Source organism: Bufo gargarizans, chromosome 3 (assembly GCF_014858855.1).
Source record: "Bufo gargarizans isolate SCDJY-AF-19 chromosome 3, ASM1485885v1, whole genome shotgun sequence".
Classification (NCBI taxonomy): Eukaryota; Metazoa; Chordata; class Amphibia; order Anura; family Bufonidae; genus Bufo; species Bufo gargarizans.
In genome coordinates this window covers 567,642,082-567,714,170 of record NC_058082.1, presented here as the reverse complement: position 1 = coordinate 567,714,170, position 72,089 = coordinate 567,642,082, and the positions used below count along the sequence as shown (strand labels likewise).

General features: G+C 48.1%; 1 protein-coding gene across 2 annotated transcripts; it reads left to right on the top strand.

The window, feature by feature from the left end:
* The first annotated feature begins 23,277 nt into the window (after nucleotides 1-23,277).
* PKNOX1 (PBX/knotted 1 homeobox 1) lies at nucleotides 23,278-57,856 on the top strand. 2 transcript variants are annotated; one of them, XM_044287500.1, is made up of 11 exons: nucleotides 23,278-23,579; nucleotides 26,866-26,967; nucleotides 27,626-27,735; nucleotides 27,816-27,987; nucleotides 33,273-33,437; nucleotides 33,521-33,611; nucleotides 34,499-34,596; nucleotides 54,888-55,016; nucleotides 55,110-55,186; nucleotides 55,624-55,793; nucleotides 57,179-57,856. In XM_044287500.1, the coding sequence occupies exons 2-11, from the start codon at nucleotides 26,917-26,919 to the stop codon at nucleotides 57,388-57,390; spliced, it is 1,275 nt and encodes a 424-aa protein (XP_044143435.1). In that variant the 5' UTR covers nucleotides 23,278-23,579; nucleotides 26,866-26,916; the 3' UTR covers nucleotides 57,391-57,856. The 2 variants fall into 2 exon arrangements, with proteins under 2 accessions (XP_044143435.1, XP_044143434.1); XM_044287499.1 differs by having other exon boundaries at nucleotides 23,281-23,579; nucleotides 34,496-34,596.
* Nucleotides 57,857-72,089: the final 14,233 nt, after the last annotated feature.

The following is a 72,089-nucleotide window of genomic DNA, read 5'->3' as shown; positions in this document are numbered from 1 at the left end:
CGTCCATTTCTGAATGATCTGAGATGTTTTCCTCGTGGAGAAAGTTGTTATTCCCATTAGGCCGAATGCACACGGCCGTGAGCGGTCCGTGGTATCCCGGCCTGGCATCCTGCTGACAGCGCCATTGGTTGCTATGACACCGTGCGCTTCATGCCGCCGCTGCAGTACAGTGATACACTCGTATAGATCATACCAGTGTATTACTGTAGTGCAGCGGCGGCATTACGTGCACGGCGTCATAGCAACCAATGGCGCTGTCAGCAGGAATCCAGGCCGGGATACCACGGACCGCTCACATTCGGCCTTAATCCTACCTATGCTGGCCATCTTTAACCCATGGGTGACCGCTGCTCTGACCTCATAGGGCAAAGAATTATGACTCCACATACCTGGCCCATTCCCACCACACATGGATCATGTCTGCCTGGGGTTCCCGGCCCCCTCCAGGGTTTATTAGACGTACCGGGGTGAGATACCACCGCTATACGGTCTCTCCAGGTGGTTGTATTTGCCGTTGATCTGGGGGAATGGAGCAGTTCAGGTCTTTTTCCCAAAAGGAGCTAGGGAATGGTCCATAGCTTCTAGCGATAACCCCTGTTCGGTGTATTGTATGTATATAAAGGCGAATACATCTCCTATGTACTTAACACCAGAATTAACCCAGGTTTTACCATCCAGCACTTCTATAGAAATCCACATTCATCATTTTTAATCTGATGCCACATCAATTGTTGGGGAGAGATTTATTTTCTGCTTGTGTTCTGTGACTGAGTGGGAGGAGGATGATGAGGATGAGGAGGATGATGATGATGATGGAGGATTGGATGTTCCCATCAGATGTTTCTCAATGTCCATAGAAATCTAAGCTGCTGAAATGGCTGACCTCCGGCATGCCAGATGTGGTGAAACTAAGATGTACACTTGCTAGGCTGTTCTCAGGAGCATGCTGGGAGTGGTAGTTTCACCACAGCTGGAGTGCCAGAATGTAGCCATCACTGCTCTATAGTATCCTATAATAGACGGGCATCGGAAAGAGGTAAGTAGAAGACATCAGCCTGAACTCTCGGGGGTTTGTCTAGCCAGATACATTTTGATAGATTGAGGCTCCTTTAGTATTTTCATAGGAAAGGATATCTGGATCGAAAGCGGAACAGGAAGAAGATCTGAGGTGATAGAAACATCTTAATTGTACACAAGATCTAATGCTTCTTCATTCTGGTTACTTCCATTTCTATCCAGTGATAGAAGCAGAGAAGGCATCCGACTAGCCCTGGCCACATGTAGAGAGTATCTCAAACAAATACCCCCAATGTACCTGGTCAAACACCTTCTCCGCATCCAGTGATAGAAGCAGAGAAGGCATCCGACCAGCCCTGGCCACATGTAGAGAGTATCTCAAACAAATACCCCCAATGTACCTGGTCAAACACCTTCTCCGCATCCAGTGATAGAAGCAGAGAAGGCATCCGACCAGCCCTGGCGACAGGTAGAGAGTACCTCAAACATATACCCCCAATGTACCTGGTCAAACACCTTCCCCGCATCCAGTGATAGAAGCAGAGAAGGCATCCGACCAGCCCTGGCGACAGGTAGAGAGTACCTCAAACATATACCCCCAATGTACCTGGTCAAACGCCTTCTCCGCATCCAGTGATAGAAGCAGAGAAGGCATCCGACCAGTCCCGGCCTAATGTAGAGAGTATCTCAAACAAATACCCCCAATGTACCTGGTCAAACGCCTTCTCTGCATCCAGTGATAGAAGCAGAGAAGGCATCCGACCAGCCCTGGCCACATGTAGAGAGTATCTCAAACAAATACCCCCAATGTACCTGGTCAAACGCCTTCTTCGCATCCAGTGATAGAAGCAGAGAAGGCATCCGACCAGCCCTGGCCACATGTAGAGAGTATCTCAAACAAATACCCCCAATGTACCTGGTCAAACACCTTCTCTACATCCAGTGATAGAAGCAGAGAAGGCATCCGACCAGCCCTGGCCACAGGTAGAGAGTATCTCAAACATATACCCCCAATGTACCTGGTCAAACACCTTCTCCGCATCCAGTGATAGAAGCAGAGAAGGCATCCGACCAGCCCTGGCCACATGTAGAGAGTATCTCAAACATATACCCCCAATGTACCTGGTCAAACACCTTCTCCGCATCCAGTGATAGAAGCAGAGAAGGCATCCGACCAGCACTGGCCACAGGTAGAGAGTACCTCAAACATATACCCCCAATGTACCTGGTCAAACACCTTCTCTGCATCCAGTGATAGAAGCAGAGAAGGCATCCGACCAGCCCTGGCCACATGTAGAGAGTATCTCAAACATATACCCCCAATGTACCTGGTCAAACACCTTCTCCGCATCCAGTGATAGAAGCAGAGAAGGCATCAGACCAGCCCTGGCCACAGGTAGAGAGCATCTCAAACAAATACCCCCAATGTACCTGGTCAAACACCTTCTCCGCATCCAGTGATAGAAGCAGAGAAGGCATCCGACCAGCCCTGGCCACATGTAGAGAGTATCTCAAACATATACCCCCAATGTACCTGGTCAAACACCTTCTCCGCATCCAGTGATAGAAGCAGAGAAGGCATCCGACCAGCCCTGGCCACAGGTAGAGAGTATCTCAAACATATACCCCCAATGTACCTGGTCAAACACCTTCTCCGCATCCAGTGATAGAAGCAGAGAAGGCATCCGACCAGCCCTGGCCACAGGTAGAGAGTATCTCAAACAAATACCCCCCAATGTACCTGGTCAAACACCTTCTCCGCATCCAGTGATAGAAGCAGAGAAGGCATCAGACCAGCCCTGGCCACAGGTAGAGAGCATCTCAAACAAATACCCCCAATGTACCTGGTCAAACACCTTCTCCGCATCCAGTGATAGAAGCAGAGAAGGCATCCGACCAGCCCTGGCCACATGTAGAGAGTATCTCAAACATATACCCCCAATGTACCTGGTCAAACACCTTCTCCGCATCCAGTGATAGAAGCAGAGAAGGCATCCGACCAGCCCTGGCCACAGGTAGAGAGTATCTCAAACATATACCCCCAATGTACCTGGTCAAACACCTTCTCCGCATCCAGTGATAGAAGCAGAGAAGGCATCCGACCAGCCCTGGCCACAGGTAGAGAGTATCTCAAACAAATACCCCCAATGTACCTGGTCAAACACCTTCTCCGCATCCAGTGATAGAAGCAGAGAAGGCATCCGACCAGCCCTGGCCACAGGTAGAGAGTACCTCAAACATATACCCCCAATGTACCTGGTCAAACACCTTCCCCGCATCCAGTGATAGAAGCAGAGAAGGCATCCGACCAGCCCTGGCGACAGGTAGAGAGTACCTCAAACATATACCCCCAATGTACCTGGTCAAACGCCTTCTCCGCATCCAGTGATAGAAGCAGAGAAGGCATCCGACCAGTCCCGGCCTAATGTAGAGAGTATCTCAAACAAATACCCCCAATGTACCTGGTCAAACGCCTTCTCTGCATCCAGTGATAGAAGCAGAGAAGGCATCCGACCAGCCCTGGCCACATGTAGAGAGTATCTCAAACAAATACCCCCAATGTACCTGGTCAAACGCCTTCTCCGCATCCAGTGATAGAAGCAGAGAAGGCATCCGACCAGCCCTGGCCACATGTAGAGAGTATCTCAAACAAATACCCCCAATGTACCTGGTCAAACACCTTCTCTGCATCCAGTGATAGAAGCAGAGAAGGCATCCGACCAGCCCTGGCCACAGGTAGAGAGCATCTCAAACATATACCCCCAATGTACCTGGTCAAACACCTTCTCCGCATCCAGTGATAGAAGCAGAGAAGGCATCCGACCAGCCCTGGCCACATGTAGAGAGTATCTCAAACATATACCCCCAATGTACCTGGTCAAACACCTTCTCCGCATCCAGTGATAGAAGCATAGAAGGCATCCGACCAGCCCTGGCCACAGGTAGAGAGTACCTCAAACATATACCCCCAATGTACCTGGTCAAACACCTTCTCTGCATCCAGTGATAGAAGCAGAGAAGGCATCCGACCAGCCCTGGCCACATGTAGAGAGTATCTCAAACAAATACCCCCAATGTACCTGGTCAAACACCTTCTCCGCATCCAGTGATAGAAGCAGAGAAGGCATCAGACCAGCCCTGGCCACAGGTAGAGAGCATCTCAAACAAATACCCCCAATGTACCTGGTCAAACACCTTCTCCGCATCCAGTGATAGAAGCAGAGAAGGCATCCGACCAGCCCTGGCCACATGTAGAGAGTATCTCAAACATATACCCCCAATGTACCTGGTCAAACACCTTCTCCGCATCCAGTGATAGAAGCAGAGAAGGCATCCGACCAGCCCTGGCCACAGGTAGAGAGTATCTCAAACATATACCCCCAATGTACCTGGTCAAACACCTTCTCCGCATCCAGTGATAGAAGCAGAGAAGGCATCAGACCAGCCCTGGCCACAGGTAGAGAGCATCTCAAACAAATACCCCCAATGTACCTGGTCAAACACCTTCTCCGCATCCAGTGATAGAAGCAGAGAAGGCATCCGACCAGCCCTGGCCACATGTAGAGAGTATCTCAAACATATACCCCCAATGTACCTGGTCAAACACCTTCTCCGCATCCAGTGATAGAAGCAGAGAAGGCATCCGACCAGCCCTGGCCACAGGTAGAGAGTATCTCAAACATATACCCCCAATGTACCTGGTCAAACACCTTCTCCGCATCCAGTGATAGAAGCAGAGAAGGCATCAGACCAGCCCTGGCCACAGGTAGAGAGTATCTCAAACATATACCTGGTTACAATATAAAATAAGTAGCAATAAGGCACTAAATGACTAGGAGTGGTACGGACAAACCAAACCAGCAAATATATATTGTTTATTCGATTACACAAAAACATGATTGCAAAATAAAAAACGTAATCAAGTAGTTTCACTTATGGTCTACTGTTCGTGTCATATATGGTGAGAGGTAGAGATTTTCTCTCCATGTAAAGCCATAAATAATGAACAGTATATTCAATACAGAAGAAAAAATATAATAAAATATGTAGCAATTAATTCATGCAACAATAATAAAAAGGTCATTCATGTAAAAAAAAACATGGGTACAAAAAATCTGAAGTATTTAATTATTGCAGTACTCCTATACTGTATAAGGGTACTTTCACACTTGCGGCAGAGGGTTCCGGCAAGCAGTTCCGTCGCCGTCAAAACATATGCCAACTGATGGATCCTGATCCGTCTGACAAATGCATTGAAATGCCGGATCCGTCTCTCCTGTGTCATCCGGAAAAACAGATCCGGTATATATATATTTTTTTTCACATTTTTTGCAGTCTGAGCATGCGCAGACCACAAAACCGGATCCGTTTTGCCAGGACACTTGGGGCCGGATCCGGCAATAATGCATGTCAATAGGAAAAAATGCCAGATCCGGCATTCCAGCAACTGTTCCGGAATTTTGGACGGAGATAAAACTGTAGTACGCTGCGGTATCATCTCCGTCCTGAAAAGTCAAAAAGACTGAACTGAAGACGTCCTGATGCCTCCTGAACGGATCGCTCTCCATTCAGAATGCATGGGGATATGCCTGATCAGTTCTTTTCCGGTATTGGGCCCCTAGGACGGAATTTCATGCTGGAAAAGAATAACCCTAGTTTTATATTTAAGAAAGCGCAAAACTTCGGAAATTTAATAGCCTCCTCTGTTAAAACCAAAATTAAAGAACCCACATCTCAAACAGCTTGGAATACTAAGCCTGGCAAAGCATGTCACCTTGCAAAATGGATTATACCATTAAAAACAATAGAAAATGCACATAATATCTATAAAATAGAGCCCCTCACATGTCATACCAAGGGCGTTATTTATATGGTTGCAGAACTAAGAGAACACTACTAACTAGACTGGGGGAGCATTAGAAACATGAATGAAAAGTTTGAAGTCCACCCGCTTTCAGTTTGAAGTCCATCCGCTTTCAGTTTGAAGTCCATCCGCTTTCAGTTTGAAGTCCATCCGCTTTCACACCACTATAAAGAGAAGCACAATGGGAAATTTGCAGGATCAAAGTTCGGAGCATTAGAACGAATCAAACCTGACCCTAGAGGAGGGGACTTCATTACATTAACGTCAAGAAATGAGACTAAATAGATCCACAATCGGAATACCCTTGCACCAGCAGGACTCAACCGAGAGAGGAATTAGTTGCATTTCCACTTGTATGTGTTAAACATGGGCATATCGAGTCAAGGAACTTCTGCATAAATGCATGTGCGATCACCCAATCTCACACTAATAAACTGTACCTATATAGTATCACTATAGGGGTCGATATGGGGACGCTGAGACATGAGAATGGTGAGGGAAATAGGACTAGCATAAAAACGGACTCCAAGAAGGTTAGTCCAGCCCCTACCAAGCTCATTTACACAGCCCTAATGGACAGGAATATTACGGACATGCTAGCGGCGATCTAGCCGTGCATGTCCGCAGCTCTATAGGCTAAAACGAGGTGGCAGAATCCCTTTAAGCATTCTTCTATCAAGTATGGAACTCTAACTATACGCAGGTAATTTCCAGGTCACACTACTTTTTCCAGTTATTTACCCTTTAATAATTCCCCTAGGTAACTTGAAGAAGAAACGATGAGAATGCGTCTGGCCTAGACTCCAACTCTTTATCATTGGAGTCTATGAGAGGTTCAGGCAGAGAACATAGCTGCTGCATCCTCGGACCATTCAGGAGGACCGAGCACCATCAGGGGACCCTGATCCCTACTAGCTTTTTGAGCTCCTAGATGTTGTAGTCCCATTTGACCATGGCATCTGAGGACTTAAACCTGTGTGACTGACGTTATTGTCAATGGCATACATTAGCCCTCGGTGTCTGCTGTGTAAAACAGCAAGCACTTAGCGGCTATAGCACCTGCTGCGCTTGCCAGTGGGCGCCATCTTTAAATATCCAACTCACAATGTATATTTAAAGGGTTTTTCTGAGATGTTATAATCTGATGACGTATCCTGTGGATAGGTCATCAGTATGTGATCGGACCTCTGCCGGTCAGCTGTTAGAGAAGGCACTGGAGCTCCTGTGGATAGGTCATCAGTATGTGATCGGACCTCTGCCGGTCAGCTGTTAGAGAAGGCACTGGAGCTCCTGTGGATAGGTCATCAGTATGTGATCGGACCTCTGCCGGTCAGCTGTTAGAGAAGGCACTGGAGCTCCTGTGGATAGGTCATCAGTATGTGATCGGACCTCTGCCGGTCAGCTGTTAGAGAAGGCACTGGAGCTCCTGTGGATAGGTCATCAGTATGTGATCGGACCTCTGCCGGTCAGCTGTTAGAGAAGGCACTGGAGCTCCTGTGGATAGGTCATCAGTATGTGATCGGACCTCTGCCGGTCAGCTGTTAGAGAAGGCACTGGAGCTCCTGTGGATAGGTCATCAGTATGTGATCGGACCTCTGCCGGTCAGCTGTTAGAGAAGGCACTGGAGCTCCTGTGGATAGGTCATCAGTATGTGATCGGACCTCTGCCGGTCAGCTGTTAGAGAAGGCACTGGAGCTCCTGTGGATAGGTCATCAGTATGTGATCGGACCTCTGCCGGTCAGCTGTTAGAGAAGGCACTGGAGCTCCTGTGGATAGGTCATCAGTATGTGATCGGACCTCTGCCGGTCAGCTGTTAGAGAAGGCACTGGAGCTCCTGTGGATAGGTCATCAGTATGTGATCGGACCTCTGCCGGTCAGCTGTTAGAGAAGGCACTGGAGCTCCTGTGGATAGGTCATCAGTATGTGATCGGACCTCTGCCGGTCAGCTGTTAGAGAAGGCACTGGAGCTCCTGTGGATAGGTCATCAGTATGTTGCAGCCGCGACGTTAGGGCGAGATTAGGCAGGGATGTACTCAGCAAAAACAGTGATCGATCTGCAGCTGTGGATGATTGAACTGCTGCTATTGAACTGCTCACTAATTTTAGGCTGCCCAGAGCGTTTTTTCAGTCACTTTTTTCTGGGGTGATCGGCGGCCATTTTGTGTCTTGTGGTGCGCCAGCACAAGCTGCCACCAAGTGCATTTAACCCTCAATAGTGTGGTTATTTCTTTGCTATATCCTACATCAGGGGCTTGGCTGTGCTTGCTATTTTATTGAGGGGTGAAATACAATTGCCAAAATAGCAGTACCCTAAATCTGGTGTTTCAGCTGTGGCTAGCCAATTGTAATACTGTCTGCTGTCTGGCAAAGGATAGATTTTTGTTCTGGGTTGAAATACAATTCCCAACTTAGCAATTCCCTAAATCAGTGGTTTCTGCTGTATCAGGCCTACTTAAAATCTATCCCTAAAAGGGTATATTAGATTGAAGGTGCTGATAGTGTCATCCACAATAACTTCACACACACGCTACTGTGCATATCCCAGTCTAATTCTGTCAGTAAACTTACACCTGTCACCCAGCGCCTAAATACTAGGCCTACAATTTATATCCAGCTAAATCTGTGGTTATTGCTGTGGCTGGTAAAGTTATTTAGTGTCCGTCAAAGCACAGTTTTTGTTCTGGGTTGAAATACAATTCCCAATTTAGCAATTCCCTAAATCAGTGGTTTCTGCTGTATCAGGCCTACTTTAAATCTATCCATAAAAGGGTATATCAGAATCAAGGTGCAGATAGGGTCATTCTGAATATAAAAATTCACTACAGTGAACACTGGCTAAAAATAGAAATATAGAACTCTATATATATATATATTTATATAACGTCCTAACTACTATTTATTATTTTTTAACCAAAAAAGGAAAAATTGGCCCAAAAAACACAGATGTGAAATATTTTTTAAATAAAAGCGCAAAGAATGATCCCCAGGTTCTGATCAGACAGGTACGCACTGAACAGCACTTGGTGGTCACAGCTCGCACGCAGAAAAAGTGGTGCAAAGCTGGAAAATTGTAAAAAAAATTATAATAATAAAAAGACCCAAAAAAACACACGGCTCAAATGGCGTCCGTAAAAAAAAAAAAAGGACGGGGGAAGGGAGAGGGACGGAGGATGGTTTAGGGATCTGGAACAACTGCACATAAAAAAAAGATGTTCTTTTCTTCCTTCTTTGATCAGGAAAGGGTTAAAATCGCAGTGTGCGCAGGTCCCAGCAAGCCCACAGCAGCACAGAACCTCTCAGCGCGCAGTCACCAGCTAGAATGGCTGCATTCAGGAAAGTTCAGCCCTTTCCTGTGCAGCTAATAACACTGCCATTGGCTGGAGCTTTGTTGCAGCCAATCGCAGCACTGGCAGGGGGCCCCAAACACCAGTGTCCCCTGCCACCTCCGCCTGACCCGCCCCGATGCCTGTGACAGCTTCCTGTGCCGGTCTTCATTGACCAGCCAATCGCAGCGCTTAGAGCTGCCCTTACCCATCATGGCTGCCTGTCAGTAAGAGCAGCCATGGTGACGCGATTCCCCGGCGATTGTTACCCAGAGCCCCGCGGACCTTGCACCGTACATATACAGTGCTAGTCCTTATGGGGTTAAGGATATAATATCACTGAAGCTGCATCTTTTTAGGTTTTCCAGAAATTTCACCCGAAAGCCAAATATCCCTAACTTCTTGTGAGTAGTGCATTAGCCCCAGTTACAGCAGGGAAGCGATCCCCAGAGAGGGTGCACAGCAGCATACAGCGCTGTAGGGGTCTCAGGATGGTCCGGCATCTCCAGTGGTCACATGACAACCAGGCCAGAGCAGGAAGTGGCACCTCGTGATTACACAGCGCTCCTTCAGGAGGACCCTGAAGAACTGCTCCGGCCTTCTCTATGGCTGGGGCCCCTCACTCAGCAGCTGAACGATTAGCGTACAGCTGCAATCTCTGGATGTTCTACAACGTCCAGAGACAAATCCTGACCTCCTGGATGTTTATAGTCTATGGGCGGTCAGGTAGTGATTACACTAAACACACGGTGATGTGGGATAAAAAAAATATATAAAAAAGTGGGGGGGGGGGCGAGACCTTGACAAGGTCAAAATGGTGTTGTCAGAAGAAAAAGTGTCTGGAAAGTGTCAGAACAAGCCCTAAAAAAAATATCCCTTTTAATTATGAGCAGCAGCGATGTGGAAAGGGTAGGTGGGGGTAGTAGTCATCTGTCTATGGGTGGTGGTGATAGTAGTAACAATAATAGTAGCAGTGGTAGCAATAGTACAGATATGGAAAGGGTAGGGTAATAGGAGGCTCGTGGCCGCAATGGTATCAGCAGCAGAAGCAGCGCAGCATGGAACATACAGTCGTGGCCAAAAGTTTTGAGAATTACATAAATATTGGAAATTGGAAATTGCTGCTTAAGTTTTTATAATAGTAATTTGCATCTACTCCAGAATGTTATGAAGAGCGATCAGATGAATTGCATCGTCCTTCTTTGTCATGAAAATTAACTTAATCCCCAAAAAACCTTTCCACTGCATTTCATTGCTGTCAGTAAAGGACCTGCTGAGATCAGTAATCGTCTTGTTACCTCAGGTGAGAATGTTGACGAGCACAAGGCTGGAGATCATTATGTCAGGCTGATTGGGGTAAAATGGCAGACTTGACCTGTTAAAAGGAGGGTGATGCTTGAAATCATTGTTCTTCCATTGTTAACCATGGTGACCTGCAAAGAAACGCGTGCAGCCATCATTGCGTTGCATAAGAATGGCTTCACAGGCAAGGATATTGTGGCTACTAAGATTGCACCTCAATCAACAATTTATAGGATCATCAAGAACTTCAAGGATAGAGGTTCAATTCTTGTTAAGAAGGCTTCAGGGCGTCCAAGAAAGTCCAGCAAGCGCCAGGATCGTCTCCTAAAGAGGATTCAGCTGCGGGATCGGAGTGCCACCAGTGCAGCGCTTGCTCAGGAATGGCAGCAGGCAGGTGTGAGCGCATCTGCACGCACAGTGAGCCAAGACTTTTGGAAGATGGCCTGGTGTCAAGAAGGGCAGCAAAGAAGCCACTTCTCTCCAAAAAAACATCAGGGACAGATTGATCTTCTGCAGAAAATATGGTGAATGGACTGCTGAGGACTGGGGCAAAGTCATATTCTCCGATGAAGCCTCTTTCCGATTGTTTGGGGCATCAGGAAAAAGGCTTGTCCGGAGAAGAAAAGGTGAGCGCTACCATCAGTCCTGTGTCATTCCAACAGTAAAGTATCCTGAGACCATTCATGTGTGGGGTTGCTTCTCATCCAAGGGAGTGGGCTCACTCACAATTCTGCCCCAAAAATACAGCCATGAATAAAGAATGGTACCAAAACACCCTCCAACGGCAACTTCTTCCAACAATCCAACAACAGTTTGGTGAAGAACAATGCATTTTCCAGGACGATGGAGCACCGCGCCATAAGGCAAAAGTGACAACTAAGTGGCTCGGGGACCAAAACGTTGACATTTTGGGTCCATGGCCTGGAAACTCCCCAGATCTTAATCCCATTGAGAACTTGTGGTCAATCCTCAAGAGGCGGGTGGACAAACAAAAACCCACTAATTCTGACAAACTCCAAGAAGTGATTATGAAGGAATGGGTTGTCAGTCAGGGATTGGCCCAGAAGGTGATTGAGAGCATGCGCAGTCGGATTGCAGAGGTCGTGAAAAAGAAGGGCCAACACTGCAAATACTGACTCTGCATAAATGTCATGTGATTGTCGATAAAAGCCTCTGAAACGTATGAAGTGCGAGTAATTATATTTCACTGCATCACAGAAACAACTGAGACAAAGATCTAACAGCAGTTTAGCAGCAAACTCTGTGAAAACTAATATTTGTGTCATTCTCAAAACTTTTGGCCACGACTGTACAAGACAGTAGAACTGCTGTCTGTGGGGGTAGTAGTAGAATTAATAGTAGTGGTGGTAGTATGTCAGTTGTCTATGGGTGGTAGTAGTAAGAGTATCAGTAGTGGTGGATGAGTAGGTTTAGAGGTGCTGGAAGTAGGGGATTAGGAGCATGGAGTAACAGCTGCAGTGGTCGCAGCAGCCGCCATATGGTACATGTTGACAGGCAGGCAGTAACAGTGGTAAGATCTGCCAGGAGTACAGATATTCTAAATTCCCTACTGGGATTATCTCTACAGCAAGTAGTGGAGGAGCCAACCCGGAAGGAGGCCATTTTAGATTTAGTATTCACAAATGGGAATTTGGTATCTGATATTACTGTAGGGGAAAGCTTGGGATCTAGTGATCACCAGTCAGTGTGGTTTACTATAAGTACAGTGACTGAGTCACACCACACAAAAACTAAAGTTTTAGATTTTAGAAAAACTGACTTTTCTAAAATTAGATTAGTGGTATACGAGTCCCTATCAGATTGGAACAGTTTCATTGGAGTCCAGGAGAAATGGGACTACTTAAAAGTGTCACTATTGAAGGCAACAGGTAATTGCATTAGGCTTGTCAGTAAAAGCAAAAAGAGGAAGAGACCACTGTGGTACTCAGCAGAAGTGGCCAAAATCATTAAAAACAAAAAGATAGCATTTAGGAATTATAAAAAAAAAAACGAGGATGACAGGGAAATGTATAAGATTAGGCAGAGAGAGGCCGAACAAGTTATAAGAGCTTCTAAAGCACAGGCAGAAGAGACATGAGCTCAGTCAGGGAAAAAAGGCGATAAGACATTCTGCAGATACATAAATGAAAAAAGGAAACTAAAACAAGGAACTAACAAATTAAAAACTAAAGAAGGAAGGTATATGGAAGAAGATAAAGAACTAGCTGACGGCCTCAATGAACACTTCTGTTCAGTTTTTACAAAGGAAAATGAAGGAGAAGGACCTCAGTCAGGAAAGAAGACTATTGAATCTTTTGATGCATGTGTCTTTACAGAGGAAGAGGTTCTGAGTCAGCTGTCTAAAATTAATACAGATAAGTCACAGGGGCCTGATGGGATACACCCAAAGCTATTAAAAGAGCTCAGCGGTGACCTAGCAAAACCATTAACAGATTTATTTAACCAATCACTGGTAACAGGAGTCGTCCCAGAAGATTGGAAATTAGCAAATGTTGTGCCGATTCACAAGAAAGGTAGTAGGGAGGAATCGGGCAACTATAGGCCAGTGAGCCTGACATCAATAGTGGGGAAATTACTGGAAACCATACTTAACGAGAGGATTGTGGACCATCTAAAATCCCATGGATTGAAAGATGAAAAACAGCATGGGTTTACTTCAGGGAGATCATGTCAAACTAATCTTATTGATTGGGTGACTAAAATAATAGATGGCGGAGGTGCAGTAGACATCGCTTATCTGGACTTCAGTAAGGCTTTTGATACTGTCCCACATAGAAGGCTTATCAATAAATTGCAGTCTTTGGGCTTGGACTCCCATATTGCTGAATGGATTAGGCAGTGGCTGAGGGACAGGCAACAGAGGGTTGTAGTCAATGGAGTATATTCAGACCAAGGTCTTGTTACCAGTGGGGACCTCAGGGATCTGTTCTGGGACCCATATTGTTTAATATCTTTATCAGCGACATTGCAGAAGGCCTCGATGGTAAGGTGTGTCTTTTTGATGAGGACACAGATTTGTAACAGGGTTGATGTTCCTGGAGGGATACACCAAATGGGAAAGGACTTAGGAAAACTAGAGGAATGGTCAAAAATCTGGCAACTAAAATGTAATGTTGATAAGTACAAGATAATGCACCTGGGGCGTAAAAACCCAAGAGCAGAATATAAAATCAGTGATACAGTATCAGTATCTGAGGAAAGGGATTTAGGGGTCATTATTTCAGAAGACTTAAAGGTAGGCAGACCATGTCATAGAGCAGCAGGAGATGCCAGCAGAATGCTGGGTGTATAGGGAGAGGTATAAGCAGTAGAAAGAGGGAGGTGCTTATGCCGCTGTACAGAGCACTAGTGAGACCTCATCTGGAGTATTGTGCGCAGTACTGGAGACCATATCTCCAGAAGGATACTGATACATGTAGAGCTTGGAAGAAAGACGAGACAGAGGGGAGATGAGAGAAACTGCTAAATACATAAAGGGAATCAACAAGGGAAAGGGTAAAGAATATTTAAAAGAAGAAAAAAACTGCTACAAGAGGACATAGTGTTACATTAGAGGGGCAAAGGTTTAACAGTAATATCAGGAAGTATTACTTTACTGAGAGAGTAGTGGATGCAGGGAATAGCCTTCCTGCAGAGGTGGCAGCTGCAAATACAGTGGAGGAGGTTAAGCATGCATGGGATAGGCATAAGGCCATCCTTCATATAAGATAGGGCCGGGGGCTATCCATAGTATTCAGTATATTGGGCAGATTAGATGGGCCAAATGGGTCTTATCTGCCGACACATTCTAGGTTTCTATCATCAAAAGCCAGATCTATTCTTCAGCCTCAGCGTCAAAAATTCTCTTGAATCCAGGCTTGGTTCATTTTGACAAAAGTGATGTTTTGGACATTGGCGGAGGACAACTTTGTCAGTGTGGGTGTCACCATGACCCTCATGGCACCAAGAACCCTCTCTGAGATGACACTGGAGGCTGGGCAAGCAAGGACAGAGATGGTGCTGTGCCAGTTCAGCCACTGTTCTAGTCTGCCTGCCCAGAAATCCATGGGGTCAGGGAACAGGGTTTGTGCACCTGGGCATTGAAGCGGGAGCTGTCGGCTTGCTGACTGACATCAGCCAGGCGTGGCACATTGAAAAACTGCTCCATCATGTTGAGGAGACTGAATGTATTGCTCCTGAGGCTCGTGGTGGGGGGAGGATGAATCTGCGTGGGGTAGGTGTCCCACTTTTCAGACACGCTTGCGGTAGGCGTCCACTTGCTGTAAGCTGTGTCCACAGTGTTTTCTGGTAATAACGTTATTTGGCCTCTCTTTCTGCCAGAGGCTTTGACAACGAGGGTCTAAAAGCGTGGCTATCCAGTAATCATCAGGCTGCGCCTCCTCCTCGGCAGATTCTTTCTGTGGGTCCGCAACAGCTACAGGGCGAACAGCAAAATGCGTCAGCAGCGCTGAGGGACAACTGCAGCATGAACGGCATGAGCTGCCCGACCTGGAAACAACACATGCTGCTGAGGCTATCCGCTGCGCGTACAGATGCTAGAGCATGTGCAATGTTGAATTCCAGCAAGTTGGCACGTCATGGATGAAGCAGTACAGCAGCAGGTCCAGGAGAACGTTCCTCCCCATGTGAAATGACGGACAGTCTCCTAGGCATCGCCAGCACTCGCTCAAGCCAGCGTTCCACCACAAGGTTTATCATGTACGCCCCGCAGAAAGCATATATTATATCGTCCAGGATCAGAGCAGCCATGATGTGGCTGGCGCCCTCTGCCACTGTGCCCAGTTCGAGTCAGCGAGGTGACAGCCAGCAGGATGTAATTGAGGTACTGCTCGCCGGTGTGGCGACTCTCTCAGGCCGATCACCTCCGACACAGCGTGGCGACACCGGACCCGACACGTGATATGAAGGATCGGGAGTGCGAGGGACCCTGTGCCCCACTGCTGACATTATACAGATGATATAGGGTTATATGTAGATATACAGTACAGACCAAAAGTTTGGACACCTTCTCATTCAAAGAGTTTTCTTTATTTTCAGGACTATGACAATTGTAGATTCACACTGAAGGCATCAAAACTATGAATTATCACATGTGGAATTATATACATAACAAACAAGTGTGAAACAACTGAAAATATGGCATATTCTAGGTTCTTCACAGTAGCCACCTTTTGCTTTGATTACTGCTTTGCACACTCTTGGCATTCTCTTGATGAGCTTCCAGAGGTAGTCACCTGAAATGGTCTTCCAACAGTCTTGAAGGAGTTCCCAGAGATGCTTAGCACTTGTTGGCCCTTTTGCCTTCACTCTGCGGTCCAGCTCACCCCAAACCATCTCGATTGGGTTCAGGTCTGGTGACTGTGGAGGCCAGGTCATCTGGTGCAGCACCCCATCACTCTCCTTCATGGTCAAATAGCCCTTACACAGCCTGGAGGTGTGTTTGGGGTCATTGTCCTGTTGAAAAATAAATGATGGTCCAACTAAACGCAAACCGGATGGAATAGCATGCCGCTGCAAGATGCTGTGGTAGCCATGCTGGTTCAGTATGCCTTCAATTCTGAATAAATCCCCAACAGTGTCACCAGCAAAGCACCCCCACACCATCACACCTCCTCCTCCATGCTTCACGGTGGGAACCAGGCATGTAGAGTCCATCCGTTCACCTTCTCTGCATCGCACAAAGACACGGTGGTTGGAACCAAAGATCTAAAATTTGGAGTCATCAGACCAAAGCACAGATTTCCACTGGTCTAATGTCCATTCCTTGTGTTCTTTAGCCCAAACAAGTCTCTTCTGCTTGTTGCCTGTCCTTAGCAGTGGTTTCCTAGCAGATCTTCTACCATGAAGGCCTGATTCACACAGTCTCCTCTTAGCAGTTGTTCTAGAGATGTGTCTGCTGCTAGAACTCTGGGTGGCATTGACCTGGTCTCTAATCTGAGCTGCTGTTAACCTGCGATTTCTGAGGCTGGTGACTCGGAGGAACTTCTCCTCCGCAGCAGAGGTGACTCTTGGTCTTCCTTTCCTGGGATGGTCCGCATGTGAGCCAGTTTCTTTGTAGCGCTTGATGGTTTTTGTGACTGCACTTGGGGACACTTTCAAAGTTTTCCCAATTTTTCGGACTGACTGACCTTAATTTCTTAAAGTAATGATGGCCACTCGTTTTTCTTTACTTAGCTGCTTTTTTCTTGCCATAATACAAATTCTAACAGTCTATTCAGTAGGACTATCAGCTGTGTATCCACTAGGGATCGACCGATATTGATTTTTTAGGGCCGATACCGATACCGATAATTTGTGAACTTTCAGGCCGATAGCCGATAATTTATACCGATATTCTGGGAATTTTCATTTTTGAAAAAAAAATAAAAAATTCCCACAAATCTGCTGAAAATTAATGTTATTGTTAATGTGTATTTTTTTTTTTTGTAAATCTTTCTTTTTCATTTATATTTAATATTTTGGTGTTTTTATTATTTTTTTGTAATTTTTTTTTTTTTAACTAACTTTTAGCCCCCTTAGGGACTAGAACCCTTGTCCTATTCACCCTGATAGAGATCTATCAGGGTGAATAGGAGCTCACACTGGGGCTCCGATCGGAGGAGCAAGGGAGAGGGGATCCTGTGGAGGGGCGCACTGCGACTGGGGTGGGGGGGCCCTATGCGCCACCACGGGGGGGGGGGGGGCGCACTGCGCCACCAATGTCTGATACTGGGGGGCGCACTGCGCCACCAATGAAGCTTATTCTCTCATTTATTCATATACAGGAGGCGGGAGCTGGCTGCAGGATCACATAGCCGGCTCCCGACCTCTATGAGCAGTAGCTGCGATCCGCGGCACCTGAGGAGTTAACTACCGCAGATCGCAGCTACAGCAACATAGAGGCCGGGAGCCGGCAATGTGATCCTGCAGCTCCCGCCTCCTGTATATGAATAAATGATAGATTAAGCTTCATTGGTGGCGCAGTGGCCATAGCTCCTCCCCTCCTCTTGTCCCCTGTCCTCCCATTGGCTGGAGCGGCAGCAGCAGCACAGGGGGAGGAGACACTGCTTCCTTCTCCCCTGTGCTGCTGCTGAGGGAACACGGAGAGCGCTGTCAGCAGCGCGATCTGTGTTCCCCATACACTATCGGAATATCGGCAAAATAAATGCCGATACCGATAGTGTTCAAAATCCTGAATATCGGCCGATAATATCGGTAAATCCGATAATCGGTCGATCCCTAGTATCCACCTGACTTCTCCACAACGCAACTGATGGTCCCAACCCCATTTATAAGGCAAGAAATCCCACTTATTACACCTGACAGGGCACACCTGTGAAGTGAAGACCATTTCAGGTGACTACCTCTGGAAGCTCATCAAGAGAATGCCAAGAGTGTGCAAAGCAGTAATCAAAGCAAAAGGCGGCTACTGTGAAGAACCTAGAATATGACATATTTTCAGTTATTTCACACTTTTTTGTTATGTATATAATTCCACATGTGATAATTCATAGTTTTGATGCCTTCAGTGTGAATCTACAATTGTCATAGTCATGATACAGGGTTATATGTAGATATATATATACAGACATTACACAGATGATACAGGGTTATATGTAGATATATATACAGACATTACACAGGTGATACAGGGTTATATGTAGATATATATACAGACATTACACAGGTGATACAGGGTTATATGTAGATATATATACAGACATTACACAGATGATACAGGGTTAGATGTAGATATTTATACAGACATTACACAGGTGATACAGGGTTATATATAGATATATATACAGACATTACACAGGTGATACAGGGTTATATGTAGATATATATACAGACATTACACAGATGATACAGGGTTAGATGTAGATATATATACAGATATTACACAGGTGATACAGGGTTATATGTAGATATATATACAGACATTACACAGGTGATACAGGGTTATATGTAGATATATATACAGACATTACACAGATGATACAGGGTTAGATGTAGATATTTATACAGACATTACACAGGTGATACAGGGTTATATGTAGATATATATACAGACATTACACAGGTGATACAGGGTTATATGTAGATATATATACAGACATTACACAGGTGATACAGGGTTATATGTAGATATATATACAGACATTACACAGATGATACAGGGTTATATGTAGATATATATACAGACATTACACAGGTGATACAGGGTTATATGTAGATATATATACAGACATTACACAGGTGATACAGGGTTATATGTAGATATATATACAGACATTACACAGATGATACAGGGTTAGATGTAGATATTTATACAGACATTACACAGGTGATACAGGGTTATATGTAGATATATACAGACATGACACAGGTGATACAGGGTTATATGTAGATATATATACAGACATTACACAGGTGATACAGGGTTATATGTAGATATATATACAGACATTACACAGATGATACAGGGTTATATGTAGCTATATACAGACATTACACAGGTGATACAGGGTTATATGTAGATATATATACAGATATTACACAGGTGATACAGGGTTATATGTAGATATATATACAGACATTACACAGATGATACAGGGTTAGATGTAGATATTTATACAGACATTACACAGGTGATACAGGGTTATATGTAGCTATATACAGATATTACACAGGTGATACAGGGTTATATGTAGATATATACAGACATTACACAGGTGATACAGGGTTATATGTAGCTATATACAGACATTACACAGGTGATACAGGGTTATATGTAGATATATACAGACATTACACAGGTGATACAGGGTTATATGTAGATATATACAGATATTACACAGGTGATACAGGGTTATATGTAGATATATACAGATATTACACAGGTGATACAGGGTTATATGTAGATATATACAGACATTACACAGGTGATACAGGGTTATATGTAGATATATACAGATATTACACAGGTGATACAGGGTTATATGTAGATATATACAGATATTACACAGGTGATACAGGGTTATATGTAGATATATACAGACATTACACAGGTGATACAGGGTTATATGTAGCTATATACAGATATTACACAGGTGATACAGGGTTATATGTAGCTATATACAGATATTACACAGATGATACAGGGTTATATGTAGATATATACAGACATTACACAGGTGATACAGGGTTATATGTAGATATATATACAGACATTACACAGGTGATACAGGGTTATATGTAGATATATATACAGATATTACACAGGTGATACAGGGTTATATGTAGATATATATACAGACATTACACAGGTGATACAGGGTTATATGTAGATATATACAGACATTACACAGGTGATACAGGGTTATATGTAGCTATATATACAGACATTACACAGATGATACAGGGTTATATGTAGATATATATACAGACATTACACAGGTGATACAGGGTTATATGTAGCTATATACAGACATTACACAGGTGATACAGGGTTATATGTAGCTATATACAGATATTACACAGGTGATACAGGGTTATATGTAGCTATATACAGATATTACACAGGTGATACAGGGTTATATGTAGCTATATACAGATATTACACAGATGATACAGGGTTATATGTAGATATATACAGATATTACACAGGTGATACAGGGTTATATGTAGATATATATACAGACATTACACAGGTGATACAGGGTTATATGTAGATATATATACAGATATTACACAGGTGATACAGGGTTATATGTAGCTATATATACAGACATTACACAGGTGATACAGGGTTATATGTAGCTATATACAGACATTACACAGGTGATACAGGGTTATATGTAGCTATATACAGATATTACACAGATGATACAGGGTTATATGTAGCTATATACAGACATTACACAGGTGATACAGGGTTATATGTAGCTATATACAGATATTACACAGATGATACAGGGTTATATGTAGATATATATACAGACATTACACAGGTGATACAGGGTTATATGTAGATATATACAGACATTACACAGGTGATACAGGGTTATATGTAGATATATATACAGATATTACACAGGTGATACAGGGTTATATGTAGATATATATACAGACATTACACAGATGATACAGGGTTATATGTAGATATATACAGACATTACACAGGTGATACAGGGTTATATGTAGCTATATACAGATATTACACAGGTGATACAGGGTTATATGTAGATATATATACAGATATTACACAGGTGATACAGGGTTATATGTAGATATATATACAGATATTACACAGGTGATACAGGGTTATATGTAGATATATATACAGACATTACACAGGTGATACAGGGTTATATGTAGATATATATACAGACATTACACAGGTGATACAGGGTTATATGTAGATATATATACAGACATTACACAGGTGATACAGGTTATATGTAGATATATACAGATATTACACAGGTGATACAGGGTTATATGTAGATATATATACAGACATTACACAGATGATACAGGGTTATATGTAGATATATACAGACATTACACAGGTGATACAGGGTTATATGTAGCTATATACAGATATTACACAGGTGATACAGGGTTATATGTAGCTATATACAGATATTACACAGGTGATACAGGGTTATATGTAGATATATACAGACATTACACAGGTGATACAGGGTTATATGTAGCTATATACAGACATTACACAGGTGATACAGGGTTATATGTAGATATATACAGACATTACACAGGTGATACAGGGTTATATGTAGATATATACAGACATTACACAGGTGATACAGGGTTATATGTAGCTATATACAGATATTACACAGGTGATACAGGGTTATATGTAGCTATATACAGATATTACACAGATGATACAGGGTTATATGTAGATATATACAGACATTACACAGGTGATACAGGGTTATATGTAGCTATATACAGACATTACACAGGTGATACAGGGTTATATGTAGCTATATACAGATATTACACAGATGATACAGGGTTATATGTAGCTATATACAGATATTACACAGATGATACAGGGTTATATGTAGATATATACAGACATTACACAGATGATACAGGGTTATATGTAGATATATATACAGACATTACACAGGTGATACAGGGTTATATGTAGCTATATACATATATTACACAGATGATACAGGGTTATATGTAGATATATACAGACATTACACAGGTGATACAGGGTTATATGTAGATATATACAGACATTACACAGGTGATACAGGGTTATATGTAGATATATATACAGACATTACACAGGTGATACAGGGTTATATGTAGCTATATATACAGACATTACACAGGTGATACAGGGTTATATGTAGATATATACAGACATTACACAGGTGATACAGGGTTATATGTAGATATATACAGATATTACACAGGTGATACAGGGTTATATGTAGCTATATACAGACATTACACAGGTGATACAGGGTTATATGTAGATATATATACAGATATTACACAGGTGATACAGGGTTATATGTAGATATATATACAGACATTACACAGGTGATACAGGGTTATATGTAGATATATACAGACATTACACAGGTGATACAGGGTTATATGTAGATATATATACAGATATTACACAGGTGATACAGGGTTATATGTAGATATATATATATACAGACATTACACAGGTGATACAGGGTTATATGTAGATATATACAGACATTACACAGATGATACAGGGTTAGATGTAGATATATACAGACATTACACAGGTGATACAGGGTTATATGTAGATATATATACAGATATTACACAGGTGATACAGGGTTATATATAGATATATATACAGATATTACACAGGTGATACAGGGTTATATGTAGATATATACAGATATTACACAGATGATACAGGGTTATATGTAGATATATATACAGACATTACACAGGTGATACAGGGTTATATGTAGCTATATACAGACATTACACAGGTGATACAGGGTTATATGTAGATATATACAGACATTACACAGGTGATACAGGGTTATATGTAGCTATATACAGATATTACACAGATGATACAGGGTTATATGTAGATATATACAGACATTACACAGGTGATACAGGGTTATATGTAGATATATACAGACATTACACAGGTGATACAGGGTTATATGTAGCTATATATACAGACATTACACAGGTGATACAGGGTTATATGTAGATATATACAGACATTACACAGGTGATACAGGGTTATATGTAGATATATACAGACATTACACAGGTGATACAGGGTTATATGTAGCTTATATACAGACATTACACAGGTGATACAGGGTTATATGTAGATATATACAGACATTACACAGGTGATACAGGGTTATATGTAGATATATACAGACATTACACAGGTGATACAGGGTTATATGTAGATATATATACAGATATTACACAGGTGATACAGGGTTATATGTAGATATATATACAGATATTACACAGGTGATACAGGGTTATATGTAGATATATATACAGACATTACACAGATGATACAGGGTTATATGTAGATATATATACAGACATTACACAGGTGATACAGGGTTATATGTAGCTATATACAGACATTACACAGGTGATACAGGGTTATATGTAGATATATACAGACATTACACAGGTGATACAGGGTTATATGTAGCTATATACAGATATTACACAGGTGATACAGGGTTATATGTAGATATATACAGATATTACACAGGTGATACAGGGTTATATGTAGATATATACAGACACAGATGCGATAAGTGGACAGTGCGCATGCGTAGACATCCGTGTTTTTAAATATTTATATTTATTTGGCCGCAGCCAATCAGCAGAGAGACGTCCACATGACTGCTTACATAGTCCCACCCTACGTGATGACGTCACACCGCCAGCCTGCCTTATGCTAATATGCGGCGTGGAACGTGATGACGTAGGCGCCCCTGCGGGTCCCGATTGCTGCAGCCGCTTGTCAGTGTGACGAAGATTGGCACCGGGTAAGCTGTCAGTCACAGCGCCCGCCCGCCGGCTCGCACCGCTTCCTCGTCCTCCCCGCCGCCCTCCCGCTCTGCACACGCTCCATACACGCTGCCATGGCCCCCCGGGTCTTCTCGTCTCCGTTCTGCGCGCCCCCGGCCTCCCACCGTGCTATCCCTGCGCGTCCCCGGACCCTCCCCCTCCTTATGCGCGGGTCTGGACCCGCCCTCCACCAGCGTGGACGCGCCCTTCTCACGTGAGCGCGCCTTTCCCGTCCATCCAATAGACAGCGGCCCCTTCAGCGCTCAGCCAATCACAGCGGGCTCAGGGCTGTTGCCAGGGTTCCAGCATTAGCGGCCGGAGGGCGGGGCAGAGCAGCCAGGGGAGGGGCTTCACTGGAACGGGGAGGGGAGAACTGTTAAAAAGTGTGAAAAGGGTTTCTAATCAGTGTGCGCCTAGAAATGGCTTCCTCTTCCGTGTGTGCACCCGGAAATGGCTTCCTCTTCCGTGTGTGCACCCGGAAATGGCTTCCTCTTCCGTGTGTGCACCCGGAAATGGCTTCCTCTTCCGTGTGTGCACCCGGAAATGGCTTCCTCTTCCGTGTGTGCACCCGGAAATGGCTTCCCCCCACTGTGTGCACCCGGAAATGGCTTCCTCCCCCCTGTGTGTGCCCGGTAATGGCTTCCTCCCCCTGTGTGCGCCCGTAAATGGCTTCCTCCCCCCTGTGTGCACCCGGCTGCACCCGGAAATGGCTTCCTTCCCGTGTGTGCACCCGGAAATGGCTCCCCCCTCCACTGTGTGCTCCCGGAAATGGCTTCCTCCCCCCCCTGTGTGCACCCTAAAATGGCTTCCTCCCCCCCTGTGTGCACCCGGAAATGGCTTCCTCTCCCCCTGTGTGCACTCGGAAATGGCTTCCTCCCCCTCTGTGTGTACCCAGAAATGGCTTCCTCTTCCGTGTGTGCACCCGGAAATGGCTTCCTCTTCCGTGTGTGCACCCGGAAATGGCTTCCTCTTCCATGTGTGCACCCGGAAATGGCTTCCTCTTCCGTGTGTGCACCCGGAATTGGCTTCCTTTCCCATGAGTGCACTCGGAAATGGCTTCCTTTCCCGTGAGTGCACCCGGAAATGGCTTCCTTTCCCATGAGTGCACTCGGAAATGGCTTCCTCTTCCGTGTGTACACCCGGAAATGGCTTCCTTTCCCATGAGTGCACCCGGAAATGGCTTCCTTTCCCATGAGTGCACCCGGAAATGGCTTCCTTTCCCATGAGTGCACCCGGAAATGGCTTCCTTTCCCATGAGTGCACCCGGAAATGGCTTCCTGTTCCATGTACACTGAATATGTGCACAGGATTCTTCCAGATACCTCGCAGTACGCGGCCTCCCTCCCCGATACCTCGCAGTACGCGGCCTCCTTCCCCGATACCTCGCAGTACGCGGCCTCCCTCCCCGATACCTCGCAGTACGCGGCCTCCCTCCCCGATACCTCGCAGTACGCGGCCTCCCTCCCCGATACCTCGCAGTACGCGGCCTCCCTCCCCGATACCTCGCAGTACGCGGCCTCCCTCCCCGATACCTCGCAGTACGCGGCCTCCCTCCCAGATACCTCGCAGTACGCGGCCTCCCTCCCCGATACCTCGCAGTACGCGGCCTCCCTCCCCGATACCTCGCAGTACGCGGCCCTCCCTCCCCGATACCTCGCAGTACGCGGCCTCCCTCCCCGATACCTCGCAGTACGCGGCCTCCCTCCCCGATACCTCGCAGTACGCGGCCTCCCTCCCCGATACCTCGCAGTACGCGGCCTCCCTCCCCGATACCTCGCAGTACGCGGCCTCCCTCCCCGATACCTCGCAGTACGCGGCCTCCCTCCCCGATACCTCGCAGTACGCGGCCTCCCTCCCCGATACCTCGCAGTACGCGGCCTCCCTCCCCGATACCTCGCAGTACGCGGCCTCCCTCCCCGATACCTCGCAGTACGCGGCCTCCCTCCCCGATACCTCGCAGTACGCGGCCTCCCTCCCCGATACCTCGCAGTACGCGGCCTCCCTCCCCGATACCTCGCAGTACGCGTCCTCCCTCCCCGATACCTCGCAGTACGCGGCCTCCCTCCCCGATACCTCGCAGTACGCGGCCTCCCTCCCCGATACCTCGCAGTACGCGGCCTCCCTCCCCGATACCTCGCAGTATGTGGCCTCTCTACCTGATACCTCGCAGTATGTGGCCTCTCTACCTGATACCTCGCAGTATGTGGCCTCTCTACCTGATATTGTGGCCTCTCTACCTGATACCTCGCAGTATGTGGCATCTCTACCTGATACCTCGCAGTATGTGGCCTCTCTACCTGATACCTCGCAGTACGCGGCCTCCCTCCCCGATACCTCGCAGTACGCGGCCTCCCTCCCCGATACCTCGCAGTACGCGGCCTCCCTCCCTGATACCTCGCAGTACGCGGCCTCCCTCCCCGATATCTCGCAGTACGTGGCCTCTCTACCCGATACCTCGCAGTATGTGGCCTCTCTACCTGATATTGTGGCCTCTCTACCTGATACCTCGCAGTATGTGGCCTCTCTACCTGATACCTCGCAGTATGTGGCATCTCTACCTGATACCTCGCAGTATGTGGCCTCTCTACCTGATACCTCGCAGTATGTGGCCTCTCTACCTGATACCTCTCAGTATGTGGCCTCTCTACCTGATATTGTGGCCTCTCTACTTGATACCTCGCAGTATGTGGCCTCTCTACCTGATACCTCGCAGTATGTGGCCTCTCTACCTGATACCTCGCAGTATGTGGCCTCTCTACCTGATACCTCGCAGTATGTGGCCTCTCTACCTGATACCTCGCAGTATGTGGCCTCTCTACCTGATACCTCGCAGTACGTGGCCTCCCTCCCCGATACCTCGCAGTACGCGGCCTCCCTCCCCGATACCTCGCAGTACGCGGCCTCCCTCCCCGATACCTCACAGTATGCGGCCTCCCTCCCTGATACCTCGCAGTACGCGGCCTCCCTCCCCGATATCTCGCAGTACGTGGCCTCTCTACCCGATACCTCGCAGTACGTGGCCTCTCTACCCGATACCTCGCAGTATGTGGCCTCTCTACCTGATATTGTGGCCTCTCTACCTGATACCTCGCAGTATGTGGCCTCTCTACCTGATACCTCGCAGTACGCGGCCTCCCTCCCCGATACCTCGCAGTACGCGGCCCCCCTCCCCGATACCTCGCAGTACGCGGCCTCCCTGCCCGATACCTCATTGTTTTTTACGTTCCTTACAGTGTCTGTTGACGTTCCTCTCTTGCTCCTCAGGTCAGTGCACCGAGGTATCAGCTGTGAGATGAGGGCAGCAGTCAGCGCAGTATGATGTCCACAGACCATATGGGCATGGAAAACTACCCGGAGGAGCCGCAGGTAACGGGTGATGGGGACCTCTGGTGGACAGTGCGCAGTAGTGACCGCAGGACGTCCACTGATCTGTTCTTACTCTGCACGACTATTGTGACACCTCATCTGACTCCTCTATACCCCTCGGTTGCCCTCCTCTGCGGACCCCCTCGGTTGCCCTCCTCTGCGTACCCCTTGGTTGCCTCCTCCTCCCAATCACCTAGTTTCAGACACCACCCCGGTTGCCCTCCTCCCGACTTCCTGGTTGCCCTCTTTTGCGGCCCCCCTTGGTTGCCTTCTCCTCCCAATCCCCTGGTTTCAGATCCCCCCCCCCCCCCGATTGCCCTCTCCTCCCGACTTCCTGTTTGCCTTCTCATGCGGACCCCCTCGGTTGCCCTCCTCTGCGGACCCCCTCGGTTGCCCTCCTCTGCGGACCCCCTCGGTTGCCCTCCTCTGCGGACCCCCTCGGTTGCCCTCCTCTGCGGACCCCCTCGGTTGCCCTCCTCTGCGGACCCCCTCGGTTGCCCTCTCCTCCCAATCCCCTGGTTTCAGACCTCCCCCCGGTTGCCCTCTCCTCCCGACTTCCTGTTTGCCCTCTTTTGCGGACCCCCTCGGTTGCCATCTCCTCCCAATCCCCTGGTTTTAAGGATAGGCTCAGGTTCCTTTCCTCTCTCTGTAAATGTAGGTTGTCACCCAGTTCAAGACGGAGCAGGACCCGATGAGCAGTGAGCCATCGGTGCAGAGCCCAGCAGCTGGAGACAGCCCCATGGAGACCGATAAGCAGGCTATTTACAGGTGAGGTGGGCCTGAGAACTGCGTACACCACACGTAGGAGGACTCCCCTATAGACCACTGCTCTTTTTCTCGCCCTACAGGCACCCGCTCTTCCCTCTGCTTGCTCTGCTTTTTGAGAAGTGTGAAGGCTGCACCCAAGGGTCAGAAACTACCACCTCTGCCAGCTTTGACCTGGACATAGAGACCTTTGTGAGGAGACAGCACAAGGAGGGGAAGGACTTCTTCTCAGATGACCCGGAAACAGACAGCCTGGTGGGTAGACCTTAATGAGGGATGATGAGTGGGATGGAAGTGGACAGCCTGATGGGTGGAGATGCAGAGGACAGCCTTGTGGGTAGACTATGGTGAGGGATGGTGGGTGGAGATGCAGAGGACAGCCTGGTGGGTAGACCATGATGATGGTTGATGGGAGGGATAGAAGTGGACAGCCTGGTGGGTAGACCATGATGGGTGAGGTGGAGAGGACAGCCTGGTGGGTAGCCCTTAATGAGGACTGATGTTTGGGGATGGAGAGGACAGCCCGGTGGGTAGACCATGATGAAGGTTGATGGTTGGGAATGGAGAGGACAGCCTGGTGGGTAGACCATGATGAGGGTTGATGGTTGGGGATGGAGAGGACAGCCTGGTGGGTAGCCCATGATGAGTGGGATGAAGAGGACAGCCTGTTGGGTAGCCCATGATGAGGGCTGACGGGCAGTAGGGGGGTGGAAGTGGACAGTCTGGGGGGTAGACCATAATGAGAGCTGACTGTGGGGATGGAGAGGACAGCTTGGCGGGTAGACCATGGTGGGCACTGATGTGGTGTGATGGAGAGGACAGCCTAGTGGGTAGAGCATGGTGAGGGCTGATGGTTAGGGATGGAAGAGGACAGCCTGGTGGGTAGACCATGATGAGGGATGATGGGTGGGATGGAGAGGACAGCCTAGTGGGTAGACTATTGTGAGGACTGATGTGGTGGGGGTGCTGCTGTGATGATAGCATGGGGTGTGAATGAGTTTAGCTGAGAGGAGTTTGCTGCTGTCCGATGAGGTTGTAGTCAGTGGGACTCAGCTGGACTCTGGTGCCCAGAGGGAAGGTTATAATACAACACAACCTGCAGCATTAGAGGCGGGTCATGGGGTGTGTATGGAGCAGGCCCATGTGGAGGTGCGTCATGGGGTGTGTGTATGGAGCAGGCCCATGTGGAGGTGCGTCATGGGGTGTGTATGGAGCAGGCCCATGTGGAGGTGCGTCATGGAGTGTGTATGGAGCAGGCCCATGTGGAGGTGCGTCATGGGGTGTATACGGAGCAGGCCCATGTGGAGGTGCATCATGGGGTGTATACGGAGCAGGCCCATGTGGAGGTGCGTCATGGGGTGTATACAGAGCAGGCCCATGTGGAGGTGCGTCATGGGGTGTATACGGAGCAGGCCCATGTGGAGGTGCGTCATGGGGTGTATACGGAGCAGGCCCATGTGGAGGTGCGTCATGGGGTGTATACAGAGCAGGCCCATGTGGAGGTGCGTCATGGGGTGTATACGGAGCAGGCCCATGTGGAGGTGCGTCATGGGGTGTATACGGAGCAGGCCCATGTGGAGGTGCGTCATGGGGTGTATACGGAGCAGGCCCATGTGGAGGTGCGTCATGGAGTGTGTATGGAGCAGGCCCATGTGGAGGTGCGTCATGGGGTGTATACGGAGCAGGCCCATGTGGAGGTGCGTCATGGAGTGTGTATGGAGCAGGCCCATGTGGAGGTGCGTCATGGGGTGGTTACGGAGCAGGCCCATGTGGAGGTGCGTCATGGAGTGTGTATGGAGAAGGCCCATGTGGAGGTGCGTCATGGGGTGTATACGGAGCAGGCCCATGTGGAGGTGCGTCATGGGGTGTATACGGAGCAGGCCCATGTGGAGGTGCATCATGGGGTGTATACGGAGCAGGCCCATGTGGAGGTGCGTCATGGGGTGTATACGGAGCAGGCCCATGTGGAGGTGCGTCATGGGGTGTATACGGAGCAAACCCATGTAGAGGTGCGTCATGGGGTGTATACGGAGAAGGCCCATGTGGAGGTGCGTCATGGGGTGTATACGTAGCAGGCCCATGTGGAGGTGCGTCATGGGGTGGTTACGGAGCAGGCCCATGTGGAGGTGCGTCATGGGGTGTGTATGGAGCAGGCCCATGTGGAGGTGTGTCATGGAGTGTGTATACGGAGCAGGCCCATTTTGAGGTGCGTCATGGGGTGTATACGGAGCAGGCCCATGTGGAGGTGCGTCATGGGGTGTGTATGGAGCAGGCCCATGTGGAGGTGGGTCATGGGGTGTGTATGGAGCAGGCCCATGTGGAGGTGCGTCATGGGGTGTGTGTATGGAGCAGGCCCATGTGGAGGTACGTCATGGGGTGTATATGGAGCAGGCCCATGTGGAGGTGCGTCATGGGGTGTGTATGGAGCATGCCCATGTGGAGGTGCGTCATGGGGTGTATACGGAGCAGGCCCATGTGGAGGTGCGTCATGGGGTGTATACAGAGCAGGCCCATGTGGAGGTGCGTCATGGGTGGTTACGGAGCAGGCCCATGTGAGGTGCGTCATGGAGTGTATACGGAGCAGGCCCATGTGGAGGTGCGTCATGGAGTGTGTATGGAGCAGGCCCATGTGGAGGTGCGTCATGGGGTGTATACGGAGCAGGCCCATGTGGAGGTGCGTCATGGGGTGTATACAGAGCAGGCCCATGTGGAGGTGCATCATGGAGTGTGTATGGAGCATGCCCATGTGGAGGTGCGTCATGGGGTGTATACGGAGCATGCCCATGTGGAGGTGCGTCATGGGGTGTATACGGAGAAGGCCCATGTGGAGGTGCGTCATGGGGTGTATATGGAGCAGGCCCATGTGGAGGTGCGTCATGGGGTGTATACGGAGCAGGCCCATGTGGAGGTGCGTCATGGGGTGTGTATGGAGCAGGCCCATGTGGAGGTGCGTCATGGGGTGTGTATGGAGCAGGCCCATGTGGAGGTACGTCATGGGGTGTATACGGAGCAGGCCCATGTGGAGGTGCATCATGGGGTGTGTATGGAGCAGGCCCATGTGGAGGTGCGTCATGGAGTGTATACGGAGCATGCCCATGTGGAGGTGCGTCATGGAGTGTATACGGAGCATGCCCATGTGGAGGTGCGTCATGGAGTGTGTATGGAGCAGGCCCATGTGGAGGTGCGTCATGGGGTGGTTACGGAGCAGGCCCATGTGGAGGTGCGTCATGGGGTGGTTACGGAGCAGGCCCATGTGAGGTGCGTCATGGGGTGGTTACGGAGCAGACCCATGTGGAGGTGCGTCATGGGGTGGTTACGGAGCAGGCCCATGTGGAGGTGCGTCATGGGGTGGTTACGGAGCAGGCCCATGTGGAGGTGCGTCATGGGGTGGTTACGGAGCAGGCCCATGTGGAGGTGCGTCATGGGGTGGTTATGGAGCAGGCCCATGTGGAGGTGCGTCATGGGGTGGTTACGGAGCAGGCCCATGTGGAGGTGCGTCATGGGGTGGTTACGGAGCAGGCCCATGTGGAGGTGCGTCATGGGGTGGTTACGGAGCAGGCCCATGTGGAGGTGTGTATGGAGGAGGCCCATGAGGAGGTAGGTCATGGGCTTCTTGTATGGAGCAGGGGGGGTTATATGAGGTGTTTAGGGTGTCACGTATGGAGGCGGGTCATAGAGTATGTTTTGGGTGTGGCCCATGTGGAGGTGGGTCATGTGGTGTGTTTAGGGTGTGTCATGTATGGAGGCGGGTCATGGGAGTGTGTTTAGGGTGTGGTCTGTGTTTAGCTGGGTCATGTGGTGTGTTTAGGGTGTGGCACATATGGAGGCAAGTCATGGGGGGGTGTTTAGGGTGTGGCCCATGTGGAGCCGGATAATGTGGTGTGTTTAGGGTGTGGCCTGTGTGGAGCCGGATAATGTGGTGTGTTTAGGGTGTGGCCTGTGTGGAGGTGGGACATGCGGTGTGTTTAGGGTGTGGCACGTATGGAGGCAGGTCATGGGGGTGTATTTAGGGTGTGTCCTGTGTGGACCAGGTAATGTGTGTTTAGGGTGTGGCCTGTGTGGAGGCGGATCATGTGGTGTGTTTAGGGTGTGGCACGTATGGGGGCAGGTCATGGGGTGTGTTTAGGGTGTGGCCTGTGTGGACCAGGTAATGTGTGTTTAGGGTGTGGCCTGTGTGGACCAGGTAATGTGTGTTTAGGGTGTGGAGGCAGGTCATGTGGTGTGTTTAGGGTGTGGCACGTATGGGGGCAGCTCATGGGGTGTGTTTAGGGTGTAGCCTGTGTGGAGGCGGGTCATGGGGTGTGTTTAGGGTGTGGCAAGTATGGGGGCAGGTCATGGGGGTGTGTTTAGGGTGAGGCCTGTGTGCACCAGGTAATGTGTGTTTAGGGTGTGGAGGCAGGTCATAGGGGCAGGTCATGGGGTTTGTTTAGGGTGTGGCCTGTGTGGAGGCGGGTCATGGGGGTGTTTAGGGTGTGGCACGTATGGGGGCAGGTCATGGGGGTGTGTTTAGGGTGTGGCCTGTGTGTACCAGGTAATGTGTGTTTAGGGTGTGGAGGCAGGTCATGGGGGGTGTGTTTAGGGTGTGGCGGCGGATCATGTGGTGTGTTTAGGGTGTGGCACGTATGGGGGCAGGTCATGGGGGTGTGTTTAGGGTGTGGCCTGTGTGGACCAGGTAATGTGTGTTTAGGGTGTGGAGGTGGGTCATGGGGTTTGTTTAGGGTGTGGCACGTATGGAGGCAGGTCATGGGGGTGTGTTTAGGGTGTGGCCTGTGTGGAGGCGGGTCATGTGGTGTGTTTAGGGTGTGGCACGTATGGGGGCAGGTGATGGGGTGTGTTTAGGGTGTGGCCTGTGTGGAGGCGGGTCATGTGGTGTGTTTAGGCTGTGGTACATATGGGGGCAGGTCATGGGGTGTGTTTAGGGTGTGACCTGTGTGGAGGCGGGTCATGTGGTGTGTTTAGGGTGTGGCACGTATGGGGGCAGGTGATGGGGTGTGTTTAGGGTGTGGCCTGTGTGGAGGCGGGTCATGGGGTGTGTTTAGGGTGTGGCACGTATGGGGGCAGGTCATGGGGCTGTGTTTAGGGTGTGGCCTGTGTGGACCAGGTAATGTGTGTTTAGGGTGTGGAGGCAGGTCATGTGGTGTGTTTAGGGTGTGGCACGTATGGGGGCAGGTCATGGGGTGTGTTTAGGGTGTGGCCTGTGTGGAGGCGGGTCATGGGGTGTGTTTAGGGTGTGGCACGTATGGGGGCAGGTCATGGGGGTGTGTTTAGGGTATGGCCTGTGTGGACCAGGTAATGTGTGTTTAGGGTGTGGAGGCAGGTCATGGGGGTGTGTTTAGGGTGTGGCCTGTGTGGAGGTGGGTCGTGGTGTGTTTAGGCTGAGGCACATATGGGGGCAGCTCATGGGGTGTGTTTAGGGTGTGGCCTGTGTGGAGGCGGGTCATGTGGTGTGTTTAGGGTGTGGCACGTATGGGGTGTGTTTAGGGTGTGGCCTGTGTGGAGGCGGGTCATGGGGTGTGGCCTCACATCTCTGCTCTCTGCAGATGGTGAAGGCCATTCAGGTGCTGAGGATTCACCTGCTGGAGCTGGAGAAGGTGAACGAGCTGTGCAAGGACTTCTGCAGCCGCTACATCTCCTGCCTGAAGACCAAGATGAACAGCGAGACCCTGCTGAGTGGGGACCCGGGGGGCCCCTACTCCCCCGTGCAGGTGTGAAATCACTGTATAGTACACCAGACCCCCCTCCCCCACTCAGTTCTGGTCACTGCCACTTCTCTTGTTTGTATTTACAGAGTGGGATAAGCGGTGCCCTCAGTCCTCAGGGGATCGTCGTTCCGGCCGCTGCTCTCCAGCAGGGAAATGTAGCAGTGGCCACCGTGTCAGGTACCACTTACAGACCCTTTTCCTTCACATTTGTGATGATGTCACTTCCTGTTGTTTTCTCACAGTGTCATTAATACTCGGGGTGGGGTCGGCAATGACAGACTTTAGTAGAGACAGCAGGAAAAAAAAGTCCAAACAGTCTATTTTCTGGTACGCAGCATAGCCAAAACAGCATCCTCCATATAACCGCATCTGGTGACGCTGCGGCAGCAGTATAACGCTAACCATAGACTAGACTGCTGCCCGTCCGGGCACTACCTAAACAGCTTGTCTTTATCACCTACACAAGGAGAATCGGGCTCCAACAGCTAGCAGGTCAGCGAGCCTCCATATAACCGCACCCGGTGACGCTGCGGCAGCAGTATAACTGTAACCATAGACTAGACTGCTGCCCGTCCGGGCACTACCTAAACAGCTTGTCTTTATCACCTACACAAGGAGAATCGGGCTCCAACAGCTAGCAGGTCAGCGAGCCTCCATATAACCGCACCCGGTGACGCTGCGGCAGCAGTATAACGCTAACCATAGACTAGACTGCTGCCCGTCCGGGCACTACCTAAACAGCTTGTCTTTATCACCTACACAAGGAGAATCGGGCTCCAACAGCTAGCAGGTCAGCGAGCCTCCCCGGCTGAGGCCCAGTAATGATCACCTTCTGCTGGGGAAATAGCCGTGAAGGGTGTGGACTGGTAGGTCCCTCTACCAACCTACCTACCCGTCCAAAGAAATCCAGCCCAGGACAGAGTCTAAACAAACCTGTCTCAACAAACTACACTTTGCTGAAACCACTGCAGCTTTCTGGATTTCATTGATGTCACCCAGCTGAGTGACATATACTCTCCTTCCAGCACTTTACCGTACACCTTACCACAGTATCTTACCAGCAGGTGGCACCCTGTACCAGCCTGTGACCGTAGTCACCCCGCAAGGGCAGGTTGTGGCTCAAGCATTGTCTCCTGGCACCATCCGAATTCAGAACTCACAGGTGAGTCTTGTTATCGTTATCTACCCTGCCCCTGTTATCTCCTCTGCTTCCTCAGTTATCTGCCCCCCTGTTATCTCCTCTGCTTCCTCAGTTATCTGCCCCCCTGTTATCTCCTCTGCTTCCTCAGTTATCTGCCCCCCTGTTATCTCCTCTGCTTCCTCAGTTATCTGCCCCCCTGTTATCTCCTCTGCTTCCTCAGTTATCTGCCCCCCTGTTATCTCCTCTGCTTCCTCAGTTATCTGCCCTGCCCCTGTTATCTCCTCTGCTTCCTCAGTTATCTACCCTCCCCCTGTTATCTCCTCTCCTTCCTCAGTTATCTGCCCCCCCTGTTATCTCCTCTCCTTCCTTAGTTATCTACCCTCCCCTGTTATCTCCTCTCCTTCCTCAGTTATCTGCCCCCCCCTGTTATCTCCTCTCCTTCCTCAGTTATCTACCCTCCCCTGTTATCTCCTCTCCTTCCTCAGTTATCTGCCCTCCCCTGTTATCTTCTCTCCTTCCTCAGTTATCTACCCTGCCCCTGTTATCTCCTCTCCTTCCTCAGTTATCTGCCCTGCCCTGTTATCTCCTCTGCTTCCTCAGTTATCTACCCTCCCCTGTTATCTCCTCTCCTTCCTCAGTTATCTACCCTGCCCCTGTTATCTCCTCTCCTTCCTCAGTTATCTACCCTGCCCCTGTTATCTCCTCTCCTTCCTCAGTTATCTGCCCTGCCCTGTTATCTCCTCTCCTTCCTCAGTTATCTACCCTCCCCTGTTATATCCTCTCCTTCCTCAGTTATCTGCCCTGCCCCTGTTATCTCCTCTCCTTCCTCAGTTATCTGCCCTCCCCTGTTATCTCCTCTCCTTCCTCAGTTATCTACCCTCCCCTGTTATCTCCTCTCCTTCCTCAGTTATCTGCCCCCCCTGTTTATCTCCTCTCCTTCCTCAGTTACTACCTCCCATGTTATCTCCTCTCCTTCCTCAGTTATCTGCCATACCCGTTATCTTCTCTCTTCCTCAGTTAGCTACCCTGCCCCTGTTATCTCCTCTCCTTCCTCAGTTATCTGCCCTGCCCTGTTATCTCCTCTGCTTCCTCAGTTATCTACCTCCCCTGTTATCTCCTCTCCTTCCTCAGTTATCTACCCTGCCCCTGTTATCTCCTCTCCTTCCTCAGTTATCTACCTGCCCCTGTTATCTCTCTCCTTCCTCAGTTATCTGCCCTGCCTGTTATCTCCTCTCCTTCCTCAGTTATCTACCCGCCCCTGTTATATCCTCTCCTTCCTCAGTTATCTGCCCTGCCCCTGTTATCTCCTCTCCTTCCTCGTTATCTGCCCTCCCCTGTTATCTCCTCTCCTTCCTCAGTTTATCTGCTCCCCCCCTGTTATCTCCTCTGCTTCTCAGTTATCTGCCCTGCCCTGTTATTCTCTCTCCTTCCTCAGTTATCTACCCTCCCCTGTTATATCCTCTCCTTCCTCATTTATCTGCCCTGCCCCTGTTATCTCCTCTCCTTCCTCAGTTATCTGCCCTCCCCTGTTATCTCCTCTCCTTCCTCAGTTATCTACCCCCCCTGTTATCTCCTCTGCTTCCTCAGTTATCTGCCCTCCCCTGTTATCTCCTCTCCTTCCTCAGTTATCTACCCCCCCCCCCCTGTTATCTCCTCTGCTTCCTCAGTTATCTGCCCTCCCCTGTTATCTCCTCTCCTTCCTCAGTTATCTGCCCTCCCCCTGTTATCTCCTCTCCTTCCTCAGTTATCTACCACCCCCCCCCCTGTTATCTCCTCTGCTTCCTCAGTTATCTGCCCTCCCCTGTTATCTTCTCTCCTTCCTCAGTTACCTGCCCTCCCCTGTTATCTCCTCTGCTTCCTCAGTTATCTACCCTCCCCGTTATCTCCTCTCCTTCCTCAGTTATCTGCCCTCCCCTGTTATCTCCTCTGCTTCCTCAGTTATCTACCCTCCCCTGTTATCTCCTCTGCTTCCTCAGTTATCTACCCTCCCCTGTTATCTCCTCTGCTTCCTCAGTTATCTGCCCTCCCCTGTTATCTCCTCTCCTTCCTCAGTTATCTACCCTCCCCTGTTATCTTCTCTCCTTCCTCAGTTACCTGCCCTCCCCTGTTATCTCCTCTGCTTCCTCAGTTATCTACCCTCCCCGTTATCTCCTCTCCTTCCTCAGTTATCTACCCTCCCCGTTATCTCCTCTCCTTCCTCAGTTATCTGCCCTCCCCTGTTATCTCCTCTCCTTCCTCAGTTACCTGCCCTCCCCTGTTATCTCCTCTGCTTCCTCAGTTATCTACCCTCCCCGTTATCTCCTCTCCTTCCTCAGTTATCTGCCCTCCCCTGTTATCTCCTCTCCTTCCTCAGTTATCTGCCCTCCCCTGTTATCTCCTCTGCTTCCTCAGTTATCTGCCCTCCCCTGTTATCTCCTCTCCTTCCTCAGTTATCTGCCCTCCCCTGTTATCTCCTCTCCTTCCTCAGTTACTCCCCTCCCCTGTTATCTCCTCTCCTTCCTCAGTTATCTGCCCCCCCCTGTTATCTCCTCTGCTTCCTCAGTTATCTACCCTCCCCTGTTATCTCCTCTGCTTCCTCAGTTATCTGCCCTCCCCTGTTATCTCCTCTCCTTCCTCAGTTATCTACCCTCCCCTGTTATCTTCTCTCCTTCCTCAGTTACCTGCCCTCCCCTGTTATCTCCTCTGCTTCCTCAGTTATCTACCCTCCCCATTATCTCCTCTCCTTCCTCTATTATCTACCCTCCCCCTGTTATCTTCTCTGCTTCTTACATTATCTGCCCTCCCCCTGTTATCTCCTCTCCTTCTGTTATCTGTCCTCCCCTGTTATCTCCTCTCCTTCCTCAGTTACCTGCCCTCCCCGTTATCTTCTCTCCTTCCTCAGTTACCTGCCCTCCCCTGTTATCTCCTCTCCTTCCTCAGTTATCTACCCTCCCCTGTTATCTCCTCTGCTTCCTCAGTTATCTGCCCTCCCCTGTTATCTCCTCTCCTTCCTCAGTTATCTGCCCCCCTGTTATCTCCTCTCCTTCCTCAGTTATCTACCCTCCCCTGTTATCTTCTCTCCTTCCTCAGTTACCTGCCCTCCCCTGTTATCTCCTCTGCTTCCTCAGTTATCTACCCTCCCCGTTATCTCCTCTCCTTCCTCTATTATCTACCCTCCCCTGTTATATCCTCTCCTTCCTCAGTTACCTGCCCTCCCCTGTTATCTCCTCTGCTTCCTCAGTTATCTGCCCTCCCCTGTTATCTCCTCTCCTTCCTCAGTTATCTACCCTCCCCTGTTATCTCCTCTCCTTCCTCAGTTACCTGCCCTCCCCGTTATCTCCTCTCCTTCCTCAGTTATCTACCCTCCCCTGTTATCTCCTCTCCTTCCTCAGTTATCTGCCCTCCCCTGTTATCTCCTCTGCTCCTCAGTTATCTACCCTCCCCGTTATCTCCTCTCCTTCCTCAGTTACCTGCCCTCCCCATTATCTCCTCTCCTTCCTCTATTATCTACCCTCCCCCTGTTATCTTCTCTGCTTCTTACATTATCTGCCCTCCCCCTGTTATCTCCTCTCCTTCTGTTATCTGTCCTCCCCTGTTATCTCCTCTCCTTCCTCAGTTACCTGCCCTCCCCGTTATCTTCTCTCCTTCCTCAGTTACCTGCCCTCCCCTGTTATCTCCTCTCCTTCCTCAGTTATCTACCCTCCCCTGTTATCTCCTCTGCTTCCTCAGTTATCTGCCCTCCCCTGTTATCTCCTCTCCTTCCTCAGTTATCTACCCTCCCCTGTTATCTTCTCTCCTTCCTCAGTTACCTGCCCTCCCCTGTTATCTCCTCTGCTTCCTCAGTTATCTACCCTCCCCGTTATCTCCTCTCCTTCCTCTATTATCTACCCTCCCCTGTTATATCCTCTCCTTCCTCAGTTACCTGCCCTCCCCTGTTATCTCCTCTGCTTCCTCAGTTATCTGCCCTCCCCTGTTATCTCCTCTCCTTCCTCAGTTATCTACCCTCCCCTGTTAATCTCCTCTCCTTCCTCAGTTACCTGCCCTCCCGTTATCTCCTCTCCTTCCTCTATTATCTACCCTCCCCCTGTTATCTCCTCTCCTTCCTCTATTATCTACCCTCCCCTGTTATATCCTCTCCTTCCTCAGTTATCTGCCCTCCCCTGTTATCTCCTCTGCTTCCTCAGTTATCTGCCCTCCCCTGTTATCTCCTCTCCTTCCTCTATTATCTACCCTCCCCTGTTATATCCTCTCCTTCCTCAGTTACCTGCCCTCCCCTGTTATCTCCTCTGCTTCCTCAGTTATCTGCCCTCCCCGTTATCTCCTCTCCTTCCTCTATTATCTACCCTCCCCTGTTATATCCTCTCCTTCCTCAGTTATCTGCCCCCCTGTTATCTCCTCTCCTTCCTCAGTTATCTGCCCTCCCCTGTTATCTCCTCTCCTTCCTCAGTTATCTACCCTCCCCTGTTATCTCCTCTCCTTCCTCAGTTATCTGCCCTCCCCTGTTATCTCCTCTGCTTCCTCAGTTATCTACCCTCCCCTGTTATCTTCTCTCCTTCCTCAGTTATCTGCCCTCCCCTGTTATCTCCTCTCCTTCCTCAGTTACCTGCCCTCCCCGTTATCTCCTCTCCTTCCTCTATTATCTACCCTCCCCCTGTTATCTCCTCTCCTTCCTCTATTATCTACCCTCCCCTGTTATATCCTCTCCTTCCTCAGTTATCTGCCCTCCCCTGTTTTCTCCTCTCCTTCCTCAGTTATCTACCCTCCCCTGTTATCTCCTCTCCTTCCTCTATTATCTACCCTCCCCTGTTATCTCCTCTGCTTCCTCAGTTATCTGCCCTCCCCTGTTATCTCCTCTCCTTCCTCAGTTATCTGCCCTCCCCTGTTATCTCCTCTCCTTCCTCAGTTACCTGCCCTCCCCTGTTATCTCCTCTGCTTCCTCAGTTATCTGCCCTCCCCTGTTATCTCCTCTGCTTCCTCAGTTATCTGCCCTCCCCTGTTATATCCTCTCCTTCCTCAGTTATCTGCCCTCCCCTGTTATCTCCTCTCCTTCCTCAGTTATCTACCCTCCCCTGTTATATCCTCTCCTTCCTCTATTATCTACCCTCCCCTGTTATCTCCTCTGCTTCCTCAGTTATCTGCCCTCCCCTGTTATCTCCTCTGCTTCCTCAGTTATCTGCCCTCCCCTGTTATCTCCTCTCCTTCCTCTATTATCTACCCTCCCCTGTTATATCCTCTCCTTCCTCAGTTACCTGCCCTCCCCTGTTATCTCCTCTCCTTCCTCAGTTATCTGCCCCCCCCCCTGTTATCTCCTCTTCTTCCTCAGTTATCTGCCCTCCCCTGTTATCTCCTCTCCTTCTGTTATCTGTCCTCCCCTGTTATCTCCTCTCCTTCCTCAGTTATCTGCCCTTAACCCCTTAAGGACCCTGCCATATTTCACCTTTCTGCCCAGGCCATTGTTTGCCAATCTGACCAGTGTCCCTTTAAGTGGTGATAACTGTAAAGCGCTTTGACTTCTCCCGGCCGTTCTGAGTCTGTTTTCTCATCACATATTGGACTTCATGACACTGGTAACATTTAGACAAAATAATTTTTATTTACGGTATTTATAAAAAAAATACATTTACCAAAAAATGTGGAATTTGCACATTTCCAAATTTCTATTTCTCTGCTTCTATAATAGATACACAGTTATTACTTTACATCCCCCGTGGGTCTACTCCATGATTGGACCATCTTGTAAATTACATTAGCTTTTTTTGGGACGTTAGAAGGATTAGAAGTTTAGAAGCAAATCTTGAAATTTTTTTTCAGAAATTTTCCAAAACCCACTTTTTAAAGACCAGTTCAGGTCTGAAGTCACTTTGTGAGGCTGACATAGTGGATACCCCCATAAATGGCCCCTTTTAGAAACTTCACCCCTCAAGGTATTTAAAACTGATTTTACAAACGTTTTAACCCTTTAGGTGTTCCACAAGACTTAATGGAAAATGGAGATGAAATTTCAGAATTTCACTTTTTTGGCAGATTTTCCATTTGAATCCATTTTTACCCACTAACAAAGCAAGGGTTAACAGCCAAACAAAACTCAATATTTATGGCCCTGATTCCTTGGTTTACAGAAACACCCCATATGTGGTCATAAACCGCTGTACGGGCACACGGCAGGGCGCAGAAGGGAAGGAGCGCCATGTGGTTTTTGGAAGGCAGATTTTGCTGGACTGTTTTTTTTTACACCATGTCCCATTTGAAGCCCCCCTGATGCACCCCTAGAGTAGAAACTCCAGAAAAGTGACCCCATTTTGGAAACTACGGGATAGGGTGGAAGTTTTGATGGTACTAGTTTAGGGTACATATGATTTTTGTTTGCTCTATATTACACTTTATGTGAGGCAAGGTAACAAATAGCTGTTTTGGCGCTGTTTTTAATTTTTGTTATTTACAACATTCATCTGCCAGGTTAGATCATGTGGTATGTTTATAGAGCAGGTTGTCACGGACGCGACAATACCAAATTTGAAGAAAAAAAAAAGATTTTTTAGTGTCTCCACATTCTCAAAGCCGTAGATTTTTTATATTTTTTGGGCCACTGTCTTGTGAGATGATGGTTTGATTGGCACTATTTTAGGGTGTATATGACTTTTTGATCGCTTGCTATTACACTTTTTGTTATGTTAGGTGACAAAAAATTGCTTTTTTGACACTGTTTTTATTTTATTTTTTTACGGTGTTCACCTGAGGGGTTAAGTAGGGATCGACCGATTATCGGATTTACCGATATTATCGGCCGATATTCAGGATTTTGAACGTTATCGGTATCGGCATTTATTTTGCCGATATTCCGATAACGTCCTGGAAACACAGATCGCGCTGCTGACAGCGCTCTCCGTGTTCCCTCAGCAGCAGCACAGGGGAGAAGGAGCAGTGTCTCCTCCCCCTGTGCTGCTGCTGCCGCTCCAGCCAATGGGAGGACAGGGGACAAGAGAAGGGGAGGGGCTGTGGCCACTGCGCCACCAATGAAGCTTAATCTCACATTAATTCATATACAGGAGGCGGGAGCTGCAGGATCACATAGCCGGCTCCCGGCCTCTATGAGCTGTAGCTGCGATCCGCGGTAGTTAACTCCTCAGGTGCCGCGGATCGCAGCTACTGCTCATAGAGGTCGGGAGCCGACTATGTGATCCTGCAGCCAGCTCCCGCCTCCTGTATATGAATAAATTAGAGATTAAGCTTCATTGGTGGCGCAGTGCGCCCCCCCCAAGCCCCCCAGTATCAGACATTGGTGGCCCAGTGCACCCCCCCAATATTAGGCATTGGTGGCGCAGTGCGCCTCCCCCCCAAGCCCCCAGAGTATTAAGCATTGGTGGCGCAGTGCGCCCCCCCTCCCCCCCAGTATTAAGCAGTGGTGCGCCCCCCCCCCCAGTCGCAGTGCGCCCCCCACAGGATTCCCTCTCCCCTGCTCCTCCGATCGGAGCCCCAGCAGTGTAATGCTGGGGCTCCGATCGGTTACCATGGCAGCCAGGACGCTATTGAAGCCCTGGCTGCCATGATAAGCTCCATGCTGCTGTGTGCACAAAGCACACAGCAGCAGGGACAGTGAGAGCTCCTATTCACCCTGATAGATCTCTATCAGGGTGAATAGGACAAGGGTTCTAGTCCCTAAGGGGGCTAAAAGTTAGTTAAAAAAAAAAAGAAAGTAATAAAAATAAAAACACCAAAATATTAAATATAAATGAAAAAGAAAGATTTACAAAAAAAATAAAAATACACATTAACAATAAACATTAATTGTCAGCAGATTTGTGGGAATTTTAATTTTTTTTTCAAAAATGAAAATTCCCAGAATATCGGTATAAATTATCGGCTATCGGCCTGAAAGTTCACAAATTATCGGTATCGGCCCTAAAAAATCAATATCGGTCGATCCCTAGGGTTAAGTCATGTGATATTTTTATAGAGCAGGTTCTTAAGGACGCGGAGATACCTAATATGTCAACTTTTTTTTTATTTATGTAAGTTTTACACACGATCATTTTTTAACCCCTTAGTAACCAAGCCTGTTTGGGCCTTTATGACCAAGCGTTTTTCTTCCTTTTTTCATGGTCTCGTTCCAAGAGCTATAACATTTTTATTTTTTCGTCTATATAGCTTTATGAGAGCTTGTTTTTTACGAGACAAGTTGTAGTTTTTAATGGCGCCATTTTGGGGTACACGTAACTTTCTGATTAACTTTGATTAACTGTTTCTGGGAGGGAGATGGGTAGAAATAGCAATACTGCCACTGCGTTTTTACATTATACATTTTACGGTGTTCATTTTTCGGTACAAATAACATAATATCTTTATTCTCCGGGTCAGTACGATTACAGTGATACTAAATACTTCTTAAGTTTTGCTACTTTTTTTTTTCCAATAAAACCCCTTTTATTAACCAAAAAAATGATTTTGCATTGCCACTTCACAAGACCCATAACTTTTTATTTTTTTTTCTATGGAGTTGTGTGGGGGCTTGATTTTTGAGGGACAACTTGTATTTTTCATTGGTATAATTTTGGAGTAAATGCCGCTTTTTGATCGCTTGTTATTGCGTTTTTTTCGGTGGAAACTAAGAATAAATTCGAAATTCTTTTTTTCTATTTATTTTTTAACGGCGTTCACCATAGGGGATAATTTATGTAGTCCGGGTCGTTACGGACGCGGCAATACCAAACATATGGGGGATATTTTCTTTTTGCAATTTTTTTTTATTGAAAAGCATATTTTCAATGGAAAAGAAGGCATATTTTTTTATTTTATTTAATAAATGTGTATCTTTTTGCAATTTTTTTTACTACTTAAAAGTCCCACAAGGGGACTATAATATACAGTATTTTGAATGCTTTTAAAATGTAATGCATTATCTCTATAAGGCATTACATTTCAATAGCAATGCATTTCAAAGATTGACCAGCAGGCGGCGCCAGAGAGGCACGGCCTGCTGGAGAGAACTGAAGACAGGCTCGGGGCCCTGATCGGAAGCAAGGTAAGGTTCCCAACACATCAGCACCCCGCGATCACATTTTCGGGGTGCTGATGGGAGACAGAGGGAGTCTGCTCCCTTTGTCACCACTTTACATGCAGCGGGCGCCAGTGGGCCCGGCATGTAAAGGGTTAAACAGCCCGAATCGGCACTTCTGCCGGTCAGGGCTGTTAGAGCAGGGCCCCGGCTCTCATGTGAGAGCTGGGTCCGTGCTCCCCGCTGCATGGGGGAGCCGTGCAGCACTTAGACTGGGCCGCCGTAAAAATGCGGCGGCCCAGCCTAAGGCCCCTTAGTGACCGCCGTAAAAAGGCGTATGGGTGGTCACTAAGGGGTTAAACAAAAAACCTCATGTTTTAGTGTCTCCATAGCTTGAGAGCCATCGTTTTTTCAGTTTTTAGGTGATTGTCTTAGGTAGGGTATAATTTTTGCGGGATGAGATGACGGTTTGATTGGCACTATTTTAGGGTGCGTATGACTTTTTGATCGTTTGCTATTACACTTTTTGTGATGTAGGGTGACAGTAAATGGCTTTTTTGACACCGTTTTTTTTTTTTGTTACGGTGTTCACCTGAGGGGTTAGGTCATGTTGTATTTTTATAGAGCAGGTTGTTACGGACGCGGCGATACCTAATATGTATACTTTTTTTATATACTTAAGTTTTACACAATAATAGCATTTTTGAAACCAAAAAAAATCCTGTTTTAGTGTCTCCATAGTCTGAGAGCCATAGTTTTTTTTATCTTTTGGGCGATTGTCTTAGGTAGGGTATAATTTTTTGCGGGACGAGGTGACGGTTAGATTGGTACTATTTTGGGGGGCATACACCTTTTTGATCGCTTGCTGTTGCACTTTTAGTGATGTAAGGTGACAAAAAAATGCAGTTTTTATTTTCGTTTTTTGACAGTGTTCATTTAAGGGGTTAAGTCATGTGATGTTTTTATAGAGCCGGCCGATATGTTTTTTACACTTTATATTTAGTCCCACTCTAGGACTTTTGGGGGTCTGATGACGATGCATTGGCTGTAATATACTTCCAGGGGCGGCCACTGCGCCTTCCCTGCCATAGGGTCACCGTTACAGAAGCGCGGGGACCCTATGGAAGCTCCGGTCCCCGCAAGGACATCACACATCCCGCGGTCAGCGCTGACCGCGGAACGTCAAGGCTTAATGCGCCAGCATCGGTTATTTCACCGATGTCGGCGCATGCAGCAGGAGTCCTGCTATCAGTGACCGCCAGACCCCTTCCGCGGAGCGGGCGCGCGCATCTCCTGCACCCACCAGATCACAGCGCCGTACATGTACTGCGCTAATCCTTAAGTCACGGACATCCTTAAGGGGTTAAAGGGGTTGTCTGAGTTATTTTTTTTTGTTCTTTGTATGTTTCTAACTAGTCAAATGAAAGGACTTTCTACTTCACTCCCTTTATCTCCGGTGCCTGGTTTCTCAGATGTCACTGAGGGTCACATGACCTGTGATGTCAGCTCCTCCCCCTGCTCTGAGGATGTTTCGTGCACAAGCCTGAGGAGCAGCTCTGTGTCTGTGCACGAGACGCCCCCTGCTCTGCCCTGTGTCTCCCTCCTGCTGGATACCTCAGGAAAGATAGCCCTTCAGCTGCACAGACTCAGTTATTCCCCCTGTCATATCTATCATCCAGCCGTGCCTCAGTTATTCCCACTGTCATAGCTATCATCCAGCCGTGTCTCAGTTATTCCCACTGTCATAGCTATCATCCAGCCGTGTCTCAGTTATTCCCACTGTCATAGCTATCATCCAGCCGTGTCTCAGTTATTCCCACTGTCATAGCTATCCTCCAGCCGTGTCTCAGTTATTCCCACTGTCATAGCTATCCTCCAGCCATGTCTCAGTTATTCCCACTGTCATAGCTATCATCCAGCCGTGTCTGTTATTCCCACTGTCATAGCTATCATCCAGCCGTGTCTCAGTTATTCCCACTGTCATAGCTATCATCCAGCCGTGTCTCAGTTATTCCCACTGTCATAGCTATCATCCAGCCGTGTCTCAGTTATTCCCACTGTCATAGCTATCCTCCAGCCATGTCTCAGTTATTCCCACTGTCATAGCTATCATCTAGCCGTGTCTCAGTTATTCCCACTGTCATAGCTATCATCCAGCCGTGTCTCAGTTATTCCCACTGTCATAGCTATCATCCAGCCATGTCTCAGTTATTCCCACTGTCATAGCTATCATCTAGCCGTGTCTCAGTTATTCCCACTGTCATCCAGCCGTGTGTCAGTTATTCCCACTGTCATAGCTATCATCCAGCCATGTCTCAGTTATTCCCACTGTCATAGCTATCATCCAGCCGTGTCTCAGTTATTCCCACTGTCATAGCTATCACCCAGCCGTGTCTCAGTTATTCCCACTGTCATAGCTATCATCCAGCCGTGTCTCAGTTATTCCCACTGTCATAGCTATCATCCAGCCGTGTCTCAGTTATTCCCACTGTCATAGCTATCATCCAGCCGTGTCTCAGTTATTCCCACTGTCATAGCCATCATCCAGCCGTGTCTCAGTTATTCCCACTGTCATAGCTATCATCCAGCCATGTCTCAGTTATTCCCACTGTCATAGCTATCATCCAGCCGTGTCTCAGTTATTCCTACTGTCATAGCTATCATCCAGCCGTGTCTCAGTTATTCCCACTGTCATAGCTATCATCCAGCCGTGTCTCAGTTATTCCCCACTGTCATAGCTATCATCCAGCCGTGTCTCAGTTATTCCCACTGTCATAGCTATCATCCAGCCGTGTCTCAGTTATTCCCACTGTCATAGCTATCCTCCAGCCGTGTCTCAGTTATTCCCACTGTCATAGCTATCATCCAGCCGTGTCTCAGTTATTCCCACTGTCATAGCTATCATCCAGCCGTGTCTCAGTTATTCCCACTGTCATAGCCATCATCCAGCCGTGTCTCAGTTATTCCCACTGTCATAGCTATCATCCAGCCGTGTCTCAGTTATTCCCACTGTCATAGCTATCATCCAGCCGTGTCTCAGTTATTCCCACTGTCATAGCTATCATCCAGCCGTGTCTCAGTTATTCCCACTGTCATAGCTATCATCCAGCCGTGTCTCAGTTATTCCCACTGTCATAGCTATCATCCAGCCGTGTCTCAGTTATTCCCACTGTCATAGCTATCATCCAGCCGTGTCTCAGTTATTCCCCTGTCATAGCTATCATCCAGCAGTGTCTCAGTTATTCCCACTGTCATAGCTATCATCCAGCCGTGTCTCAGTTATTCCCACTGTCATAGCTATCATCCAGCCGTGTCTCAGTTATTCCCACTGTCATAGCTATCATCCAGCTGTGTCTCAGTTATTCCCACTGTCATAGCTATCCTCCAGCCGTGTCTCTGTTATTCCCACTGTCATAGCTATCATCCAGCCGTGTCTCAGTTATTCCCACTGTCATAGCTATCCTCCAGCCGTGTCTCAGTTATTCCCACTGTCATAGCTATCCTCCAGCCGTGTCTCAGTTATTCCCACTGTCATAGCTATCATCCAGCCGTGTTTCAGTTATTCCCACTGTCATAGCTATCATCCAGCCGTGTCTCAGTTATTCCCACTGTCATAGCCATCATCCAGCCGTGTCTCAGTTATTCCCACTGTCATAGCTATCATCCAGCCGTGTCTCAGTTATTCCCACTGTCATAGCTATCCTCCAGCCGTGTCTCAGTTATTCCCACTGTCATAGCTATCCTCCAGCCGTGTCTCAGTTATTCCCACTGTCATAGCTATCATCCAGCCGTGTCTCAGTTATTCCCACTGTCATAGTCCTCCTCACACATCAGTAATTCCAGTTCCCCGGTTTATTAGTCAGGCTTCTGCCATTAGTATACAGACATGTGAGAGGTTTATGTATAGTTTTTACCCTACACCTTTCCTTCCGAGCTGTTCTAGTCCCTCCTTTCATTCCTCCCCTAGTCCCACTACCTGCCCCCGGTCTCTATCTGCACTATCCCCCCCTCCTATAATGTAATTACCCCCCCCCCCCCTCAGGTATCTATCTGCACTATCCTCCCCTCCTATATGGTAATTACCCCCCAGTCCCACTACCTCCCCTCAGGTCTCTATCTGTACTATCCTCCCCTCTTATAATGTAATTCCCCCCCCCCCCCCCCTCAGGTATCTATCTGCACTATCCTCCCATCCTATAATGTAATTACCCCCCAGTCCCACTACCTCCCCTCAGGTATCTATTTGCACTATCCTCCCCTCCTATCATGTAATTACCCCCCAGTCCCACTACCTCCCCCGGTCTCTATCTGCACTATCCTCCCCTCCTATAATGTAATTACCCCCCAGTCCCATTACTTCCCCTCAGGTATCTATTTGCACTATCCTCCCCTCCTATAATGTAATTACCCCCCCCCCCCCCCCCCCCGGTCTCTATCTGCACTATCCTCCCCTCCTATAATGTAATTACCCCCCCCCCCCCCGGTCTCTATCTGCACTATCCTCCCCTCCTATAATGTAATTACCCCCCAGTCCCGTTACCTTCCCCCGGTCTCTATCTGTACTATCCTCCCCTCCTATAATGTAATTACCCCCCCCCCCCCTCAGGTATCTATCTGCACTATCCTCCCATCCTATAATGTAATTACCCCCCAGTCCCACTACCTCCCCCCGGTCTCTATCTGCACTATCCTCCACTCCTATAATGTAATTACCCCCCAGTCCCATTACTTCCCCTCAGGTATCTATCTGCACTATTCTCCCCTCCTATAATGTAATTACCCCCCCCCCCCCCAGTCCCACTACCTCCCCTCAGGTATCTATCTGTACTATCCTCCTATCCTATAATGTAATTACCCCCCAGTCCCATTACCTCCCCTCAGGTCTCTATCTGTACTATCCTCCCCTCCTATAATGTAATTACCCCCCAGTCCCATTACCTCCCCTCAGGTATCTATCTGTACTATCCTCCCCTCCTATAATGTAATTACCCCCCAGTCCCATTACCTCCCCTCAGGTCTCTATCTGTACTATCCTCCCCTCCTATAATGTAATTACCCCCCAGTCCCATTACCTCCCCTCAGGTATCTATCTGTACTATCCTCCCCTCCTATAATGTAATTACCCCCCAGTCCCATTACCTCCCCTCAGGTCTCTATCTGTACTATCCTCCTATCCTATAATGTAATTACCCCCCAGTCCCATTACCTCCCCTCAGGTATCTATCTGTACTATCCTCCCCTCCTATAATGTAATTACCCCCCAGTCCCATTACCTCCCCTCAGGTATCTATCTGCTCTATCCTCCCCTCCTATAATGTAATTACCCCCCAGTCCCATTACCTCCCCTCAGGTATCTATCTGCTCTATCCTCCTATCCTATAATGTAATTACCCCCCAGTCCCATTACCTCCCCTCAGGTATCTATCTGCTCTATCCTCCCCTCCTATAATGTAATTACCCCCCAGTCCCATTACCTCCCCTCAGGTATCTATCTGCTCTATCCTCCCCTCCTATAATGTAATTACCCCCCAGTCCCATTACCTCCCCTCAGGTCTCTATCTGTACTATCCTCCTATCCTATAATGTAATTACCCCCCAGTCCCATTACCTCCCCTCAGGTATCTATCTGTACTATCCTCCCCTCCTATAATGTAATTACCCCCCAGTCCCATTACCTCCCCTCAGGTCTCTATCTGTACTATCCTCCTATCCTATAATGTAATTACCCCCCAGTCCCACTACCTCCCCCCGGTCTCTATCTGCACTATCCTCCCCTCCTATAATGTAATTACCCCCCCCCCCCCAGTCCCACTACCTCCCCTCAGGTCTCTATCTGTACTATCCTCCCCTCCTATAATGTAATTACCCCCCAGTCCCATTATTCCCTTCAGGTATCTATCTGTACTATCCTCCCCTCCTATAATGTAATTACCCCCCAGTCCCATTATTCCCTTCAGGTATCTATCTGTACTATCCTCCTATCCTATAATGTAATTACCCCCCAGTCCCACTACCTCCCCCCGTTCTCTATCTGCACTATCCTCCCCTCCTATAATGTAATTACCCCCCCCCCCAGTCCCACTACCTCCCCTCAGGTCTCTATCTGTACTATCCTCCCCTCCTATAATGTAATTACCCCCCAGTCCCATTATTCCCTTCATGTATCTATCTGTACTATCCTCCCCTCCTATAATGTAATTACCCCCCAGTCCCATTATTCCCTTCATGTATCTATCTGTACTATCCTCCCCTCCTATAATGTAATTACCCCCCAGTCCCATTATTCCCTTCATGTATCTATCTGTACTATCCTCCCATCCTATAATGTAATTACCCCCCAGTCCCACTACCTTCCCTCAGGTCTCTATCTGTACTATCCTCCCAGCTTGGTTTGGATCTCGTCGTCTTCTACCCACCCTGGACCTACGACAAGGCCTCCAGGCTCCAGTGCATGAACCTCTCCTTTTAGAGAGCGATGCAGTAACAGCTCTTAAGAGCTCATCGATTATAGCCATGGGAGTATACAGCGTATAGCATTCCCCAGTGTAGATGCAGCCTTGTCCCCCACACATGAGACGAGGTTCTATGCTGAGGGTAAAACAGGAACTCTTTAATGGGGCTACATGTCAGCCTTTTTACAGGTCTTCCAGCAAGGGACACTCCCCTGGGGACCTTGTGGAAGACGGAGACAGGTTTTACATTATCCAATCATATGCATTTACACTATGGAAACACTCCCAGCAATTGTACACAAACCCCCACTCTGCCTGTGATACAATTACCAAACACAATTGGCTCTGCCTGTGATACAATTACCAAACACAATGGGCTCTGCCTGTGATACAATTACCAAACACAATTGGCTCTGCCTGTGATACAATTACCAAACACAATGGGCTCTGCCTGTGATACAATTACCAAACACAATGGGCTCTGCCCGTGATACAATTACCAAACACAATGGGCTCTGCCCGTGATACAATTACCAAACACAATGGGCTCTGCCCGTGATACAATTACCAAACACAATGGGCTCTGCCCGTGATACAATTACCAAACACAATGGGCTCTGCCTGTGATACAATTACCAAACACAATGGGCTCTGCCTGTGATACAATTACCAAACACAATGGGCTCTGCCCGTGATACAATTACCAAACACAATGGGCTCTGCCCGTGATACAATTACCAAACACAATGGGCTCTGCCCGTGATACAATTACCAAACACAATGGGCTCTGCCCGTGATACAATTACCAAACACAATGGGCTCTGCCTGTGATACAATTACCAAACACAATGGGCTCTGCCTGTGATACAATTACCAAACTCAATGGTCTCTGCCTGTGATACAATTACCAAACACAATGGTCTCTGCCTGTGATACAATTACCAAACACAATGGGCTCTGCCTGTGATACAATTACCAAACACAATGGGCTCTGCCTGTGATACAATTACCAAACACAATGGGCTCTGCCTGTGATACAATTACCAAACACAATGGGCTCTGCCCGTGATACAATTACCAAACACAATGGGCTCTGCCTGTGATACAATTACCAAACACAATGGGCTCTGCCCGTGATACAATTACCAAACACAATGGGCTCTGCCTGTGATACAATTACCAAACACAATGGGCTCTGCCTGTGATACAATTACCAAACACAATGGGCTCTGCCTGTGATACAATTACCAAACACAATGGGCTCTGCCCGTGATACAATTACCAAACACAATGGGCTCTGCCTGTGATACAATTACCAAACACAATGGGCTCTGCCCGTGATACAATTACCAAACACAATGGGCTCTGCCTGTGATACAATTACCAAACACAATGGGCTCTGCCTGTGATACAATTACCAAACACAATGGGCTCTGCCTGTGATACAATTACCAAACACAATGGGCTCTGCCTGTGATACAATTACCAAACACAATGGGCTCTGCCTGTGATACAATTACCAAACACAATGGGCTCTGCCTGTGATACAATTACCAAACACAATGGACTCTGCCTGTGATACAATTACCAAACACAATGGACTCTGCCCGTTATACAATTACCAAACACAATGGGCTCTGCCTGTGATACAATTACCAAACACAATGGGCTCTGCCTGTGATACAATTACCAAACACAATGGGCTCTGCCTGTGATACAATTACCAAACACAATGGGCTCTGCCTGTGATACAATTACCATACACAATGGGCTCTGCCTGTGATACAATTACCAAACACACATTTTCCCCCAAAACACAGAAAACACCCCAAAGCCCCACATATCCCCATAAATTATACATCCCTGGATAGCTCTGATCTGGGCAAACAACATATTCAGAAATCGCCCAGATCCGAGCAGGGGTTCACGAATTCCATGACCGACCGCAAGCATGGCTTTCCTGCCCAAAACAGTTCCACAGATTTAGGCTGTGCGGCCGGTCTGTCTTCTCCTTTAAGGTTTTTAGTATATGGGCCATAATCCTGAGACAAGAGGCTGCAGACAGGCCCCTCCAAAACCCAGTGGTGAGGTTATTTCCGCCACACCTTCCCCGTTATCTGCCCTTCCCTGTGATCACCCTCCTCGTTATCTCTTCACTTGTTATCTGTTCTACTGTTATCTCTTCTCCTGTCAACTCCCTTTCCCATTTTCTGACCTCCCGTTATCTCTCCTGTTATCTCCCCTACTCTTATCTCCTCTCCTGCCATCTCCCTTTACTGTAATCTGCCCTCCCGTTATCCCCCTCCCCAGGGCCGTCTTTACCAAGGGGCAAAAGGGGCAGCTGCCCCGGGCCGAGTTGCTCCTGGGGGGCCCAAGGCAGCTGCCTCTTGAGCCCTGCTAGCTACTGCTCCGGGTGTCAAACTGTCTGTGTACTTTAACGTTGTGATCTAGGACCTTAATGACATCATCACCATGTGACCAGTAACCTAGCAATTACTGGTCACATGGCTATGAGGTCATCACAGGTCCTAGCAGGAGTGTTGCAGAAGTTAACTGGAGCTTTTTTGTGTGAAGATTACATCAGAAAAAGGTGACAGGGGCTGTTATGTTAATATACTGTAAACTACTGTATAGTGGGGTGCTGTATACTGTGTGGGGGCCTGTATACTGTGGGGGCTGTATACTGTGTGGTGGGCTGTACTGTGTGGGGGGCCTGTATACTGTGTGGGGGGCCTGTATACTGTGTGGGGGGCCTGTATACTGTGTGGGGGGCCTGTATACTGTGTGGGGGGCCTGTATACTGTGTGGTGGGATGTATACTGTGTGTGGTGGGCTGTATACTGTGGGGGGCCTGTATACTGTGGGGGCTGTGTGTGGTGGGCTGTATACTGTGTGGTGGGCCTGTATACTGTGTGGGGGGCCTGTATACTGTGTGGGGGGCCTGTATACTGTGTGGGGGGCTGTATACTGTGTGGGGGGCTGTATACTGTGTGGTGGGCTGTATACTGTGTGTGGGGGCCATATACTGTGGGTGGGGGCCGTATACTGTGGGTGGGGGGCTGTATAGTGTGGGGGGGGCCTGTATAGTGTGGGGGGGGGCTGTATAGTGTGGGGGTGGGGCTGTATAGTGTGGGGGCTGTATATTGTGGAGTGCTATACTGCTGTACTGTATAGTGTGGGGAGCTGTATCGTGTATAGTTTGGGGTGCTGTATACTGCGTGCTGCTATACTGCTCTACTATATACTGTGGGGTACTGTATAGTGTGGGGTGCTATACTGCATACTGTGTGGTGCTGTATACTATAGGGTGCTATACTGCATACTGTGTGGTGCTGTATACTATAGGGTGCTATACTATATACTGTGGGGTACTGTATAGTGTGGGGTACTATACTGCATACTGTGTGGTGCTGTATACTATAGGGTGCTATACTATATACTGTGGGGTACTGTATAGTGTGGGGTACTATACTGCATACTGTGTGGTGCTGTATACTATAGGGTGCTATACTGCATACTGTGTGGTGCTGTATATTATAGGGTGCTATACTATATACTGTGGCGTACTGTATAGTGTGGGGTGCTATACTGCATACTGTGTGGTGCTGTATACTATAGGGTGCTATACTGCATACTGTGTGGTGCTGTATACTATAGGGTGCTATACTATATACTGTGGGGTACTGTATAGTGTGGGGTGCTATACTGCATACTGTGTGGTGCTGTATACTATAGGGTGCTATACTGCATACTGTGTGGTGCTGTATACTATAGGGTGCTATACTATATACTGTGGGGTACTGTATAGTGTGGGGTACTATACTGCATACTGTGTGGTGCTGTATACTATAGGGTGCTATACTGCATACTGTGTGGTGCTGTATACTATAGGGTGCTCTACTATATACTGTGGGGTACTGTATAGTGTGGGGTGCTATACTGTATACTGTGGGGTGCTGTATACTATAGGGTGCTATACTGCATACTGTGGGTTGCTGTATACTATAGGGTGCTATACTGCATACTGTGTGGTGCTGTATACTATAGGGTGCTCTACTATATACTGTGGGGTACTGTATAGTGTGGGGTGCTATACTGTATACTGTGGGGTGCTGTATACTATAGGGTGCTATACTACATACTGTGGGGTACTGTATAGTGTGGGGTGCTATACTGCATACTGTGTGGTGCTGTATACTATAGGGTGCTATACTGTATACTGTGTGGTGCTGTATACTATAGGGTGCTATACTACATACTGTGGGGTACTGTATAGTGTGGGGTGCTATACTGTATACTGTGGGGTGCTGTATACTATAGGGTGCTATACTATATACTGTGGGGTACTGTATAGTGTGGGGTGCTATACTGCATACTGTGGGGTGCTGTATACTATAGGGTGCTATACTGCATACTGTGTGGTGCTGTATACTATAGGGTGCTATACTGTATACTGTGTGGTGCTGTATACTATAGGGTGCTATACTACATACTGTGGGGTGCACTGTAACACTAGGGTGAGTCGAGCCCCGGTCTCCTTCCTGCAGAGCGGTGTCCACTCCCAGCCTGAGCCCAGAGCACTGATCCTGAGCCGCTGGAGTCTCCAGAACTGGAAGTATTTATATCACTGGACTCTACCAGATGTGTGGATTGTGTGTGTGTTGTGGTGGAGGCGTGATTGCTGCTAAGGTGTGGGAAGGCGGGATCCAGGGGGCCCAAGTAAATTTTAGCCCAGGGTCCAATCAATATTAAAGACGGCCCTGCCCATCCCTGTTATCTTTTTACCTATTATCTGTACTGTTGTTCTCCTCTGTCATCTCTCTACCCCGTTATCTGCCCCCCTGTTATCCCCCACCCTTTATACTGAAATCCTGTTACGTCCTTTGCAGCTCCAGTTGCAGCTCAGTCAGGATCTCGGCCTCTTACACACAGATGACGGCTCTGGGAAGAACAAGCGGGGTGTCCTCCCCAAACAAGCCACCAACGTCATGAGGTCCTGGCTCTTCCAGCACATTGGGGTGAGTGGTGCTTTCTCGGGGCACAGATGAATTCTCATGCTGAGACCAATTATTTGTGGCTCCTGCCACTTACCATCTCCTCTCTGTCTGCAGCATCCGTACCCGACGGAGGATGAGAAGAAGCAGATCGCGGCCCAAACAAATCTTACCCTGCTACAGGTCAACAACTGGTGAGTCACCCCAAACCACTGGGTGCTAGCTGAGGGTTGTCCACACTGACACATTGTAGCAAACTTCTGCTGGAGTAGCAGTGGCTCTCGATGGAAATAAGCCTATATTCTCTTCAGTATCGTTCTATTGTTCTGGTCTGTCTGTGTGCCCCGCCCCCGGTCTGTCTGTGTGCCCCGCCCCCGGTCTGTCTGTGTGCCCCGCCCCCGGTCTGTCTGTGTGCCCCGCCCCCGGTCTGTCTGTGTGCCCCGCCCCCGGTCTGTCTGTGTGCCCCGCCCCCGGTCTGTCTGTGTGCCCCGCCCCCGGTCTGTCTGTGTGCCCCGCCCCCGGTCTGTCTGTGTGCCACGCCCCCGGTCTGTCTGTGTGCCCCGCCCCCGGTCTGTCTGTGTGCCCCGCCCACACCCGGATTGTTTATCCTGCATCTTCCCTGTGTCTGTAGGTTTATAAACGCCAGACGTCGAATCCTTCAGCCCATGTTGGATTCAAGCACAACTGATACCCCAAAAACCAAGAAGAAAAGTGGACAGAGCCGCCCCGTGCAGAGGTTCTGGCCGGACTCCATCGCTGGGGGCACCCTGCAGCAGGGAGGAGAAATGGATGTATCTGATGGTGAGACCTTCCCGATCATGACATCAATCCTCCTCCTGTCTAAACTTAACATGCATGATTTCCTTCACCCTCCACACCTGTCGCGTCCTATTCTCCGCCCTCCACACCTGTCGCGTCCTATTCTCCACCCTCCATACCTGTCGCGTCCTATTCTCCACCCTCCATACCTGTCGCGTCCTATTCTCCACCCTCCGCACCTGTCGCGTCCTATTCTCCACCCTCCGCACCTGTCGCGTCCTATTCTCCACCCTCCACACCTGTCGCGTCCTATTCTCCGCCCTCCATACCTGTCGTGCCCTCTCCTCCACCCCCACACCTGTCGCGTCCTCTCCTCCACCCCCCACACCTGTCGCGTCCTATTCTCCACCCTCCGCACCTGTCACGTCCTCTCCTCCACCCCCCACACCTGTCGCGTCCTCTCCTCCACCCCCCATACCTGTCGTGCCCTCTCCTCCACCCCCACACCTGTCGCGTCCTATTCTCCACCCTCCATACCTGTCGCGTCCTATTCTCCACCCTCCGCACCTGTCGCGTCCTATTCTCCACCCTCCACACCTGTCGCGTCCTATTCTCCACCCTCCATACCTGTCGCGTCCTCTCCTCCACCCTCCATACCTGTCGCGTCCTCTCCTCCACCCTCCATACCTGTCGCGTCCTCTCCTCCACCCCCCACACCTGTCGCGTCCTATTCTCCACCCCCCACACCTGTCGTGCCCTCTCCTCCACCCCCACACCTGTCGTGTCCTATTCTCCACCCTCCACACCTGTCACGTCCTCTCCTCCACCCCCACACCTGTCGCGTCCTATTCTCCACCCTCCATACCTGTCGCGTCCTATTCTCCACCCTCCGCACCTGTCGCGTCCTCTCCTCCACCCTCCGCACCTGTCGCGTCCTCTCCTCCACCCTCCGCACCTGTCGCGTCCTCTCCTCCACCCTCCGCACCTGTCGCGTCCTCTCCTCCACCCCCCGCACCTGTCGCGTCCTCTCCTCCACCCCCCGCACCTGTCGCGTCCTCTCCTCCACCCCCCGCACCCGTCGCGTCCTCTCCTCCACCCTCCGCACCCGTCGCGTCCTCTCCTCCACCCTCCGCACCTGTCGCGTCCTCTCCTCCACCCTCCGCACCTGTCGCGTCCTCTCCTCCACCCTCCGCACCTGTCGCGTCCTCTCCTCCACCCTCCGCACCTGTCGCGTCCTCTCCTCCACCCTCCGCACCTGTCGCGTCCTCTCCTCCACCCTCCGCACCTGTCGGGTCCTCTCCTCCACCCTCCGCACCTGTCGGGTCCTCTCCTCCACAGTTTTTTCATGCTCCCTCTTCTTTTTCTATAACCCCCTCCTCTTCATGCTGCACTCTGATGTGTAATTCTTGGATCTCATTCATCTTCAGGCGACGTTGTGACCCTCTCAGCTCCTGGCGGTCTGGGAGCAGACAGTCTGCAGTCGCTGACATCTGATGGAGCCACATTGGCCGTACAGCAAGTAATGCTGGGAGGACAGAGTGATGATGAGTCTCTGGACACAGACGAGGAGGACACAGAGACGGGACTGAGTGCAGGGGAGCTGCGGGGTCTAGTGCTGAGCGGTGGAGGACTCCAATGAGAAGGACATGTGGGTCTCGCACACTTTGTATTGTCAGTGCCATGCACAGGGCAAGTTTGACACAAAAACTATTTTATCTTCACTTGCGACAAAATATTTGCACCTTAAAAAATGAAAACCTGTCGCTTCCAAGGATTTCACTGCCGAACAACCTCGTCCCCTGTGCCAAATGGCCTCCTGGCCACTAGGATGTGGAGCAGAGCGGTCTTCATGGATATTTCTAGACAGTCTGCTGGGAATTGAACAGTTGAGGCTTGTGCAGCATGTAGCGTGTAACACTCCTGGTACTGACATTTCTACACTTCCGGCTTTAGGATTTGTGTACATGGATCGTGTCCTCTTCCTCGGCAGGGAGCGATGTCTCTTCAACCTCCTGACTGAGGGCAACTTCATGATATGTTGATTTTACTCCCTAAATAGAACTGTATTTTTGTAGAGTTGTGAAAGAATAAACCTTGGAAAACTCTCTGGTGACTGCAAGTCTTCTCTGGGAATGGGGTCTTTCCTTCATCAGGTGCAGGGATGAATAATAGGTGTTGCAGTGTGAGTAACATGAAGTGTAGTAGTCCTCCCATCCTCCGTACACGTGATGTGAAACCGTTGGCCTCTGATAGACCCTAACCTGAAAGTCTGAATAGTAACCCACAGGATGCCACCACCTTTACTGATGAGCCGGGGGCACCGCTGACCACCCAAGAACATCAAAGAGTCTCCGGTCAACAGATGGACAAATCCAGAGTAATCCCCAAAGACGGGTCAAGACCGGAAACGGAGGAGGAAGAAAGGCTTAGCATGATGGGAGATCTGCAGATGCGGAAATGACCGGATGTATGGAGCCAAAACTGTGAAGAAATGTAATATGAATGACTACATTGGCGAAGAGCCACCGAGTAGACTCCAGCAGGATCAGCAGCCTGCCCCTAGGGTGGCCGGAGGTCCGGCCTTCAGACTCCATGTCCTCCATCTGGCGCAGGGCCTGGACGGGCACAAGGATGTCCTTTTGAACTGCTCACTCTCAGACAGCAGCACTGTGCTGTCTGAGTGTGAGCTGCAGGGAGAAGGTCACCCTCCCTCCCACCCCTGCAGCTGACAGAAGTTGATTCTTAACTTCATTTTTTCAATCCCTGTCGGCTGCGGAGTGGGAGGGGGCGTGGCCTAACTGGATTGGGGCGTGGCTTAGCGGGACCTAGAAGTTGATTTTTAACTTCATTTTTTAATCCCTGTTGGCTGAGTGGGAGGGGCGTGGCTTAGCGGGACCTGAGGGCGGGGTTTTAAGTTCGTCTTTTGAGGGTGGACACATTGTGGTAGGAGGCGTGTCTGGGCTCCTTCCTGCAAGAGTAACGCCCCTTTGGGCACCTTACTGGCTCATTTGCATAGGATAAAACCATCTATTGCTGGAACAAAGGCAGATCTGGAAATAAGGCACTAAGTGCTATTAGGCCGCGGCTTTACTGCAATAGCGGTTATCCTGGTGACAGATTTCCTTAAAGCTCTCCTACAGCAGTGAAGATAAATGGCTGTTATGTTTCTATGTAAAACCTTCCCGCACACCTGATGGACCCGTGTGCCAAGTTTCGTGATTGTAAATCCGACGGTGCAGATTCCTTTAGCGGACGGACACCCATACACTCAGCCTTATATATTCGATGTGGAAAGTGTTTCTTCGTGGGTCTAAGGGTAGAAATGTATAATAAGGTAGGGGGACTTTCACACTCGCGGCAGAGGATTCCGGCACGCAGTTACGACGCAAACAGATGCATTTGTCAGACGGATCCGTCTTTCCGGTTGTCATCTGGAAAAATGGATCCGGTATTTCTTTTTCACATTTTTAAAGGTCTGCGCGTGTGCATCCGTTTTTCCGGAACACTTGGGGCCGGATCCGGCATTCCGGCAAGTGTTCAGGATTTTTGGCCGGAGAGAAAACTGCAGCATGCTGAACGGCATGCTCTCTATTCAGAATGCATGGGGATAAAACGGAAAAGGTCTTGAGCCCCTGTGACCGAACTCAGTACTGATCAGTTTTATCCTGATGCATTCTGAATGGAGAGCGATCCGTGTGAAAGTACCTTTATAATGTCCGGAGAACCGGTGGAACGCACGTGTGATGTCTTCAAATCGATAAAATCTTAATCCATAGGGGTATTTGAGGGGTGAGAGCGGAGACAGAGGTGAGAGATTCAAAAGGGTAGGTCTCTCATTGCAGAGCAGGAGGCCGGATAGGGAAGAGGGATCGGTTGGGCCTATCAAGATGGAGCAATGCACCACCGGCCAGGTGGAACGCACAGTTAGTGCGATGCTGGTCGGGACCTGGAGCATGAGTGTGAAAAGGGGTGTGCGCCATTGAGGTAATTACACTGTGAAGGGTGGGTGTATCGGAAGGAAGGGGGGTGCTGTAGCTGGCCCGCTAAGACCTGTCCTAGGTGGCTAGCACGGCTTATACGTGTACACAGCCAGACCTGCCAATAGCCTAATACAGTCCTATGTTTGTGTGCAGAGTTATTACTGTGTTGTGGATGTCATAGAACTGTTCTATACATCGTGTTCTGTGAGGCAGTGACAGGCCTCATGGCTGCTATGGCAGACGTTTCCATGTCTTCCCCGTCAGTCATCAGGTCTGAGGCAGCGCCAGGGGCCACATTCAGTCTGGGATAAGAGCCAGTCAAGAGGAGAGAGTCTTTGTGCAACATAGTCCTGCCGGAGGCTCTGTACAAGTGGTCACGGGGCTAGGTGCTAGCCAGAACATTTGGGGGGCGCCGTGACGCCTTGGCTCAAGGGTCACGAGGCCACAGTCAGGAGGACTGCTGGGCCACAATCCCCCCCTTGTATTTGGACTGACATTGCTACAGCCTGGGGGGCTGGTGTACAAGCGGCTGAGGAAGCCAGACCCGACTCCGTGTCTAAACACCATTGTATAGGTGAGTCAGGGGTTAAGTAAAATGTTTAGTTAGAGCCCATCGGGCGAGTGTTTATTGTTTTGTATCATTTGTGCTGTGTCTGAAGACGGTCCAATAAATGCACTGTTTGGACATGCAACACGGTTGTCCGTGGTAAGTCTGAGAGAACGACCCCCGAAAAAGAGCTGATCCTTTACATTTGGTGGAGGATGCGGGCCGGCTTCTGTGCTGACCAGTAAAAGGCAAAGTGTTGCTGTGGACAACGACAACTCAGGAGCCTGTTTGTTCGTTGGAGCAGGTGCTACCGGTGATAATATGGACTTTTTATTTCTGTGATGCAAACTGTGCAGGATTTAAAGGGCCAGAATCCAGTGAAAGAAACTGACCTGTTTAAATGGCTGCAAAATGGTGGAGCCCGTGGGGAAAGTCCTGTGGGATGGTGATTGGGGGGATCCTGCGGGGGGTTATACTAGACTCCAGCCAGTAAGAGTCTCGGCTCCTGCCCGAAATTCTGGACTTTGTGACAAGAGGGCCAGAGACAACAACTAAGGTGTCGCTTACCTTTATAACTGATTATGGCTCTGTGCAGTGGGAGCTGTTGAAGTGCGAGAAACCGAGGCCAGAATTTGTGCTGGGCAAGGATTTTCCCTTATTTTGGCAGATTTGGTACGGCGAGAGTACGTTACGTTCTGCGGTCAGAGTTCCGGTGGAAAAGCAATTATATGCCGTTACCAAGGGCACCCGTCAGGAAGACAAGAAGATGGAGAACACTGTGGTTCTCCGGCGTTCCTATATTACCTGCGACTGTGCACAGAGTCCTAAAGGGTGTGGCTGGAGTGACCGTCCAGGAAAAGTCGGGACTCCAGGCCATGCTGTTTCCGGTGGCAGCGGTTGCAGTAAGGAGTCTGCTGGTGTTCGGGATACCAGGAACCAAGAGAAGGCTGTTGATCTCGGTAGAGATGTCATGGGAATATCTTCTATCGAATCCACAACATCAGGCGGTAAGAATGTTCCTGTGCTTATTGGTCTGGCAGACCCCGTGACAGTGAACCGGCAACAGTTGCTACCTGCTGGGCCGGTAGGTGATAAGTCGCAGAGGCAAGGAACTGTTGCAAGGGGATATGACTATGTGGAAAACGCAGTGTCTGAACAGGCGGGTAAGCATGTTGCGGTTGCTCCCTCGCAGGAATCTGCAGGGGAGAATGTTATTGTGTTCCCCAAAATGCCTGTGACCAAGGCTAGGCTTGCGGTGGAGAAAATTAGGGACCCTATGTTAGCCCAGGTAAGAGGTAACACGATAGAAAAAACTAAGACTGGTATAGTGATAAATATGCTTGACAGACATGCGATTAAAAAGGACTGTCAGGTAGTCCTCACCGGACGTGAGACTATGGTGACAGCTGGGACTGAAGTGTCAATTAGAACCAATGGTGGCAAGTTATCTGCATTGCCTAATGAAAATGTGAAGTTATGTAAACTATATGATAAGGATGACACCACTTTTCCTTTGCAGGCTGTGATCAGGAAAAAAGCTTCCCCTGCTGGTTTAATTGCATATGTGGTAGGGAGGTTGGTTGATGGTGAGAGCACACAGCTGAAGGAACCCCCTGTGATAAACGTACAGGAAAGTGAGGCAGTGCTAGAAGGTGTACCATACGTACTAGGTGCAGATAAGCAGTCTCCACAGGGTTCTATGGTTAGTGAGCTCGGGCGCAAGATAGATGAAGGTGGCCTATAAGGTGAACCAGGCCCATGAAAAAGAGCCTGAGCAGGTTCAGGACGTGAACCTGATTAAGCGGGGAGAAGTTGGCATAGTCTCTAACAAGGATACCCCGGGAGTGGAAGACTTCCTGGCATGTCAGTACATTTGCAAACATGAAGATGTTGTCTCTCTCCGTCCCTAGATACGCTAGAGAAGGGTCTAGCTGTTCTCGCAGAGCAACTGGAGAAATCTTCCGAGGAGTCAAAGGAGGAAACCCAGACAGAGCTGAATGATCTGGAGGATCTAGAGAGACAAATAGAGGCAAAAATTCTCCAACTTCAAGAGGAACTTACAGCTGCTGAGCAATCCAGATGTCATGTAGAGCAGAAAAGGGAATGAGAAAAGACTTTTGGAAGCCAGGGTTGCTCAACTTGAGCAAGAGTTGGACAATCGGACGGTGGACCTGGACCACCAGAGACAAATTGTATCTAAGTTGGAGAAGAAACAGAAGAAGTTTGACCAGCTCCTTGCGGAAGCGAAAAACACCTCGGCCCGACGTGCTGAAGAACGTGACCGAGTGGCGACTGATGCTCGGGAGAAGGAGACCAAGGCTCTCTCTCTGGCTAGGGCCCTTGAAGAAGTGCTTGGGTCTCAAGATGAATTGGAGAAGCTGAACAAGCAACTTAGAACAAAGATGGAGGATCTCATGAGCTCAAAGGATGACGTCGGGAAGAACATCTTTGAGTTGGAGTCTAATTATACTCTCGAGGAGCAGGTGGAAGAAATGAAGACTCAACTTGAAGAATTAGAGGCAAGAGCTTCTTGAGATGTCAGGTTGACTCAAGCAAAGGAAAATGAGAAACCTGAAAAGGAGAGTCCTTCTAAAAGAGGCCAAAAAGTCTAAGCCAGAGCCTGCTAAGAATGGGTCTGGAGATGGTGACACTGCACTGCCAGCCAAGGTGGAGAAGATAGTTCTGAGAAACCAATTAATGTGGCTGATATGGATGCTGAATCCAAAAGACTCGTGATACTGAGTAGCCAGGACCTGGTCATGAAAGACATACCCTCTGCCGTCAATGCCTTCCAGAAAGCCTGCGGTCTGCTGGGGAAGAAATCCGAGGAGATGGGCGACCAGTATGCCGATCCTGTCTACTACTGAGGAGGCAAATCATAATGAGGTGGTTATTATGGGGGACTTCAACTACCCAGATATAGACTGGGAAACTGAAACTTTTATATCTCATAAAGGAAACAGGTTCTTGGCAATAACCTCTCCCAACTGGTTCAGGACCCGACTAGAAGGACGGCCATACTGGACTTAATATTAACCAATAGACCTGACAGAACAACAGACGTGCAGGTTGGGGGACACCTGGGAAATAGTGACCATAAAGTAATAACCTTCCAATTATCATTCAAAAGAGCGTTTCTACAGGGAGGAACAAAAATACCAAACTTCAAAAAAGCTAAATTTAGCCAACTAAGAGAGGCCATAGGCCTAACTAACTGGGATAAAGTCCTCAAAAATAAAAATACAGCCACAAAATGGGATATCTTTTAAAAGCATCCTAAAATCTCATTGTGAGAGGTACATACCGTGTGGGAATAAAGGGTTAAGGAACAAAAAGAAACCAATGTGGATAAACAGAACTGTAAAGAAAGCAATAAATGACAAAAATAAAGCATATAAGACACTAAAACAGGAGGGGAGCGAGGAAGCACCGAAAAACTATAAGGAAAAAAATATAACATGTAAAAACAAATAAAAGCGGCCAAACTAGAGACCGAGAGATTAATTGCCAAAGAGAGTAAAACTAACCCTAAAATGTTCTTCAATTATATAAATGTTAAAAAGTATAAATCTGAAGGTGTCGGCCCTCTACAGAGTGATGAGGGGGGAGTCGCAGAGAGCGACGAGGAGAAAGCAAAGCTGTTAAATATTTTTTTCTCCAATGTATTCACTGAGGAAAATAAACATGCTGAATGTAAAAATAAATTCCCCATTAAAAGTGTCCTGTCTGACCCAGGAAGAAGTACAGCGGCGACTTAAAAAGATTAAAATAGACAAATCGCCAGGACCAGATGGCGTACACCCCCGTATCCTAAGGGAATTAAGTACTGTTATAGCCAGACCCTTATTTCTGATATTTGCGGACTCTATACTGACAGGGAATGTCCCACAGGATTGGTGCATAGCAAATGTGGTGCCAATATTCAAAAAGGGTCCAAAAACAGAGCCTGGAAACTATAGACCGGTAAGTTTAACATCTGTTGTGGGTAAACTGTTTGAAGGTTTTCTGAGAGATGCAATGTTAGAGCATCTCAACAGAAATAAGCAAAAACACCATATCAGCATGGCTTCGTGAGGGATCGGTCATGTCAGACTAATTTAATCAGTGATATGAGGAGGTAAGTTCTAGACTTGACAGCGGCGAATCAATGGATGTCGTGTATCTGGACTTCTCCAAAGCATCTGACACTGTACCACATAAAAGGTTAGTATATAAAATGAGAATGCTCGGACTGGGAGAAAACGTCTGTATGTGGGCAAGTAACTGGCTGAGGGATAGAAAACAGAGGGTGGGTATTAGCGGTACACACTCAGATTGGGTCACTGTCACTAGTGGAGTACCTGAGGGGTCAGTATTAGGGGGGGTCAATGTTACTAGTGGGGTACCTCAGGGGTCAGTACTGGGGGGGTCACTGTCACTAGTGGGGTACCTCAGGGGTCAGTACTGGGGGGGGGGTCACTGTCACTAGTGGGGTACCTCAGGGGTCAGTACTGGGGGGGGTCACTGTCACTAGCGGGGTACCTCAGGGGTCAGTACTGGAGGGGTCACTGTCACTAGTGGGGTACCTCAGGGGTCAGTACTGGAGGGGTCACTGTCACTAGTGGGGTACCTCAGGGGTCAGTACTGGAGGGGTCACTGTCACTAGTGGGGTACCTCAGGGGTCAGTACTGGGGGGGTCACTGTCACTAGTGGGGTACATCAGGGGTCAGTATTGGGCCTCATTCTCTTAATATATTTATTAATGATCTTGTAGAAGGCTTGCATAGTAAAGTATCAATTTTCGCAGATGACACTAAACTGTGTAAAGTAATTAACACTGAAGAGGACAGTATACTGTATATATATACTACAGAGGACAGTGTACTGTATATATATACTACAGAGGACAGTATACTGTATATACACTACAGAGGACAGTATATATATATATATATATATATATATATATATACACACACACTACAGAGGACAGTATACTGTGTATATATACACACTACAGAGGACAGTATACTGTATATATACACTAGAGGACAGTATACTGTATATACACTACAGAGGACAGTATACTGTATATACACTACAGAGGACAGTATACTGTATATATACACTACAGAGGACAGTATACTGTATATATATATATACTACAGAGGACAGTATACTACTACAGATGGATCTGGATAGATTGGGCAGATAAGTGGCAGATGAGGTTTAACACTGACAAATGTAAAGTTATGCACATGGGAAGCAATAATGCAAGTCACCCGTACATACTAAATGGTAAAACACTCGGTAACCCTGACATGGAAAAGGATCTAGGAATTTTTATAAACAGCAAACTACGCTGCAAAAGCCAGTGTCAGGCAGCTGCTGCCAAAGCCAATAAGATGATGGGTTGCATCAGAAGAGGCATAGATGCCCGTGATGAGAACATAGTCCTACCACTTTACACATCACTGGTCAGACCACACATGGAGTACTGTGTACAGTTCTGGGTTCCTGTAAACAAGGCAGACATAGCAGAGCTGGAGAGGGTCCAGAGGAGGGCAACTAAAGTAATAACTGGAATAAGGCAACTACAGTACCCTGAAAGAGTATCAAAATTAGGGTTATTCACTTTAGAAAAAAGACAACTGAGGGGACATCTAATAACTATGTATAACTATATCAGGGGTCAGTACAGAGATCACTCCCATCATCTGTTTATCCCCAGGACTGTGACTGTGACGAGGGGACATCCTCTGCGTCTTGAGGAAAGAAGGTTTGTACACAAACATAGAAGAGGATTCTTTATGGTAAGAGCAGTGAGACTATGGACTCTTTACTGTAAGAGCAGTGAGACTATGGACTCTATACTGTAAGAGCAGTGAGACTATGGACTCTATACTGTAAGAGCAGTGAGACTATGGACTCTGTACTGTAAGAGCAGTGAGACAATGGACTCTATACTGTAAGAGCAGTGAGACTATGGACTCTGTACTGTAAGAGCAGTGAGACTATGGACTCTATACTGTAAGAGCAGTGAGACTATGGACTCTGTACTGTAAGAGCAGTGAGACTATGGACTCTGTACTGTAAGAGCAGTGAGACTATGGACTCTGTACTGTAAGAGCCGTGAGACTATGGACTCTATACTGTAAGAGCGGTGAGACTATGGACTCTATACTGTAAGAGCAGTGAGACTATGGACTCTATACTGTAAGAGCAGTGAGACTGTGGACTCTTTACTGTAAGAGCAGTGAGACTATGGACTCTGTACTGTAAGAGCCGTGAGACTATGGACTCTTTACTGTAAGAGCAGTGAGACTATGGACTCTGTACTGTAAGAGCAGTGAGACTATGGACTCTGTACTGTAAGAGCCGTGAGACTATGGACTCTTTACTGTAAGAGCAGTGAGACTATGGACTCTGTACTGTAAGAGCAGTGAGACTATGGACTCTGTACTGTAAGAGCAGTGAGACTATGGACTCTGTACTGTAAGAGCAGTGAGACTATGGACTCTGTACTGTAAGAGCAGTGAGACTATGGACTCTATACTGTAAGAGCAGTGAGACTATGGACTCTGTACTGTAAGAGCAGTGAGACTATGGACTCTGTACTGTAAGAGCAGTGAGACTATGGACTCTTTACGGTAAGAGCAGTGAGACTATGGACTTATTACTGTAAGAGCAGTGAGACTATGGACTCTTTACGGTAAGAGCAGTGAGACTATGGACTCTTTACGGTAAGAGCAGTGAGACTATGGACTTATTACTGTAAGAGCAGTGAGACTATGGACTCTATACTGTAAGAGCAGTGAGACTGTGGACTCTTTACGGTAAGAGCAGTGAGACTATGGACTTATTACTGTAAGAGCAGTGGGACTATGGACTCTTTACTGTAAGAGCAGTGAGACTATGGACTCTATACTGTAAGAGCAGTGAGACTATGGACTCTATACTGTAAGAGCAGTGAGACTATGGACTCTATACTGTAAGAGCAGTGGGACTATGGACTCTTTACTGTAAGAGCAGTGAGACTATGGACTCTATACTGTAAGAGCAGTGAGACTATGGACTCTGTACTGTAAGAGCAGTGAGACTATGGACTCTATACTGTAAGAGCAGTGAGACTATGGACTCTATACTGTAAGAGCAGTGAGACTATGGACTCTTTACGGTAAGAGCAGTGAGACTATGGACTCTGTACTGTAAGAGCAGTGAGACTGTGGACTCTATACTGTAAGAGCAGTGAGACTATGGACTCTGTACTGTAAGAGCAGTGAGACTATGGACTCTTTACGGTAAGAGCAGTGAGACTATGGACTTATTACTGTAAGAGCAGTGAGACTATGGACTCTTTACTGTAAGAGCAGTGGGACTATGGACTCTTTACTGTAAGAGCAGTGAGACTATGGACTCTGTACTGTAAGAGCAGTGAGACTATGGACTCTGTACTGTAAGAGCAGTGAGACTATGGACTCTTTACGGTAAGAGCAGTGAGACTATGGACTTATTACTGTAAGAGCAGTGAGACTATGGACTCTTTACTGTAAGAGCAGTGAGACTATGGATTCTTTACTGTAAGAGCAGTGAGACTATGGACTCTATACTGTAAGAGCAGTGAGACTATGGACTCTTTACGGTAAGAGCAGTGAGACTATGGACTTATTACTGTAAGAGCAGTGAGACTATGGACTCTTTACGGTAAGAGCAGTGAGACTATGGACTCTATACTGTAAGAGCAGTGAGACTATGGACTCTTTACTGTAAGAGCAGTGAGACTATGGACTCTTTACGGTAAGAGCAGTGAGACTATGGACTCTATACTGTAAGAGCAGTGAGACTATGGACTCTATACTGTAAGAGCAGTGAGACTGTGGACTCTTTACTGTAAGAGCAGTGAGACTATGGACTCTTTACGGTAAGAGCAGTGAGACTATGGACTTATTACTGTAAGAGCAGTGAGACTATGGACTCTTTACTGTAAGAGCAGTGAGACTATGGACTCTTTACTGTAAGAGCAGTGAGACTGTGGACTCTTTACTGTAAGAGCAGTGAGACTATGGACTTATTACTGTAAGAGCAGTGAGACTATGGACTCTTTACTGTAAGAGCAGTGAGACTATGGACTCTTTACTGTAAGATCAGTGAGACTATGGACTCTATACTGTAAGAGCAGTGAGACTATGGACTCTTTACTGTAAGAGCAGTGAGACTATGGACTCTTTACGGTAAGAGCAGTGAGACTATGGAACTCTCTGCCTGAGGAGGTGGTGATGGTGAGTACAATAAAGGAGTTCAGGAGGGGCCTGGATGTATTTCTGGAGTGTAATAATATTACAGGCTGTAGCTACTAGAGAGGGGTCGTTGATCCAGGGAGTTATTCTGATTGCCTGATTGGAGTTGGGAAGGAATTTTTTATTCCCCTAAAGTGAGGAAAATTGGCTTCTACCTTACAAGTTGTTTTTTTTTGCCTTCCTCTGGATAAACTTGCAGGATGACAGTTCAAACTGGATGGACAATTTTTTTCTTCGGCCTGATGTACTATGTTACTATGGGCTAGCTCTTCTGAATCCTTCCCGAAAGGAGAACAATATCCTGGGTGAGCCTATGAAGAAAATACCAGAAGACGACGAGTCTGGCAAAGACCCTGGTGCCTCCTGCCTCGATAAGAGGGGGAGGAGTTAAACGGGTGCCTTGTCCGAGAAGGCTGTCAAAGAGACTGGAGACTCCAAGAAGACAAAGACTGAAGAAGTTAAGGCCGATGTGTTGGTGGACACATCGGCCTCAAGTCCCCAGGTGCTGCAGAGACCAAAGTTAAGACAAAGGGAGCGGTAGCCGAAGTGGAAAAAGCCACTAAAGAAGCAGAGGTCTCTTAAACTGCCACCAAAGCTGGGGAAACCACTGCTGGAAAGAAAGGAAGAAGTGAACCAGATGCACATAAAAGAAGCGAGCAGGGGCAAGCATGTTCTGCTGAAGGAGCCCCGCAATGCAAAGGAGAAAGGGTCTGGACACGACCATGACTGGGAACAGTTCAGTCAAGAGCTGCAGCAGTCCAGGAAAGGACATGAGGAGCATGTGCGGGATGCCAAATGTGGAGAGAAAAAGAAAAACTAAAAGAGAGAAGCCATGGGTGCTAAGCGCATCATCCTCACTCGTGAAAGAGAGTACCAGGTCATGAGATGGGCAAGAGAATCCCGTAGGTCTTATCTTCTCCATAATAAACTCATACGGGTGACAAACCAATCGCTATTGTCCTGGGTCTGGCAGAATAAGGGGAAGACTGTAGGCCAGGTCGATGCCCTCTCACGAGCATCTTAGTTTGATGCTAGTGTTTACCCTTACGGGGTTGAACAAAGGGGGGGGGGGGGTATGGGAGGCATTGACAGGCCTCATGGCTTCTACGGGAGATTTATGGCAGAAGTTTCCATGTCTTCCCTGGCAATCATCAGCTCTGAGGCAGCACCAGGTGCCACAATCAGTCTGGTATAAGAGCCAGTCAAGAGGAAAGAGTCTTTGTGCAACAGAGTCCTGCTGGAGGCTCTGTACAAGTGGTCTCAGCCGGGCTGGCTGAGGGGCCACGGGGCTTGGTGCTAGCCAGAACGTTTGGGTGACGCCTGGGCTCAAGGGTCACAAGTCCACAGTCGGGAGGACTGCTGGGCCACAATCCCCCAAAGGGACTCGTATTTGGACTGACATTGGTACAGCCTTGGGGGCTGGTGTACAAGCAGCTGAGGAAGCCAGACCTGACACCGTGTCTAAACACTGTTGTATAGGTGAGTCAGGGATAAGGTAAAATGTTTAGTTAGAGCCCAGCAGGGGCGAGTGTCTATGTTTTTTGTATCATTTGTGCTGTGTCTGAAGACGGTCCAATAAATGCACTGTTTGGACATGCAACACTGTTGTCCGTGGTAAGTCTGAGAGAATGACCCCTGAAAAAGAGCTGATCCCTTACAGTTCACAGAAGCAGAAAAGATAATATGCATTTAAGATTCATTATATAATGTAAGGTAAGCTCAATGACACAGTAGAAACAACAGAAAGCATAGAGCTAAACTGTTGTTGCTGGGCAGGAGTTTTGACCAATCACACCCAGCCTCAAACACAGCAAGAGTTTTGACCAATCACAGCCAGCCTCACACAGAGCCTGTGTGGGAAATTCCCCTAGCAGGAGCTGCTAGAATCATTACACCAGAGGAGAGAAGCTGAACAGACATTTACTCCACTAAGAGCTGTGTTTTATGGAAGCAGAGAGGCCAAAATAGGTATATAGAATAGTTATGTCATGTTCCCACTGTTAATATAGTGATTAGAACTGTATACTGAACCATTAATGTGTTTTTACTTACAGTTCCACCAAATGCAAACTACAAATACCATACAAACAATTGCAACCATTCAAATTCCATATTGAAATCCAAATTGCATACAACCATACCTGATCATACTCAACCAGTCTCTAAATAGTTACTGCTAACTGCATATTGCAAATTGCGACCAAATTCAGCAAGTGAACTATTAGTTAGACCTCAGATATACCTCTCAGAGATCATAAAGTGCTTAAATAACTTAAAGTGAGAGTACAGATACTGAAGAGAGAAATATATCCACTATTTTATGTTGAATGACAAGATAGAACAGTTGAACCATCTTATGCATACCGCCATCTTGTGATTCAGAACATACTTGGATTGGGATGGAATGTAGAGAACGACAAGTTCTTTTTTGAAGTATCTATTAAAGAGAAAGTTGCAACTAGACGAACCATTCTTTCCTCGGTGGCTTCTATATTTGATCTATTGGGATTCTTGGCCCCAGTAATTCTCAGAGCATAAGAAATACTACAAGAATTATGCAGACAGAAGTTGGGATGGGATGAGCCCATACCTGAAAATTTAAGGCCAAGGTGGGAGAGTTGGATAAGAGACTTGCAAAACTTGAGAGAAGTTTGGATACCCAGATGTTTTGTACCTCATAATTTCATAAAGTACAAGAAAATAGAACTTCATCATTTTTCAGATGCCAATAGTTATGGTTATGGTCAATGCTCCTACATCACAGTAATAGGAGAAGAAAAGATACACTGTGCCTGTAGCTGGCCAGCTAAGATCTGTCCTAGTCTGCTAGTATAGCTTATATGTGTATACAGCTAGACCTGCCAATAGCCTTAATACAGTTCCTATGTTTATGTGTTAGAGACAAAAGCAGAGTTATTTACAGTGACTTCATGTTTTGGATGTCATATAACTGTTATATTTTGTGATCACGGAAGCAGAAAAAGATAATATGCCTTTAAGATTCATTTTGTAATGTGAGGTAAGCTCAGTGACACAGCAGAAAGCATAGTGTTAATCTGTTGTTGCTGGGTAGAAGTCTAGACCAATCACAGCCAGCTTCTCACACAGCAAGAGTTTTCACCAATCACAGCCAGCCTCACAGATAGCATGTCTCGGAATTCCCCTAGCAGGAGCTGCTGGAATCATTACTCACCAGAGACAGGAACTGAAGAGACATTCACTCCACCGAGAGCTGAATTTTATGGGAACAAGAGGCCAATATAGTTGCACCAAACTACAACCATACAATTGCAAATACAAATTGCAAGCTACAAACTGCAAGCATTCAGATTCCATATTGCAATCCAAATTGCATACAACCATACCAGATCATACTCAACCAATCTGCAAATAGTCACTGCTAACTGCATACTGTAAGTGAACTATTAGTTAGACCTGAGATATACCTCTCAGAGAGATCATAAAGTGCTTAAAGAACTTAAAGTGACAGTACAGATACCGAAGAGAGAAATATATCCACCGTTTTATGTTGAAT

Excerpts from the sequence above, each read along its gene's own strand:
- PKNOX1 (XM_044287499.1), top strand. The coding sequence starts at position 26,917 with ATGATGTCCACAGACCATATGGGCATGGAAAACTACCCGGAGGAGCCG. Across the intron at positions 33,612-34,495 it reads AGCAGTGGCCACCGTGTCAG|CAGGTGGCACCCTGTACCAG; the intron begins GTACCACTTACA and ends GTATCTTACCAG. Across the intron at positions 55,017-55,109 it reads GGCTCTTCCAGCACATTGGG|CATCCGTACCCGACGGAGGA; the intron begins GTGAGTGGTGCT and ends CTCTGTCTGCAG.